Here is a 72,089-nt window from a genome sequence, read left to right as displayed (position 1 = left end):
CTCAAAAGATTCACAGTTTCAATTCAAACGTAATTTCTATAAAAACATCAAAGAAAGAGAGTCAAAAAGGATACTTAGAACCAGTGAGCCAAACCATTTCCATGTACTGAAATCATTATACTACAGTTTTTCAGAGTCAATCAGGACTGAAGAACAACCTGAAACACAGTAAAATTCTTAGGGAAGGAAAAACAATTTTCTGCCTTGCCCTACATAGTGTTTATATCACTGAGAGGTAGCCTGAAGCTCCAGAGGACCTGAGAGATATCAGAAAAAAGAGCCCTTCATCACCTTAAATTTTATCTTTTTCAGTACTACAAATCTATTACAGGTTTTTGCCCCCATCATTTTTGGAGTAGGGCTATTTTGTTTTTTGATGTTGTTGTTGTTTGTTTGTTTTTCTTTCTCTTTGTCCATGTGTGGTAAGCAAGCACCTAATGTAATACGTAACCAAAGAAAGCAAATTTGTTTTCCCTCGCTGGAGCAAATTTACTCCCTATCCTTTTGCTGACAAAAGCTCAAGTCTATCTTATCTGAAATCAGTTCTTCACTGCTTATCCCTCTACAAAGCAAATTCTAATTAATATAACAAAAGATTTCTAAAAGCATGATGGCCAAGATCTTGTTCTCATTTACTTCTGAGAGCTTTTTGCATCTCAGGAAAGTTATTTTCAGGTTTGTAGCCACGCAAATGAAAATAACACAGCTCCTTTTCTTTCAGTGTAACCAGCTCCCACATGCATATCTAAACACCTAAGCTAAACATCTAAGCTAAACTGCTTTAGAAGGCTTGAATTTTTTTTACTTATTATAATCATAGCAAGTGTTCTTTACACTTGTCATCTGCAATTATTCCTGTTCTTAATCTACCCCATTTAAATATTGTGAAGGAGGTGATGGCATTTCCTACACGCAAGCAGAAAAGCAAAAACAAAAAAAGATGTTATTAAAAGAATGTGTCATTGTCACACTTGAAAGACTTTTGAAGCAGTTCAGAAAAAGGTAAACTTCAATCTCAGGAAAGAGCAAAACGTTACCGTCCCCTCAGAAAAGCTATCAATAATTTATGCTGAATTCACATAAGCAAGAGAAGAAACCCGACCTGTTTATGTCTAAATGATGGCTTTCTTTAGGCAGGAAAACTGCAACCTTTCAAATATCTGTAATACACCTTACAAAGGGCAACCACCCTGTGCCAGCTTGGAGGAGGGAGGACTCAGAAAGCATGAAGACAGTTTCCGATGGATAGAATCACAGATTTGGCTTGGGTTGGGCGGGACCTCAACCAACATCCAGTGCTCAGCCCCCTACTGTGGGCAGGGTTGCCAACCACTAAAATTCGCCTTCAAATCTTTGCTTTGGGAAGCGCTCTTAAATACTTGTCTTATGTTCTTATCTGTATCTGTAAAGCTGTTTGTGCTATTTTCCCGTCTACCTCTTCTCCCCATTGCATAGTGTTGATTTAAGAATCTCCTTGTAGTGCATACTCTATAGTTATCCATTCATCCAAATTGCTCCTTTCTCTCTCTTCTCCGCATACTTTCTGCAGACCATTAGACCACTGCTACCAAGCGTCTCCACAGCTGAGTAGAGACAGCTACTTCATTTGGAGTCTCTTATTCTGTTCTCACATCCTTTTAAGTGGTATGACATTCTCACTGTGGCACTTTGATATTGTCACCTTGTGTACAGTCCGACTGTGACTCATATAACCACAGACTGTTCTCTTCTTCTCTTCTGCACATAATCGCACATCTGTTTTTTTGGTTTTTTTTTTTTTTGTTTTTTTGTTTTTTTTCCCTGCAGAACACCTCACATTTCTCTGTTTCCTATGTGTTCCTATCTGCCTCTGTGTTACCACCCACCTCATCACAGCAGTACCGAATAGCACATTCCTTTTTTCATACCTTTTTCCCAATGTGTGGAAATCCCGCTATCCCCCATCACACCATGCCCACTAACCACATTCCTCAATGCCACATCCAAACATTTCTTGAACACCTCCAGGGATGGTGACTCTACCACCTCCCTGGGCAGCCTGTGCCACTGCCTCACCACTCCTTCTGAGAAGAAACGTTACCTAATATCCAACCTGAACCTTCCCTGTGCAGCTTGAAGCCATCACCTCTCACCCTATTGCTGGTTACCTTCACAACTGGTCTGTAGTGTTGTAGTTTTGCAGAGTTACTCAACCTAACTGCTCCATTCTGCTTGCTTCCCTCCTGCCTGCACTCCTGGAATTGCTCATGATAGCTAGGCTGGTCTTGTACTACACTCCTTCTCTTTTCTGTGTGGACAGGTAGTTCATTCACAATCTTAAAGCAGTTTCTTTGAGTAACTGCCAGGTTTCAAACATTTTTTCATCTGTGTCAGCCGTCTGGGACATCATATTGAACAGTTGTAGGGGTTCATTGTAGTCTATCTTCATGAGATATTTTTATTTTGACATCATTGATTCTTTTGAAAATGATGTAATTTCCCTGCATGTATGCAAAGTCATGCATACTGTATGTATGTATGTATATACATATAAAATATGTATGAAAGCATAAATATAGCGTATATATAAAAACATGTATGCATGCATGCATATGTACTATATACATACATACAGTAGTATATACATACTTAACTCTCTGTTTCTAAAGAATAATGAGAATTTAAATATTTCCTGGCTTTAATGACCAATTAATTCAGATTAAGACCCATAGAAGTACACAAAGGATGATGGGTGCGCCACCAGCAAACAAGCTCATCACATTGCTGGCAAATGGAAGCAGGTATGACTCCTTACTCCTTTTTCTAATAGTCATGTGCAGAAATTGTTGGCTTTGCATCCATTGCCGCTAGTTAGGTGAAAGTGCTATGGATCCCTTTAGCTGCCAAATTACAAGAGAGCTTTCAAAGTTTTATTTTTTTTCCACTGTTTTTACTGGTGACAGAGGGTGATCTTCCAGACATTCATTCTCAAGTCTGTTTATTAGCTACTGATATGCCCACATTGCCAAGAAAGCCAATGGCATCCTGGCTTGTATCAGAAATAGTGCAGCCAGCAGGAACAGGGAGGTGATTTCTGTGCTCAGCTCTGATGAGTGCACCTCAAGTGCTGAGTTCAGTTTTGGGCCCCTCACTACAAGAAAGACATCGAGGCCCTGGAACGTGTCCAGAGAAGGGCGACAAAGCTATGAGGGGTCTGGAGCACAAGTCTTATGGGGAGCAGCTGAGGGAACTGGGATTGTTCAGTCTGGAGGAGGCTCAGAGGAGACCTCATTGATCTCTACAACTGCCTGAAGAGAGGTTGTGGTGAGGTGGGGACTGGTCTCTTTTCCCAGGTAACAGCGATAGGACAGGAGGGGGTGGCCTCAGGTTGTGCCAGGAGAGGTTGAGGTTGCGTATTAGGAAAAATTTCTTCTCAGAAGGAGTGATAAGGCAGTGGCACAGGCTGCCCAGGGAGGTGGTGGAGTCACCGTCCCTGGAGGTGTTCAAGAAACGTGTGGATGTGGCACTGAGGGACGTGGTCAGTGGGCACGGTGTGATGGGTTGGGGGTTGCACCAGATGGCTTTAGAGGATTTTTCCAACCTTAATGATTTAATGATTCAGTTAAGTATTGCTCATTTCTGTCACACTGTCTAAGCACTAAGCATTAAAATGGTGAAGAGTTATCTTCCTTGTTTCTGAAGAACCAACTGACCGGTCTGAGGGCGTTACTTTAAGTGCAGTAGCGATGTGCAATGCATGCAGGACACTAGCACTGGCTAGCTGAATTCGACTTCCACACTGAAGAAGTTGGTGCTTTATTTGGTATATATTTGGATTTCTTTTCTTTCCTTCTTCCCTTTCTTTTCCCTTCCCTTCCCCATCAGCACACCCCGAACCCCCAACCATCCTCCCTCAGCCGGCTCCCCGCAGGTAGGGGCGAGGCCAGGCGGAGGGGGGGCGGTGGGGCCGGGCCGGGCCGGGCATGCGCGTTGCCCCCGCAACATGGCGGCGGCGTGAAGCGGCCGGCGGCGGGAGCCGCTCGAGGGAGGCGGGGGTGCCTCTGCCCCCGGCCCGGTGAGTGGCGACGGGCAGGGCCGCGGGGCGGGAGCGGCGGGGCGTGGAGCCGAGCGGGAGCGGCCACGTCCCTGTCACGGTGGCGGCGGCAGGGGTCGGATGACGCCCGTGCCCGGTGTCCGGCCTCCGGGGCGGGCGGTCATTGACAGCGGGGAGCGAGCGGAGGAAGGGAGCGGCTCCCGGGGAGCGGTCCTCAGCGCGGTGGGAACCTGAGCGCGGGCTGAGCTGCGAGGAGCGCTGAGGGGCCGGCCACGAGGGCCGGCTGCGGGACTGCGGAGTTACAGTGGTGTCCGAGCGAGATCGTACACAAGCAGGTACTCCTCGAGAGATGTAAGGACGCTTCACGTGTTTTAGCAAGTGTTTTAAGTAGCGCTTAGTGATGGACGGGGCTGTGAGCATCCCGATGTGGCTGTCCGTGTCCCTGGTCACTGCAGAGGAGTTGGACCAGGTGGTCTGCAAGGGTCCTTTCCAACTCAAAGAGTTGTATGGTTCTGTGCCGTGTAGATACGATGGTCTGACTCGTGAAGAACTCTTCAGTGCAAACTAGGGTATGTTTTATTATTGTCATTATTATTATTATTGTTGTTATTATTCAAAGAAAAACTGACTTAAATCTTTGGGTGTTTAAAGCTGTTGTGCTGCATCTTGCTCTTTGGAAGCGGCAAGGGAAAGCAGTGTGTGGGACAGTGGGTGTTGGACCAGCGGCAGCTCTCATGCAGATGACAGAGTGACGGCAGGAGGGCACCCAGTGGCAGCTGTATTGCAAGGCAGCACGTTAGCATTGGGACATAACCGGGAGGTGAACGCCCTGCAGATTGCTATTAGCTCAGGGGCCTGGCAGTGTGTGGGGGAACTGCTGCCTGCCTGGAGCAGGGTGAGCCCTAAGGTCCCCTTAGGGCATAATAAAACCTAAGTGCTGCTTCAGGCTGATGGCACTTGGATTGGTGTAAAGAGGAACCGAGTTAAAGATCTAGTATCATAGAATGGCCTGAGTTGAAAAGGACCACAATGATCATCTAGATTCAAACCCCCTGCTATGTGCTGGGTAACCAACCACCAGACCAGGCTGCCCAGAGCCACATCCAGCCTGGTCTTGAATGCCTCCAGGGATGGGGCATCCACAACCTCCTTGGGCAATCTGTTCCAGTTTGGTTGGTACTTCATTTATAGGAAATTTCATGGTAATGCAATCAGAAAGCGTATAAAGTTGAAGCTGAAATCTAGGTGTTGAGGTATTTGTAGGGCTGTTAAGTGTAACGAGGTCTGGTTCTGAGTATTGAAGTAATGCTCACCGACTGTGTTTGAGACGTAGCTGAAAAGGTTGATGGCTCAAGTTCTCTCACTGCTGTAAGTAATGCAGTAATGCTTGTGTAGTATCTGCTAGGTTGCTTGGTATTAAATATTTTATGGGAATGTTCAGGTTCTGCAAAGAAATACATGACTCCATGTGATACACTCTTTTCACACTACTTAGAAATGGCCTAGGTACATAAATACAGCTCTAGTGAGATCATTCTTAAAGTTGGGCACTATTGTAAGTGTCAATCTTAATGCAAAGAGGATTGAACAGGAAGCAGCGACAGTCTCCTAGAAGGTATTTCCTCAAACTCTGTGTGATGCTGCTTTGAATGCACAGGTGCCTGCTTTCTTTCTTTCCACTGGCAGAGTCGCTGCTGCTGCCCTTGCTGCCTGCAGTATACTGCTCTGGTAAGGCAGAGGGAGATACTGTATTGCTTTCTGGAGTGCCTGCCTGAGTTCAGAGGAGGCATCAGAGAGGGTTTCCATTATACAACCAAGTGTAATTTGTTTTTCACTAGTGTGAAATTTGCAGTACTGAGAATGCATTTGTATCCAATGTCTGCCTAAAAGTTGCCTATATGAAATGCCAACTCTGCTTTACTTGAGAGAGCATGGAATAGGCTGAAGCAAATGTAGGTAGCAACTTCAGCCCTTTGCATGTGGGTTTCCTTTTCTCATAGTTTTGCCTTGTTGCTTTCTTAATATTCAAATTGGATTGTAAGCTGTGAGTGAGCCATGTTTGCTTCCTTTATTGTTGAAGTCTGTATGTGATGGAGTGGAAGTCTGAGGAGAAATGGAGTCTGCAGTAGTTACTGCTTGATATTAAACAGCATCACTGATGGGAAGCGCCCATTGTCATTAGCTGTCCAGGACACTGCAGCTGGCTGTCTGGCTTGTCAGGCTGCCTCAAGCAGGGATGGGCAAAGTGCACGGTTCTTCTTGCACGTGTTCACATAATCTCTGACAGTAACTCAGTGTACTGTCATATTTTCCAAGTGTAACTAAAACAAATGGCAGGTGGGGATGGGGATAGTGCTTCAGCAAGTCTGCACAAGTGAGGCTGTTGACCAACTCATTGACCTCTGCATCTGCTGGGAATGTGAGATTCTGTTTGTTCCCATTTGACAGAAGTAGCCTTGGGCACATGGTCTTAGTGCTGATTGCTTCTTCCAGAGATTAAAATCTTAAATGGATGATGCTGTCACTGTTTTTCAAAATGTAAGACGTGCCGTGTAAGTGTCCCAGGACTCTTGAGACTTCTGGCATGTTGGAAGTGCCAGGAAATCCTCTGTAAAGTTGTTGAGGCTTAATAGAACCATTTGCAATAGTGGAGCAACAGAAATGTTAAAGGTAAAGTTGTTAGTACTTGAACATTACAAGTGTTTTCATTGCATGTCATGATTTTGGTTTTTTTTTGCAAGTATCTTAATTTTAATTTGGCTCTATGTAATTTGAAGTTCCAGAATGTTTGTTAATATTCCAATACAATTTGATGAATGTTTGTTTTTGTACACACGCTGCTGCCGCTTGACTCGCCCTTTGCAGGCCACTGCTGTGGAGCAGTAAGAGATAGCTTGGTGAGTGACAGGCTCAGCTTGCTCCTTGCACTGCCCTATGCTTGTGTCCTATCTGCAGTCTCTTCAGGTTGTTTTGCAGAATGGGCGAGGGGCCTTGTGCCTGCTACCACTAGGGCCTGATGCTGCAGTCTTGTCCTGTAGCATCTGCTTGGGGTGTCCCAGCCAGCAGCAGGCATGCTGCCCTATTATTTGCAGCAGATTTACAAGCAGCAACCAGGGCATGAGCACTGGTGAGGAACTTTGGAGATGCTTGTATCTCTTCCCTGTTAGTCTTTCTGCTTGGTTAGTGAGGAAATGGCCAGGATGGATGGATGGGGCCCTGGGCAGCCTAATTTAGTGGTTCGCAACCCTGCCCATGACAGGGGATTGGAACTGGGTGGGCTTTAATGTCCCTTGCAACCCAAGCCATTTTAAGAATCATTAATTCTATGAAATAAATTCGGAGGAAAGTCAGGAGTTGCATTCACTGTGGAGCAAGCAGGAAATATCTTTACAAGGCTTCTTATCTCTTTTGGATAGGCTTACTCTGATCCTTTCTCTTGTATGTGGTGGATATGGGGCATGGGTACATGCAATGGTATTGGTTGTGGTGGAGGGGATATGCTGCCTCCTGTACTATCGCAGGGTTGCTGCCACTGAAAGTGATACCTTTACTTTCTATGTCCTAGAATCATAGAATATTAAACGCAGTATTAGCTTAGATATGAAGAAATATGCAGTTCTTTGATGTGGTAGCATGTGCGTCTCTTATCAGCCCTCTGGGTTTAAGACTGTTTTATGGGTAATATTTGATCGTTTTTGATCCAAATTGGTGAATCACACACTGGAAGTGTGCTTACTGCAGTTCTCCTGTTTGCTCTTTTCCTGCCTTTCTGAATTATTTGCAGGGCCACAAATATCAAATTCTTTATGAAAGAACTAAAGCCTTTAACGTAACTTTGGCGCTCTTCCATGTGTTCTAGTAAGCCATAGTCTTTCTGCTCCACAGGTGCCTAGATATCTTATGTCCAGACTAATCTCCAAGTACATTTTCTTTGTTAGAATTTGTTAGAATAAAGCTGTGAGCAGCTCAGGTATGAGCAGTGTTTTTGGACTGATTTTTTTTTCCCCCTGTATTTTTCTGGTGTATTTTCTACTCAGCTCCACATTTGGTATGTTGTCATCTAACAACAAGTAAGATGTTACAATAAAGGTAGATATTCTGGTTTAAATCATTTAATTCTATGCTTTCAGCTTTGCAAATCAGATCAATTTCTATTTTAACATACCGAGGAAATCTGGTCCTTTCATGAAAGGGATGAACTCCTTTGATGGCAATCCAAGTTTGTTGTCTTCTCAAAGTAATATGATATACCTTTTTGTACAGGGCAAAGCTGAGGTTGAGCCTTTGGTCATCTGTAGCATGCATTAGTTCAGGGAGTGTCTGAAGTTTATAGAACATAGAAGAGAGTAGCACCATTTTAATGGGGTGCATACATGGAATGAAGCACGCACCATTATTTATGTACTGTATGGAATCTACCGGAGATTAAGGCAGGAAGGTTCAGTGCAAGGAGTGCAATTCCTGGGGCATGTTTAAAAGGCCACTTGGAAAGAACAGCTCATAAAAGTGAGTCTTGTACGTGGAGGAATGTGAAAGGGTATCAGAGAATTTGGTGGAGCTCTTTACTGTCGCTATCATCCTTCTGGGCTCAGATTAAAAGGACTGTGATGTCTGTGGTGGTGTTTGTAGGACCATATCTCTCCTGTCTGTGCCCACTCTGAAAAGGTAGGCAGTGCAGGCACACCTGCCTGGTGGGGCATTGTGTTGTTTGGGTTCTCAAGGAGGGGGAGGGGGGGGGCGAGTGTGACCTTGCATAGATTTCTGCATCAAACTAAAGGTGACTGTGCTCTCTAGTTACTCTGCTGGATGAGCACAAATCTGGACCACAGAGATCATTTTGTAACTCCACAGTACATACGGGGTGCTCTTCAGTCCCATCTGCACTGAGCTTCTAAGGTCTCTCTAGGTAGCATTTGCAAGCAGTGTCGCTGAGAGGAAGCAAGGGCTATCTAAGAGGTTGTAAGGCCCTTTTCTAGCAGCCCTCTGCTTGTCTTTCCACCTCCTGTCTTCCTGTGTACACACGTTCTCCCAATGCTGCTTTTGAAACCGCTGCTATTGCTTTCTGTTGAGAGGAGTGCAGAAAGCCATGCAGGGATCTCTGGCATCCCATTGTCCCCTGATCGGGCATCTTTGCTGTGTTTGCAATAGCAATTTCTTTTCTCCTTTTACCTGCTGTGTTTGCTCGGTGCCTCAGAGAGCAAATAGAGCTCTGTGCTGCCTAGGGGCAGGCTGAGCTGGAGGCAGAGGAGGTGCATCTGGGTGTCCTGAGAATTTCATGCAGCTGCTGAGCTCTTTGCCACTGTTGGTCATGTGAGATGCTTAGTTTTTTTTGATGCGTCGTTTAATGAGTTTGCTCCATGAAAGCAATTCGAGTTAGGAATTCGAACAGAGCCAGGTCAAAGAATGAAGATGAATGTTTGCAGGAACAGTACCCCAGGAAATCGGAAGCAGCACAGAAGCTTTAGTGAGTTGCATCCACCAAAATGTTGGTGCTACTGCAAATATGTACCAGCAAACCACTAAAACTGACAGTCTGACTTAGATAGAAATGTAAGCGCCGCAGCTGTATTTTTGATTTATTTGTATATAACATTAGAATGGCCTTTCATGTGGGAAGACGGGCGTTTTAAGAATATTTGAAGCTGTTAATGGGCAGTCAGCCGCTGTGCTGAACTGCTGACTTCACACATACCATTTCCTTTTTCAGGTTTTTACAGCCCCACATCGTCTGACTTTTAAAGCAGGACGGGGGCGAGCAGAGAGAAGGTATTTTTATTTTCCATCGGCAGCCATGGAGCGGCTCTTAACTTTAATATCAGTGTCAAATTAGTAAATGTTGAATGTCTGTGATGTGAGATGTTTCTGTTTTCGCTTGATGTTAGCTACATTATTTACCCCTGAGACTTAACTTTTCTGCTGTTCACACTGATAAGTATATATTTCTCATTTCAGGAATTCTGGGGACAAATCTGTGGTCTAGACCTTGTTAACATCACTTTTTAAGATGTACAATGCCTGATTCTGTGTGCAATAATATATACCTTGTACAGACTGAGAGTTTATGATTTTGTTGTCTTGAAATGCATAATTACAATTGCTCACATCCAAAGCAGATTGTAAACTTACCTGCAAGGAGGCCAGAACGTTTACAAACAATATTTTATTGCTGACAGCTTAGAAGCTTGGTAATGTGATCATAAATAGCGAGCGGTACGCTGTCGGTCAATTTCCAAGCAGTTTTTGAATCGCAGTAAATTTCTTCTTGATGTTGTTACAAAATGATATTTGTAAAGCAGTAGTTACTTACTCCCTTCCTTCACCAGCTTAAGAAATATTCACTTAGTTGTATATGCGGCTGGCTAACATTGGCTCTTTTGGAAGCCTGTGATTTTTTCCAAAGGATGGGTTCTCTGAGCTATGCTAAGAGAGGGTTTCTGGTCTTTCCATTTCTTTAGAAGTTCTGCCATAGGAAAATGTGGAAGTTTAATTTCCTTTCCTGGAAAAATCCTCACTTTTTATTTATTTATTATTGCAGAAAATGTGAAAGAAAGGGAATTCTGAGTTGGATCATGTTTCTTGTCAGAGCACCAACCGGTTATAGATGTGTGTGCATAAATGAAAGGAAACCTCAGCTCTAGGTTTTGTGTTGAACTCTGAAATGTGCGATGCCAAGTCTCACTGATTTACAGCTGCAGAGCTTGTGTTTTGTAATCGTATGGCGCATTTGCTCCATTGTAAGGTTGTTTTTTCTTTTGTCTTATGAGATGTTGTTTTTCTATAATGGTGCCACAGTGTGTGTTCCTGGAAGTGTTTATGGATGGCTCCCGTTGCAGAAATGCAGAGGTGTACGCTGTTGAGTCTTGAGGTGTACGTGAGGCTGTGCACTGGGCAACTTGCCTGGAAGGAGATCTTCCAGGAGATTTGGAAGTATCGAATGTTACAGCAGTATACTTTGTAGCCTTATTCTGTATATTTGACTGTTTGCAGAGCCTCTGGGACTTGTGCACATGGTGTGAAGCAGTGCTTGTGTTTAAGAGATGACAGGTGAATAGAGGAGTAGGTGAAATAAAATATTCCCTGTTCAGAAACAGTAATTGTGAAGGAGTTTAGCTCCTTGTGAGGAGCCAGAACTGCAGTCCTGCTTTGCCCTTGCACAGTCCTGCTGCTTGGACCCTGCACGCCTCAGAGATCACTGTCTCTGTCTTATCTCCAGGCCGAGCAGCGCGGTCCCTGACACAAGCACCGTAACTCGTTTGGTGATGCTAAGCTCGCTATCCACTGGGCGCTCAGGCTGCTTTCAAATGTTCCCTTTATCTCCATAATCCCACACTGTGTGCTTTTTATGAGCAGACGTGCTGTCAAGATAAACCTGCGCTAGGAAGCCCTAAATATGTATGGCTTTTTTTTTTTCAGGACATTCAGCTCGCTCGAATGCCTGGAAAGATAATGGAGATGTGGTCGGGAGAAAACAGAACGATTTGATGTCTTCTGTAAAATACCGGCTTCTTAGAAATGCAGCAATGTGTGTCCTTAGAGTAATTCTTTCAAAATTAGAAGAGCAATGTGAGACACAAAAATGTTTCCCAGCAAACAGGATGACCTCTAGCGCTGTGCAGCAGCAATGTACAGAAGGCTGAGATTCATCTGACAGTGCGTGTCCCACTGACAAAGGGCTGGCGCAGGGGGAGCTGGCTGCTGGGAGAGACACGGCTATTAGCATAAACACTGCAGTAAGGAATTAAAGGGAGGTGAATGCTTTCCACCTGTTCGTGTTGGTTTGGTTTCCATTTTTTGCTTGCTTGGTTGTTTTTTTTAAAGTAGCTGATGCTAGGGAAGTTAATCAGAGAAAGAATAAAACTCAGCTTACAGGATGAATTGAGAAATAAATGGTGTAAGTGATACAGTTGATCAATATAAATGAGATCTTCTCTATATTTTTATGATGAATTTAGTGTTCATGCTTTTTTTTTCTTTTTTTTCTTCTTGAAGCTACTTGATTAATTTCTTAAGCTCAGCTTTCCATTAAGTTTGGAAAAGACCTCTAAGACCATCTAGTCCAACCACCAGCCCATCACACCATGCCCACTGTGCTGGTGAGGGCTGAGGCCCACCTTGGGCAGCAGAGGAGGTGACTGCTAGCTGTTGGCTGCATTATCACTCAAGGTAGTGTCAGGCTGCCCCTCAGACTGCCCCAGTGAAGAAGCTCATCCTTCTTTTCAGACTGACCCTACTGTTTTGGAGGTAGCTGGTTTCTTTTGGCTACTGTTCAGCAGTTGTTAGAGACTCAGAAACACCGTATTTGAATGCCTTCTGTGACCACTGTCTCTGCCTACCAATTACTATAGTAGAGACTGCAAGTTGAGTGCTGTAGGTGTGATCAGGCTTTAAGCAGCACCTATTCCACACAGCAATACCCCGTATACCCATAGTTCAGCCCACGCTCTCAAAGCTTTCTGTAGCCTTGTATTTTTAACAGGCTGGTGGGCATGCTGTAAAAACGCCTATCTGCTGGAGCAGGGGCTAATGAAACGCTGGAATCCTTTTTATGTCCTGACAGACACTCCGGTTGTGCTAAACTTGATGACTATCACTGCAGGCTTGGAATCTTTATTACTGCACCAAGTGCAATCTGGTGCTTGGAACAAAAAGATAAAAACCATGCGCTGTTTTAAAGTAATCTGTAAAAACAGTTACTTTGACTCCGTATCACCTTTCGCAATTTATTACTCATGGCGGAAAAGCTTTGAATTTTTGGGGGAGTCTATGAAAGCATCAAGTATTTCAAATTTATTTGATGTCTTAAAAGGATTTCTGTTCTTAATCCTGATGATCACTTATGCCGTGACTGCCATTGTGTAGCAAAACCAGCTTACTTTATGTCGGTGCTCGGTTTTATTTATAACTGCTTTCAAGTCTCAGTTCCTTGAGTTTTTGTAATGAATATCCAGCACGTTTGTGTACTGCCAACACATGAAACGCGTTCTTCAGTCATTGGACTTTCAGAAATCATGCTTATTTTTAGCAATGCAACCTGCCCTGTGTGAAGTTTTCATCATAGAGTCTACCACCATAGTGTACAAGTTCCTCAGAATTTCACTGAAATTTCACTGTTTCCAGGAATATAATTGTCTGTATAACACGCCTCTTACTGTATGCGGTATTGGTGTCCTTTTTTCGGTATGTGAGTATAAGATTCAAGAAATTCCAAGTAGATATCTTGCTTTTCAACTATTGTTGTTGTTGTTGTTTTCAATGACACTAGAAAGATATGGTTTCTAAAAATGTGACTTCTGGCAAAATTCATCTTTGAAAAAGTACTGACTTACTTAAATTAAAAAAAAAATAAAAAAATCACGAGCTGTTGATGATATAAACTCTGAGCTCATGGAATTTCCTTGAAAGGAAGTGATCAAAGAAGGGAGTTCACAAATGTGAATGTACAAGGTCTGCTGTGAAAGTAATGCCTCATGTTTTATGATGTCGGCCTGTGACATCGGAGGTGGATGTTGGTGGTACGGCAGTGCAGTTTGAACCTTCCCGCCAATGCGCCGATAGATGTTGTTGCTTAGTGACAGATGGCGGCAGAGACAAAATGCCATCTGACATGGAAGTATGTATGGAGCACAGGTGTGTAACTGAATTCCTCCATGCAGAAAAAATGGCACCTATTAACATTTGTTGACGCTTGCTGAACGTTGATGGAGACCGACCAGTGGATGTGAGCACAGTGAGGCAGTGGGTGGTGTGTTCCAGCAGCGGCGACAGCAGGCCACCTCCACTGGTACAGATTTTTATGAGCGCAGCACGCAGGCTCTTGTTTGTCACTGGTGACAGTGCATAGCTCATGGAGGCAACCATTGCAAAAGAGTATTTTGTAGCTGAGAATTTGTTCTATCAAGTAGTGTTATTGTGCTCTTTGTATCAGTTGTAGTTGTCATGGAGATAAATAGGAGGTATTACTTTCAGAGCGATCTACATATTTTTATGCACTGTTATTTTGAATAATGTCAAGTAAACTTGCTGATTTTGTTGCTTTAGGGATAAAAAGCTTCAAATGAGTTTGTCTTGGATTGAATGCAGTCAGAATTCCCAAAACTAGATTCTGGAGTAGAAGTAACACACACAAATGTTTTTGCTGTGTTAAAATGGTTTCGCTGAGTTGTCCCTTATAGTTTCCAAGAACTGCAAGAGTGTGTGAATCTGCAATTAGCTTCCTCTAATGGCTTCTCCCAGCTCTGTTGTAAGTGGTTACGACCAGCAAGCAGATGCAGCGAGCAATTGTGCCTTTGTGTAGGTTTCTTACATCTATGTTTTGTTCCTCCTTCCCCTGTAGCTCAGAAAGAGCATTTTTTTTATCCAGGGCTTTTTAAAGTGGTGGTTGTTAAACTCTCTGCACGTAAGTGGGTGATGCATTAAAGTCTTTCTTCCAGTTTGCAGTAATGTTTGTTGGGGAAAACAGGAAAAAAAAGAATGTTTTATGTCTTTCTTTGTATTAGAAACTCGCTGCGAATGCAAATCATTATACAACAAACCTCCTAAACCAATGAAATAGAAGTTTGGGTTCTTACGTACCCTTGCTGCTTTGACACATCCATTGTTTACATGCTGTTCTTCTACAAATAGCTTGTTAAACTTTTGCAACCTTAAACCGGCAAGATAATTGTAAAACAACACACACACACAAAATCCTTCTTTCCAGAACAAGAAGACCCAAACTCTAACAACCTCCCCCTAACTTGTTGTATTATTACTCCACAGGAAACTGTTGTACTGAAAGGAAGAATTAACTGGTCTTTCAACTTCAGCCTTTTTATTGTGAGAGCGAAGATCACACAAGTGTTACCATGGGGAGAACCACGACTAAAGGTGAGGCCTGATAACTTTTATCCGAGAGGAAATAGGGAATCTGTTAAACTGTCTCTTCTAAGGTGACGGGTTATTATTTGTCGATTAATATACTGTGAAGTTAAAAAGGAGAGATACTGAACACAGGTAGGTTTAAACTTTACATTTTTTTAGAGTAAGTATGCTGAATTCAAGTTATCCTGGAGTTCTGTACTGTTCAACCGAGAGAATTTTGACCTGTGACAGTCTTGAAGTCGCTATATTGCTCTAAAATTGAAGAACATGTCTAGATATGATATTAAGTGAAATGTAGTGCTGTATTCTGTATCTGCACAAAATTAGGAGAGGAACAGCTGAGTAGTGCAAGGAATAAATTTTAACTGCAGTTAACAGTGTTAGCTGCTGTTTTCTGCAGGCTTTTGAAGATAAAATGGGCACTTTTAAAATAAATCTGCCCATGATGTGGGCACTGTATTATGAAGGGTGATTTGTGCTGTATCGTGTCTGCAGAAGTTACTGTGAGTTGAGTGCTAAAATGTGTGAGTGCTAAGAAGTGTGTTTGGGTTGGTGAAACAAAAAGAATGTAAAGCAAGAAGGCCCACTTGAAACCATCTTGCTGCTGCTTTCCAAACCTTTCAGATGGGTAGCTTTCTGTTATAAAATATCCCCAACACTTATGAACTTATCTTGAGCTGTCCACCTTCTGCCCAAGCTGCTTTCAGTGCTCATGTGCTCCCTTGGTAAATAATTGTCTTTTGCTAAATAGATTTTCTGTAATGACAGCAGTCATCTCTTTAATTGTTGCACGAAGAGTTTATGGAGGAAGTCTGCCCCCTTCTCTTGTAGCTTTTCTGCATGGCTGTTTTCTAAATGTACTGAAAGAAACACTCTGTTCTGGGCAGATAAGAATCCCAGTGGGAAAGCACAAAAGGAAAGGGAAGGAGGCATATTAGATTTACTCTTTCTTGATAACCTTAGCTGTGTGCACTGAGGTTTGGTGAAGGGTAGGTAAAATATGCTCACATCCCTATATGTTAGGGACTGAAAGCAACTTGCTGATCTGTGGTAAATCCTGGGCTTTTTTTTTTAGCGAACTTCATATAAAGGTGAGCAACTGCTTGGCATAGGCAGAGTAAATGTTTCTGTAACTGTGGGGTGTTTCATGTCCATCTGAAAGAGAAGAAGGATTTTATGTTTTTTAGAAAAGTAGCCTCCTGGTATGTTTTGAACACAAGCTGGAGTTGAAGACTTTAAGATGGCTAAGAAATAGCTGTGTGTATCTTGAAAGCATGGCTGTGAACTTTTTTCACCACGTTGGACAGCAAGCAAATGTGAGGTCTTAGATGACAAACGCATGCTTCCTCATGTAGCATGCAACAGTGAAACATAAATGCTAGCAAAAAAGATGATGCTTGCTGGTGCACAGATGAAAAATCATCTAGTTTGCTGAAAGGTTAACTCTTCCCAGAAATAAGTGTTTCAGATTTGTTAAGTATATCAAAGAGGAAGCTAGTGTTCAGCACAGGATTTTGTAAGAGGAAGTGTAAATTGGTCACCGGAGTCATCTTTACCAGACTTTATATTCTGCAGGTACCTTTTCTGATTGTTATTTGTTTGGGTTTTTTTTTGCCCACATTTACAAGCCAGTAAAGATAACTTTGTCTGATTTCTTCTTTGTCTCTATTTTTTTGCATGATAGATGTGGTTACTCTTGCCTGTCTTTTGTTGAATAATCTTATCAGCAGAAGAATTCTGTGGTTACTGATAGGGTGTAGTAATGTAAACACAGAGTTTTGAATCAGTAAGCAGAAAGCACTATTTTAAATAATTTATTACAAACTTGTTGCGTATATACTGCTGTAGTTTATGATGTGTGCTGTCAAAAAGCTTTTATTTCAGTGAATAACAGAATATACTTCTTTTTAATTTTAATAAATGCTACCAAGATGAAAACATTCTTTTACAAGGTTTTGAAAATTCCTGTTTAGCCTGTATGTATTATAGGCTACCCATATATACGTTGTGAATGATGTATACAGATGTATTATATGCTACCTGTTTGCACAGTGAATGTAACAACTCTCTGTGTTTATATATATATAAATAATAGCATATAAATATACTATTATTATATTATATAAATAGTATATTTATATATGTATTTATATATTTATATATATAATATATATTTATATTTGTATATATCATGTACTATTTATATAATAGTATATAAAATATACTATGGGATGTTTAACACTTTGGTTGAAAGTGGTATTTCATTCTTTTCTCTCTTTTTTTTTTTTTTTTTTTTTTTTAGAAAACTGAATAGCATATAATTAAATCCACAGTAGCAGCATTTCATTTTTGTTTATTTTTTGACAAAATGATCTGAAATATGCTGTAAGGCTAAAGTAAACTCACGTAAACTGGAAAAAATAAAAACAAGCTTGTCCTTTGAAAATGGACTTTCTGGACAGAGAAGATAGATAATGAATTAAACTTGCTTTGTTCACCGTGACCTTCAAGACTGTAGAACTAATAAGTCTCTGCTGTCTCTAACATACAAAAAAAGTTCCTGTTTTCAAGTGCACTTTCCTGCCTTGAAGGGAATAAATCATTGAATGTAGTTAGCTGAAGGAGATGAAAAGAAAATACTCTTTGTGTCTATAGAAATATTAGGGACCTTCACAACCTCATTTTTGAGGATTGACCTGAAAGTTTTCCCAAACTGAGGGTCATAATGCTGAGGGAATCATATTCCTCAATCCATGTATTTGACATAATAGTCTTCCATGTCTTAATTTTGTTTTCAATGATCTTTTGAAATTGAATTTTCTAGAATTTGGGTATCCAAATGATGTAAGTACATTGGCACATTTAAAGGCATTATTTCATAGTTATACATTTAGATTTTAATAGATCTTATATTCCTTAATATTCCTTATAAAAATAGGCCATAAATTCTTATCTGCTCTGGCTAATGACATTGGAAGAGGCACACCAGACCACAGCATCTTAGCATCGGTGGAGCATACTCTAAGGAAAACCTTTCTGAGTTGTGGGAGGTGGTAGCAGATTCCAGGTATCTCAAGCAAAAGCAGGCTAGCAATTCCTTCAGTTAATGGTATTTCATCTGCTTAGATAAAATAGCTCCAACTTTGTAGTGATCTTCTCACCATTAAAAGCTGGGATGCATAAAAGCAAGGGGAGCCTAGAAAAACAATTTTGGTTTTAGTCAGACTTTTTTTTTTGGATGCTTCTGCATGTACTAGGTATGTTTTGCTTGATTGTTTTGAAGAACAGCTTTCTGCCCATCAAAACCAAGTGATAGCAATGGTACTTTGAGTTTATTATAAATTAAGATGCTTCTAGCTTGGATTAAAGATATATTTAAGGAATCCATTTTTTTTCGTTAACATCTTAATCTTGGTTTGTTCTTATAGGTTTTTTTTAACGGCTGATTTTAAGAAGAACGTGTCACTGACAGTGTTCCATTTCTGTGTTCCTATTTGAGATAGGCAGTGACTCAAACTGATACAGGAAATAAATAATTTGTGTGGTAGTTGTCAGTGAAAACTCATCTGGTGTCCAGGCCATGGTTTTTCACATTCTTTCACCTGTTGTTGATTTCTCTTTTCATGAAAGGCTGTCATCTTGTTTGAAATCTGGCGCTGTAGGGGAGATGTTCTTTCATGACTGTCCTTTCAAGTTTTGGTCTTTGCAGGATGCAGTTATTGGTTCTATTCTTCAGTACTCTCATGTGGGACTCCATTGGATTTCCCCTTCAGAAATAAGTGCATCGGGAAGCTTTCTCTTCTGTAAGCTGTCAGCCTGATGTCTCTGACAGTCCCATGATTTTTTGTATTTTTATTTTTTGAAAGCCTGAGTACCAGAAGTTGTAAAACACGGCAAAAAGCTTTTCTAGGGATTACTACCACCCAGTAGAAAACTGGCTGGATTCAGTTCAATCCCAAAAAGACTGGATAGAATATATATTGAACTGTAGGAAGAAGGCAGTGATGATGTCTTCTTGTAAGTGGTGTGAGTCCCTTCTTGGGTTCTCACTGGTAGCTGTCAGGACATAGAGTGTCCACTGCTGAACAAGAACCTAGGTTAGAGCTCCGTGGGCACCATCCACAGGTACTGCAGCTGGTCCAGCCCTCCGTAAGGATTTTTCTTTGGGACCCTGTCAGGTGCTTTTATCCATTTTATATCTGTGAAGTGTCTCATCCCTGAGTGCACTTCAGGGCCCTGACCAACCTCATCTAGGTCCTCTTCCCCACCAGCACACGCCCTGACATCACCCTGGTACTGCCAGCCCCTTTCCCAGCAAGGCCAACAGCAGCAGGCTCTGGTGCCCTACAGCTCTGCCGTGCCATGGTCAATGGCCCGCTGCTGGGCCCCTGGCCCAACTGAGCCTGACCCTGTCCCCAGGGAGGTTCTCATTGCTGGGACTGCCCTGGCGCCCCTGGCTGCCTGCTCTGTGCTGGGGTGGCTACGACAAGCCCTGACTGCCACTCCTTCCCTGGGAGTCCATGGACTGTGCTGTGACCTGGCAGGAGAATGCCACGTCCTGTCCCGCATAGAGCCCAGGGCCTAACTTGTCTCCTCACTGAACTGTGGTGGAGGATTTGTGGACTGATAAAAGAAGACTATTCTTATTCTACTCCTCCTATATCTATATCTTTTCAAGCTGTACTTTTCAGTATATTTTGAAAGAAAAATAATGTGGTCACTAAATTTGTATTACAAATTTTTTATTATTTTTTATTATTTTTATTATATTTTATTATTTTTTTATTATTATATTTTATTATTTTTTATTATCCACTGAAATAGATAAAACAAAGTCTTTGGAATGACAGATTCTCTATTGTTTGAAAGTATTCTGTGTTATGTTGGATGTTATTATGATGAGAGTATTACATTTATGAAGTAATGAAATCTTGTCTTTTAGATTCAAAGGAAATTAAAAAAGAGAAAGATGGAAAGAATCAGCAGGCAAACAACCCGTCTTTAAAAAGTGGTAGGTATTGCAGCTGTCAGGTTATTAGTTAAGGTACCTAAAAGGAAAAGTATATTTGGAATGTCTGTCTCTTGAGACTGTTTTTTTCCTTCAGTCTCTTTGGCTGTAACTGATGACTAGTTAAAAACATACAATTGCTTTTGTCTCACTGTTAGCAAAGTATGTTTTGGTGTAGCAAATGACTGTTGAAACTGCTTGGCTTGAATCTGACAGTTTTATTAGCTCAGACAAGTACTCATGATGTATGTAATCAAAAACTGTGTAAATATAAACACTTTTTAAAGATCATTTACTGATTTCCTTGTTCTTCTGATGATGTATGCTCCTGTTGAATGCCTCTTTTGCCTCAGTTACCTTCTCTTTCGTTAATGCGTGCTGTTGCCAAAAAAGTTGAATTTCAGTTTTAATAGTTTGAGATCTTAATGTTGCTAACTGGATTAAATTGCCTGAGTTTCTAATTTTACTTTAAATAAATTCTGTTTTCAAATCAACAGTTTATTGATGATGAACTGAAGAAAACTACACAGTTGTCAAAAACAAGCCAACTTCTTGTAAACTTATACAATCTCTGTTGTCCTCAGTAGGTGCCATAGGCTGACATATACGTCGGGCTGTTGGGAAATATGTGGAACTGTTGGCAATTTCACTTTTGTGAAGTGCAGTAGGAGAGAAGCAGCATCCTTATGTGCTCTTCATGCATTTGCTTTGGTTGAGTTTGAGGCAGTGAGAAATGTCATGAGTACTGTTGACTGAAGTAGAATATCTGTTTAAGAGTCCTTAGTTGTTAGGAAAATATCACTGGGTTACTTAAACTTTCGCTCTTCTTACATTTCCATACCATCTGACTCCTAGTGGATGGTCTGGTTCAGAGGTTTTACTTCATGCCACCTGAGAAGTTGTGTTATTGACTATGTCAAGGACTATATCTTTGAACATGGTGAGAGACTAACAACATAACTGGGTAGTTGAGGCGATGTCTTTTTGCATAAAGATGTGATATCCTGGTTCTGGAAGCCGTAGTAACGCTTTCTGCAGTTACATTTGTCAGACTTCTTTCTTCCATTTCTTGGGAGCATATCAGTGGTAGTTTCTTCTCTCTTATGAATGCCCTTCTTTGCATGACTTAAAGTGTCTCTCTTCCCCTCTCCAGTTGTGTAAGAGGAGCTTACACAGGAGGACTCGAATGGCATGTCTGTATTTTAAAAAATGTTGTCTGACATGACAGATGGAGCCCCATGAGACAGCCCCCACCAGCAAAGTGCTGTTCTTGTATGACTAAGATAACTGTATTTCTGAGTCACTATAAAATTTCCTTGTCTTTTTCTGCACTAGAGAACAGTATGTTGAAAAAACTTTGGGTAGGAATAGTGCTAAGCAGGCAAGCCTTGTTCTGTTCTCTGAGTTCTTCCACTCGAGACTATGCTTTTCATCTGAGCAGTGAATTTGCTTATGAAATCTGGACTCAACTCTGTCAAACACCTACAGAGGAGTGCCTTGCTTAGGATCTCTGATTAGCTATAGATTAGATGATAGTTTTTATCCTGTGTTATTTGTTGTTGGTGGCCAGAAAGAAGAGACCTCTTCTGGCCAGTGAAAAGGATGCATTGGTGTGGGAAGAGCAAAAAAAAAAAAAGGAGAGAAGAAAAAAAAAAGTAAAAATAGACTGCAGTTGGTAGGGAAAGGCAAGAGTAGAAAAACTGGCTGAATGATCCCAACGTAAGAAAAGAAGTACAAGGTACAAAGAAGGATATGAAGTACCTTACAGTTTACCTGCTATGTTTGCAGTAGTGTGTAAAACAATTAAAAGGAAACTTCATCTTTGTCAAAGAGGGGTGGTGGGAAGAAGAATAGAAAATATGCATATTTGGATCAGAATTCTCAGATACATACCAGGGGAACATAGGGATGAAATGAGAAGGCACAAGGTGCTTCATCTGTTTAAACAGGATTTAGACTGTGATAACAGTATATTAAACTAAAAAAAAATAACGCTTGAACTGTACTTATTTACAAGTTACACTTGAGTCTTCAATTTAAAATTTGTCAAACTTTGATGCAAACTAAACTAAAGCAGTGTGTGCAGTAGAAGAAGATAGAATTAGGGTACGCTCCAAGAAACAGGGCATTCGTGGGATCAGATGGGATGCCACTGGGGTGCTACCGGCCTGCAGGCAGAGCGTGAACCAGCAGTGTGCTCTTGTGGTTGTAAACATGAACTGCATGCGTGGTCGTGTTAGCAGAGATGTGGGCTGCAGGCTGAGAGAAGTTGGCTCCTTTTGGGTGTCTGTGAGACTGTGTCTGGAGAACCTTGTTCAGTTTTGAGCTCCCCAGTGTGAAGAAGACGTTGACATGCTCGATGCCACCAACAGCATGAAAGAGCTGAAGCACAAGATGTAAACAGAAGACAGATGATTTGCACAGCTGAAAGAAGAGGAAGCTTACAGGAGATCACCTTGCTAATTTCAACTGCCTGACAGGTGACTGTGAAGAAAATCTGGCCAGATGCAATTCTGAGACACAATGGAAGGTCATCTTGTCTTCACTCATGGGAACGTGAGACATTCCTGCTTCCTGTGAGGAAAGAAATCTTCGTGTGAAGGATGATCAAACCCAAGAAGAGGAGCCCAGAAAGGTTACCCAGAGATACTCAGAACTCGGCAAGCCTTGCTGTGATGGGACCTGCTCTGAGCAGCCAAACTGGAGGCATCCTAGGGTCCCTTCTAGTAGCTTAAGTTAGTTTGTAATGGGCAAAGCCCACTAGAAGTGCTAGGGTATTGGCACAGAATTGTACAAACAGCAAGACAGCAAGTACTGTTAACCCACAGATCATTGACTGTAAACCAGTGCTATTGTAGGCAACTGTGGCATAAACTTATTTTCTTTTGTTTTGTTGTTATTTGTTTGTTTAAATAATGAGGCTGTTTGGGCATGCTGATGGTCTTGGATCACTGTTTAGAATCCCACTCCTGTGCTGGCTATAAACTACCTAATTTTTTTTTTACAAAATGTCCTGATTACCTTCAGGTTTTGTGTTTTTTTTTTTTTTTTTTCTTTTTTTTTCTTTTCCTTGTTCCCAATATATGCTGATTTGTTCTTCAGCATGAAAATTCCTTTTTCTCTCTCATTTTCACTTTGCTTGTGGGTTGCAAGAGTTGTCTGTGTTGTTGCATGACAGTTTTTCTTGAGCTGTTTAATTCAGCCTACAGGTTGAGTGGGAAGGAGAATGCATGTTAAATCATTCAGTGTGAACTAATTTTCTCTTCAATTTCTCAGAAGTTGTGTGTTTTCAGGGGCTTTAGAATTAGAAATATGTAGAAAACAACTGTTTCTTTACTTTTTAGGTAGAGATTTTTGGATAGAGATTTTTTTTTTTTCCATGTTACTGTCTTCCTAAGTAACCATCTTACATGTTGAGATATTCTTTCATTCCTCTTTTCTATGACTGCAGCAATTAAATGATAAGTAGCTCTGCATCTGAGGCATTTGCTTTACTGTAGCATATCTTCACAGTTGGAGTGGTCCTAATGTAAACTAGGTCATTTATGCTTGAGGGAAGGGTTTTTAATATCCTGCATTTAAAGTAAGGAGCGAAGCAATATTGTTTTCCTTATGGTTTTAGGTGCAGCTGGCTGTTGTGTTACCTTATGTAGCTTTCTAGCAAATACTCCCTGAAAAGCAAACCCATTTGTTTTCCTCTGTACTTTCTGGACATCCCACCAAATTTAAAGTCATGTTACAACAACTGAAATCATTTTGGGAAATGCAGCTATGGAGATATAGTATTTTCAGAGGATGTAGATGCTGTCCCTCCTCTTGGAACGTGCTGTCTCTGAAGTATCTACATTGCCTGGTCCTACCACAACAGTGCTGTGGTTCGTAATTACAATATTGTATCAAGTTAGAGCTGGAATAGCTGGAACATAATTAACATTTTGGTAGGGTTCACAGAATCGCAGAATGGCTTGGGTTGAAAAGGACCACAATGATCATCCAGTTTCAACCCCCTGCTATGTGCAGGGTTGCCAACCACCAGACCAGGCTGCCCGGAGCCACATCCAGCCTGGCCTTGAATGCCTCCAGGGATGGGCATCCACAACCTCCTTGGGCAACCTGTTCCAGTGCCTCACCACCCCCTGTGTGAAATTAACCTCTGGGTTAATTTTATTGAACTGAGTACATTAAAGTTTACTTTGAAAAATAATTTTTTAATCACAAGTCAATCGATAGTGGCAATTTTATTTTTAGATTCAAAGGCTATTTTTATAAGGTGAGACTTAGAAAGCAGTTAATTATTACTTTTGGTATTTGTGTCCTCCATGGCTTTTCAAAGAAAGGAGCAATGGATCTGGAGGCAGGTTTCTTAGGAATACTCTGAAGGACCATTTCCAGAACATACCCTCCTAAACATACCCTCCTAAAAGTATCTTAATGCATTTTTAAAGTTAATACCTTTTGTGAGTAATACAAAATCAGTGCAAGTGTATAAACATGTAATTAAGGTTTTTATGACTAAATATACAGGCTTCCAAGGTGCCCTATGTAAACATCTTTGTTACCAGCCTAACTGCAGTTCAGTTTGCTGAATTATCAAGTTTTGAATTATTTTTTTACTTGTTACTTAGTTAACAACTGTATGCCCTCTGCAGAGTCGAGGACCAATCCTTCATACCCTTTTGAGGCTGCTGTGCCAAAAACTGAAGATCTTAGTGGATCAAGAGGATGGTTCTCTTCTGCTTGAGGCACTGTGTTTGTCCAGTAGTGTTTTTACTGGCAGACGCAATGCAGTTTCTCCACCGTTGTGAAGATTTTGCTCTGTGAAGTTATCGCTGATTGAACCACTGGGTGGCATCGTTGCACTATTTTGGGGTTCATTTATGATCTGCTTTACAGGAACATCAGATAGATTCCAGCTGCCCAAACAGAAAAATAAGCAAAGGAGGTCATCTGGATGATTTATGGACAAAAACATTAACTGTGCTATGGTAGTTTTTGTCTTGTAGTATTCACCTTACAAAGAGGAACCTTTATCAAACTTCTCATGAAACGAAACAAAGGTGCTGTTGGAATGTAATGCTGATTCTTTTGATTTATAGTGGACTGGGGATACTGATTCTCAACGTATATTTCAGTAGATGCTGAGTGTCTGTGGTTTTTACTGTGTATTATTAAACTAGTCCTTTGAAGTTACCATAGCAGTGCTGCTGTTCGTCCCACTGCTCAAGTGATGGGGAGCTAAGATGCAAAAGCACTGAAGTGATTTTTACAGGAATGTGCTGAGAATTGAATCTAGGTATCCTGACTTGTATCTGTAAATGTGGAGCACAAAATATATAAATGTGGAGTACAAAAAGAAGAACTTGTAGATATGCATATTTTCCTGTTGTGTGATTCCCCTGTTGACTCTTAAAGCTACTTCAAAAGCTGTGTATTATATTAAGTTTTCATTTTATTGTAATGCTGTTCTTGGGGTAACAAACATATTCTACAGATATTTGGGTGGGTTTTTTGCTCTCCGTTTTCCCAGCTCACCTCTTAATTTATGTTCTCTTTCAAAAATGTCCTTTTTTTTTTTTTTGTCTTATGTCTTCCAGAACAGTTTAGTTGGGATGATTATCTGAAGGAGACTGAATCAATAGCTGCCCCTCTACATTGTTTCAAACAGGTATGTCAAATACTATTTTGCAAGTCTGTGTGTGTAATCATTCCACTCACTGTGGGATGATTACATGTCAAGTTTTACGTTTGGACTGCTTGCAGACTTTGACTTCTTTTGATCTCTGTTTATCAGTATCTTAAACTTTTGGTAGATACCAGCAACTGAAACTGGTTTTTTTTTTTTTTTTTTTTTTTTTTTAATAATATTAGAGGATTACTGTGGGAATTAAAATTTAGCTGATAATGAAAGGAGCCTTCCACCAATCTGTAACTGTAGGAGTCCTTTCAATTCTGGCTAGGTATTAGATGTACAAAATGTATGTATATATTTTTTTGTGCATGCTGGAAAAGTTATTTACCACTTATTTTTTGAACCTCCCAAATACTCAAATCATATGGATTGGATTGGAAGGGATTCCATGGATCATCAAGTTCCAACCCACCCCCCCCCACACCAAAGGCAGAGTGGGTAGTCAGTAGATCATGTGCTAGATCATCAGGTTGCCCAAGGCCCCATCCAACCTGACCTTGAATGCATCCAGGGGTGGGGTACCCACAACCTCTCTGGGCAGTCTGTACCAGCACCTCACCACCTCTCAGTGAAAAATCATTCTATGGTTCCATGAAATATGTTGCGTTTTAACTCTTTCAGATCAGGATGATTCTTACCAAGGTGTAATCATAGAATCGTTTGAGTTGGAAAGGTTCCTTAAGGGTCATCTGGTCCAACTCTCCTGCAGAGAACAGGAACACCTACAGCTAGATCAGTGTGCTCAGAGCCCCATCCAGCTTGACTTTGAATGTCTCCAGGGACAGGGCATCTACCTGCTGTTTGGGCATCCTGTTCCAGAGCTTCAATACCTTTATCATAAAAAAAAAAACAAAACCTTCTTCCTTATGCCCAATCTAAATCTCCTGTTTCAGCTTGAAACTGCTTCCCCTTGTTTTGTCACAGCAAACCTTGCTAAAAAGTCTGTCCCCTTCTTGCAATCCCCCATTAGATATTGAAAGGCTGCCATCAGGTCACCTCAGAGCCTTCTCTTCTCCAGACCGAACAGGCCCCCTCTCTCTCAGTGTCTCTCTGGACACTCAAACAGGTCCAGCTCTCTCCTGTACTGAGGGCTCTACATCAGGATGCAGTACTCCAAGTGAGGTCTCGCCAGCCCAGAATCACCTCCCTCACCCTGCTGGCCACACTTCTTTTGATGCAGCCCAGGATATGGGTGGCTTTCTGGTCTACAAGGGCACATTGCAGGCTCATGCCCAGCTTGCCATCACTTAGTATCCTCAGGTCCTTTTTGGCAGGGCTATGCTCCATCCTTTTGTCCTTCAGCTTTTATTGGTAGTGGGGGTTGATGTGATCCAGTTGAAAGACCTTGCACTTGGATTTATTGAACCTTATGAGGTTCTCCAGGGCCCACTGCTTGAGCCCATCTAGAACAAAATGAAAGATCAAAATGGCTTCTACATGTGGATCAACCAGAAAAACTCCTGAACAGCTAGTAGTCATTGATGACCATGCCTACCAGATTTCAGTGATGGCAACTGCATTATGGTTTTCTGGTAGCACGATGGCTTCAAAAATAGATAGTGATAACAGGTACTGGAGTTTAAAGAATACATTAAAAAATTTATAAGACAGACTTTTTACCAGAACTTGTAGTGGCAGAAGGGACAATAGTTTTAAACTAAAAGACAGTGGATTTAAACTGAATATAAGGAGGAAACACTTCCTTGTGAGGGTGGTGAGACACTGGAATAGGCTGCCCAGAGGAGGTGTGGATGCCCCATTGCTGGAAGAGTTGAGGGTCATGCTGCATGGGGGTTTCGGCAATCTATTTTAGTGGCATGTATCTGTGTCCTTGGCAGGAGAGCTGGAACTAGGTGATCTTTAAGGTTTCTTCAACTGAAATCATTCTGTGGTAGAATATAAAGGAAATATTGGATCTATAATAAGGAAAACAATTTGTCCCTGAACTTAGTGTACTTCTGCTGTCAAAAGATGGAGGGTGACTAAAGTTAAGCGTTTCAAATGTAAGAATTAAAAAGATTGAGGTCACTGAAGAGTATGCATGTGTAACTACAGTCTCAAGTTACTAGAATTCAGTATTGTCATTCAGTGAGAGATATTAAGGAGTTTGTACAAAGGGTACTTAGTGTGCTGCTTTACGTTGTGCTCTACAAGTTTGATTTCCCCCTGCGTGATGATTTTATATGTATTTACTGATGCAGTTTAAATCTACCATCTTGTATGAGCTAATGATCTTCATTTATTCTGCTCTTTGGAGAATGAATCAACCTCTGAAGGCGTTTTTCTTTCTGTAGGAGCAGCTGGGATCTAGTATGTTCTGAAGTTGCAGTGTCTGACTTAGCTGTGAAAAATTATGTAGGATGAGTTTCAGTAGGTGCACCTTCCATGCATTGAGTAGATAGGTGCTGAAGGAATTGGGTAGTTCAGGTTGGTAGAACTATAATTTATGTGAGAAGCAGCGTATACGTGGTTTACTAGGTTGGAGTGTCCAGAAAGATAACTTCTAGGGTTTGTTGGCAGTCTCGTAGTACTGTGATAGTGGCTTCCAGTGGAGACCAAGCAAAAAGCAACAAAGGAATAATCTGAAGACCTGGACTAATAATATGAGGAGAGGAATCATCATACTGGTTACCTGAAGTAATTTGCAGGAATGGAGAACAGAGAAAGATGAAAGCAGATGGTAGCATTTCTTCATATTATGTCTTGAATTTCAACTTTCGCTTCAGGAGATGAGGATAAAGGACAAAATACCTCTCTTGTGCTGCTTTCAATGAGAGAGGGCTAAGAATAGCAAAGTCTATGGCTATTTTTGGATGGCTCACCTATAATTTATCATTCTCAGTATGTGTTTTTTGTGGTAGATACCAGCTCAAGGCGGAGACCCCAAGCCCTGCTTGGGTAGGAATAGGGCAGTGGTCTATTTCTTGGTCATTCTAAGTTAGTGCTGTATTCATACCTTGTAGACCATGATGACCAGAGCATACACTCTTGAGATATGTAGCTGTAGCAGAAAGCTGCTCGGAAGCCTTTCCTTGTCTCTTTTGTGTGTTGACTTCTTTGCAAATGATGCTTGGGAAGCCTTAACCATACAAAAAAATAGCATCCCAAATAAAGGTGTTTAAATAACATGGGCTAAGATATATCTGAGTGACTTGGATTTACTTTACGAGTGTGTGGGTTGGAAAGAAGAGCCTTCATGTCTGTGCATAGCAAATTTCCAAACAATTTGCATATTCAAACTACACTTGTAGGATTTGACCTTTAAGTAGGAAGTAATATGCAGTGTTAATTATTGCAGAGCCAGCTCTTCTTGCTAATTAATGTTTGAGGATTTTAGAAACTAAAGTGCTTGAGCTTCATGTAGGACTAATTTGACTACTGCTGGGTTACACATGAATTGTACATGTTGTTGTCACTCTGTGTAATGAAAGGAAGACACTGCTGTGGCCAGCCAAAAAACAAGCAGAGAGCTTTATTTGACTGTTATATCCAGAAATTGTGACTTGTGGGAATATTACATGTTATAGTAATTAAAAATGACCTGGGGAGCAATAGATTAAAGTCTCTACCATAAGTTAAAGTACAGGCATAGACTGCTAATAGGAATTGATTAAAGTATTTATCTTAATTTAGAATTTTTTTGTCACTCTTCGTTATTTTTAATGACTCCCTGAAATTCTGAAGCATTCTACATCTCATTCTCTTACCCCTAAACTCTTCTTTTCAAGCAGCTGAAAATTTTAAATATTAACAGCTCAGCCCCTTTGGGTTAGAATAGAGCTTCAAGGAAAGCTCTTAAATAGCTGGTTTTGTTATTTTACTACATGATAAGAACTGGTATGGAGGAGTTACCTTTTAGAACTGTGCCTTGAGTTGTTGTTATTTAAACAGGCTCACTTTTCCTTCAAAAAAAAAACAAACTCCCTAATTTTTCAATTTCAGTTGTCTTTCATGGTTGTAGAAAATAACAGCTGGACAAGCAATGTCCTGAAATTGAATTGCCCTTTAAATTTAATATGCTCAGTCTCCCCTTTCAGACAGCCTGCTGTCTAAATGCAGCACTGGCAGATGCTGCCCTCAGTGCTCACTGAGTATTGCTTGTCTCCTTGGTTTTTGAGTTCTGGCTCCTCCAGGGCTCCTGCTGTTGATCTGGGATCTGCTTGGAACACTGCACCTGCACGCCATCGAAAAGACAGAGCAAGATACGTTTTTAATTATTAAGTGCTGTGGAGGCAAAATATCACCAATACTTGCTTAGGTAGCAGAATTCCTCAGCCCTTTTCTGTGTACCGAGGCATACAGGTGCACCCTGCGTACTTAGTACAGTTCCCTACCAGACCTGACCAGACAGGTGTGGCAAGGGATGTGTGCATCTTGTGAATGTGAATGCCCATGTTTGTGAGCCCTCTGCCTGCCTCCTGTGTTTCAGGTTGTGTTTGCTGCAGGGGTAAAATGGCAAGTGGAAGGCTGCCATTTTTGGCATCTGCTTTTGGGAGCAGCTTTGACCTAGATGAGGTACAGAGGCAGGCTTCCAGGAGAAGTCTTCCTCTCCTACGAGAAACCTCAGTGTTTGGCTTGTTTAACTTGAGGAAAGATTGATCAGAAGGGATCAGGTTGCCACATGGAAATACACTGCAGATTTTTTTTCGTATTTTCAAAGATGTAGAGAGAACTGGAAGTACAGTATTGGTAAAAGTTTCTACAAATAAATTCAGGCTGAAAGTGAGGAGATATCTTTCTACTTTCCTTAAGATTGTTCTAGAATCCCACTAGAGCCAAGGTGAGTCATATAATACCAGTTAGTCTTGATACAAGATTGTGATCGTTGTAAGGTGATGTTGTTGCCTACAGGGTTCCATTAGGCAAGCATTCGGACTGTAATCCAGCTGATCTCTGCCTGTGTTTGTTGTTATGTGAACTTCTCTGTGTTCCTCGTAATAGCTCACTAAAGAATATTCTCCTTTTTTAACTTGTAATTTGTAACAGAAAAATTCAGCTGAAAGACCAAATTGCATTCATCATCTCTTCCTTGTGCTGGCATCTTTTTTTTTCAAGAATCTGATGCCTGTTAATTAAATTGGCATTTCAGTGTGTGTGTGTGTGTGTGTGTGTGTGTGAATGTACTCAGTTCTCTGTGAATAAGCTCAAGCTGCAGTTCCTGTCTTTGCACAGGATTTTGTGACTGTAGACTGTTTCCTTTCTTTAAAATGCATTTAACATTAATTCCTTTTTCTGTTTCTTTCTTTGTACTGTAAGCTTTTTTTGGTGAAGAAACATTCTTGCCTGAAACCTTCATTGTGTCTAGCGCAAGAGCGTCCAAGTTTTGTTTTAATTTGCAAAATATTATTGTATTTCTTATGAGTTAAAAACTAATAAATATTGTTTGCTCTGATATTTGTTTCTTTATTTTTAAGAGTTGTCATGTTTCCTGATATTCTTGTTTTTGTTTCCCATTCGCTTTGAGTATTATTCATTCCTTCTCCATCTTTGTATTCATATTTTTGCAATATTCCCGTCTTACCCATCCTGGCTCTGCCTATGTTTTAAAAAATCAGTTGTGTTTATGCAGCAGAAGCATCAAATATTTGAAATTATGCTGCTGGGAGGTGGTCCAATCTCCTTTTCTGATTTACTGCTAAACGCTGGAAGTTCAAAGGCTTCTTTATATTTACCCACTTCTATGAAATATCTGGATGAATGAAAGCTGTATATTGAACTGGCTGGCAATTTAGCAATGCAAACAACAACAAAAAGTCTTTTATCTCTTACTGTAGTCCAGAATTCCACCTACAAATGATTTCAAAGTTGGCATGAAACTGGAAGCCCGTGATCCTCGCAACGTTACCTCGGTTTGCATAGCTACGATAATTGGAATCACTGGGGCCAGGCTAAGGTTGCGACTCGATGGAAGTGACAACAAAAATGATTTTTGGAGGCTGGTGGACTCCTCAGATATACAGCCCATCGGGACCTGTGAGAAGAAGGGGGGCATGCTGCAGCCTCCACTTGGTAAGAAACAAAGCTTCTGAACTAATGTCTATGGAGCAGAGCTGGTGTTTTTGTCTTGGCAAATTCAGTGGTACTAACATGTCACCAAAGAATTATTTGACTCTAAAGGAGAGGTAAGTGAACTAATTTCGGGTAAGTGGATTGTGACTTTTTTCTTCTTTTTTGATCAGGTTAGTCTTTTGAAATAAGAATGAGCAGAATAATTGCTTTTTAGCTTTAGTTACTTAATGAAGTCTCTTAGTATTAAATTGTAGTGCCTGTCAGCTTTTGTAATTCTGAGATACTGTCATGTGCCCATTCTGAAACTGTTCACTGATATACACACCCTACCTTATGAGTGTGTATGGATACAATATTTTATTGCTTGTTGTTGTTGTCCATGTCCCTTTTAGTGGAACTTAATAAGGACTAAATTTTGGGTAAGGCAAAATATCCTTTTTTCCTCTTCAGTAAGGTGGAGTGGCCCAGTAGAAGACACTTGCTATTAAGCCAAGTGTGCAGTGCTCAGCTGGACTGCATAAAGTGTGTACAGTTCAGGACAACCTGAATCAAATACTCAATTTTCTTGGGTGCTCCAAACAAACTGCAATCTGGGAAAGCGAACAACAATATTGCATCAGGAAAGGGGCGCTCCAGAGCTGTAGCAAACTGCGTGTGTTTCTCATTTCCTCAAGCTGACACAAGAGGGGGATGTTTGATCAATTTGTTGTGAGTGGTTTGCGAGCACGACAAATGCTCATGAGCAAGGATTCAGATGTCCTACGCTGAGAAATAGTCTGCAGATTTTTTTTTTGCCTTCCGTGAGCAGTATGAGCCACAACAGTGTGCCTCCCCAAACTGAGAAGTAGTGCTTGAGCTTAGTGAAAACTAATTGAGGAAGTTTATTAAACAGGGAGCTATACAAAAGAATTCCTTGCTACACAATGAATACTCAAAATTAATTTTGACCAACTACTGTGAGTAATATAACTGTGGCATCATTTTTCTCTGCTGTGATTAATCTGTATATTTAGATCTACATTTTTCTACTGTGTTTGGTAGAGCTTACACTTCTGGGTACAGAAATCTTTAAATAAAATGATGTTTCTTATTAGTTTGAAAATAGTTCTGCTTTTCAAAAACGGAAAAAATAATGACCAACTTTCATCTTAATTAATTAAAGATTACCTAGTCCTGTCATCAACCTATAACCATCATACCACCAAACCATGTCACTTAATGTATCAGATACCCTTTTTTTCCACCACCTGCCCTGGGCAGCCTGTGCCACTGCCTCACCGTTCTTTCAGAGAAGAAATTTTTCCAACTTCTTCTGATAGAATTATGGAATCACTGAGGTTGGGAAGGTTGTTGTGCTTTCTCTTACTGACCTGAGGAAACTCTTCTACTGTATCTGTTAATAGATTTCAGATCTTCTGTTAGAAAAGTAAAGTGGAAAGTGTAATTTCATTGCAGTGCAAAACTTGATTAGCTTGGAGACAGGCAAACTGATACAGTGGGAGTTCACTTAAGCAGTAAGTTGCTTCATGTAGATCGTGAGGGTAGATATTTTTGTGCTGTTGTGCTGCTTTAGAGAAACGTAAGATAATGCAGCTAGAATACCAGTCCACCAAAGGTATTATTTGAGATAGATACAGTCTCAGCTCAAAAAGGCTTTTTTTCTTTTAATCTCTTTTTCTTGTGAATGTAGAGGGCTTGAATGAAAACATTTGCATTTCTTGACACTGAAGGGAAAAGATTCTGATTTATTTTTATTTTGTTTTTGAGAAATGACTGTTTAGCCTCTCTGAAGGTTCTTCGTAGAACCTTCTAGAATGAATGCAGTCGTACCAACATGAACAAGGGCTGTAAAAGAAAAGAGCGTATCTACTCTTTCAGCTGTTTGTATGTGTGACGTATAGCTTTTAGAAATGTGTTTCTAAACTGGCCCTGATGAATTAAGCAACTCTGGATTCTGAGTAATGAAGAAAGTTGAGCCATTAAGAAGAGAAACTTTCTGAGATCAGTAGTTGAAGGGTTGATGCTTTTTCTTTGGATACTATTTTTTACTCTGTTGGCACAGGCTACTTTTAGAGCAGCCCCAAACAAGCAGATGTTTCCCTACATCCAGGAATGTAAGTTTACCTGCCCTCAGAACAATTGCAGTTATTCAGAAAAGAATGCAAATGCCATTATTTTTTCCCTCCTGTCTTAGATTTTTCTGGAGATAGGCTGAACTCCAGCAATGAAGCGTTCTGGCATACCTAGATAAATTTTTGAAAAAGCCTTCTTGGCAGCTTTACAGCATCCTGTTCCTGGGCAAAGCTGGGAGCTAATTGGGTGTATAATTACCTCCTGTTAGACATTTAAGCAACTGATTTTATTTTATTTTTTTCCTGAGTGGTAGGGAACCTTCTGGATATTAATGTTCTATTTCTCTCATAATAACAAGTTAAAATACTCCCTCCTACCTCATCTTTGCATAGCTTTAATTATGTATGTTACATAAGGTTTTTTAGAAAATGATTAATGTAGGAAAGGGTTCCTGTTTTGTCTTCTGTTTTACATAGGTGATCTTTTATGGTTTTGAGAACTTAATGTTCTCAGCAAATTCTGATAAAGGTAATATTTACCGTGTTTTTACCAGCACAATTTATAGGCCAAGTGAAGTTAATTGAAACTGTTTAGTTTTCATTCCTCTTTCTTTGTGTATGTGTCTTTTCTGCGCTAGCTGGTTAGGAATACTGTGTTTCAGTAATCACATGTCTTTAGACTGTTTAAAGACTCTGGTATGAAACCAAGACTGATAATCAGCTCAGTAGTCTTCAAATTATGACACCATTTCTCAGTTGTGAGCTTTTTATTAATTTAGGTGTTGTGTAGGTAGTTCCAGTGCATAAACTTTTATTCGGCTAAAGATAGCTGAAAGCTGTAATTTGAAGAGCAATTAAAAAATATAATCCACGTAATTCAATTTTAGATTACTTAATGATTTAACTGATCAAGAATTGTGAATACATTCCACCTTTCTAGTGGCATTCTTCCAAGAGGCTCTTCATGGTTCAGTTGTGAGGGAGCTCATCAGTTCCTGGCAGATTCTGGTAGTAACTGCTTTATGGAGAGATTTCCAATTCTCTCTATGTCTATTTGCCTGTAAAATTGTGCCCAGCATGTAACTGTAAAAGATGGAGTAAAACAGTGTAAAGGGGGTATTTTTGGTTTTACTGTATGCTTTTTTTTTTTTTTTTTTTAACTGGAAAGTAGTTGATTCTGAAGGAAGATTATCTGGAATGAGAATATTTTCAGCCAAACGTGTTCTGCTTGTATCAAGTAGTTCAGCTGAACAAATCTGATTACTGTTTGTACTTTTTATTCACTTGTTTAATGAAGGATGCTAGAGTAGAAACATCTAGTTTGCATTTTTCAATGATATACACATCTATTGCAGCCATTATATGTTTCTGCTTCACTATTATGTGTTCTTTGTTAAGAATATTTATTTATTTTTATGGTTGGGGGAGAAGAAACCAATTGGTCATCATCTTTTCTGATCTGATCTGATGAAAGATTTAAAACAGCCTTGAAAATAAGAGTCTCTCTTCAGTAAATGAAGGAATCTGGAGCTGAGGAAGTCATTTGAGAATGAGAAGTGGCCTTGTAAAGTAAGCTGAGTTATTTCTGATTTCATTCTGATTGGGAAGTTCCACTGAGGCAGGGACTGTGTGGGATGACCTGGTCATCTCCTGTGCTAAAAATCATATGTTGGACAGTTCTTAAATGTTTATCTATCAAATCACAAACTAACAGTGACTGATTCTGTAAGCAAACCATTCAAAATGGGCATGCAGTGCGCAGATTTCTGTACCAACAGCTCCTCTATTTGGGCCTTCTTATTTACTTCTGTTTTGTCTCTTCAAGTCCAAAGTAGAGGGAGTCAGGCAGTAGTAAAGCCAATTTTATATCTTTTTCCTCCCATATTTTACAAACTGAATGTAGGGATGTTATACACAAGTAATTTATTTGTTACTTAGGATTCCAGATGAATGCATCTTCTTGGCCAATGTTTCTCTTAAGAACTCTGAATGGAGCTGAAATGGCACCTGCGGCGTTCTTTAAGAAGGTAAGGAGAAAAGGTCTGCTAGTATACATGCTTATATCCATTGATCTCTGGTTGCATTTTTTTAGTGAGAATGCCCAGATATTGCCTATTGGCTGCAGCACAAGAAGGCAACTGTTATTTAAAACTGCTTTGAAATGGATCGGCAAGGTACAAAACTAGAGAAGAGGTGGTCTGCTTCCAGTCCATTGGATGGGTATCTCCTTTTCTGAGTCGAGACTTTTAAAGTTTGCTGTGTTATTTAGAAAAATGTTAGCATGTTTTTTGTGTCATGGATTGAAGACATGATGCCTTGTCTCACATTTCTTAAAAGCATCATACTCGTGTTGTGATTATGCACAAGAGTAAATTGTTTTTTTCTTAGAAAAGGAATCATTGGAATAAAATAGTGCTTGGAAACATTTTGTTAAATGTTTTAATTGGGTGCATTACTCATCATTTGAAATCTAATGAGAAAGTTGTTGACAGTAGAAAAAGCTGTTCTGCCTGGTTTTTTTTAAACTATTAAGTAAACTGCACTGAAACATGAAAAAGTACATATAGAACAATAGTAATATTAAAATGACATCTTCATTTTTTTTTGTTACGGTGCTGCCAAAGAGAATGGCTTCATTTCTGATACTGGGAATGACATATAAATGTATGTCAGTAAGAGAGAGTTCATTTCCTGACCTGCCATGTTACTTACATGATTAACTTTATGTAGTTTTCTGAGGTGTGTTGAACCAAACTTCCCTGTGTTAGCCTATCAGCATGACTGAGATGATTGTTTTTTGGAGGCTGAGGTTCCTAAGGTTGAGGTGGTAATGCAGGCTCCCTTGTGTCACCACCTCTGCACTGTAGGTACATTTTTGCTTGTTTTTTTTTCTTGTTTCTCTTTTGTCCACTTGGAATTGGTTTGAGTCAGGCTTGGTTAATAGAGGCCTATAAATAATGTCCAATGCTAATGAATTTTTCATGGACTAATTGAGAGATGAAGCTTTTACAAGACATTTATCAGCCCCAGAAATACCCATTCCCTGCAAATCTTCTCTTCTTTATTAGCATGTGATAATTTCACGTTAGTGCCTTTGCTGTCCTGCTGCCCAGGCATAATGTATTGGGTGCAACCTATTGCTTATGTAAATACTTTCGGCACAGCCTTGCTGACATGGGGAATTTTGCTAATTATCCCAACTGTGTTTGTGGGAACAGAATCTAGATTTTTATGAAGCACGAGAGGAAAAGCAAATGTGACACACCAGTGAGTGTCTTTGAATATCCGCTGTAACTTTTTGATAGTACTCAGAAATAAGAATGTTGAAGAAAAAATAGAGGTTTTCTGACTTCTGTTTTTAACGGATCATGCGAACACAAATATTCTACCAATCTTACTTTTGTAGGAACCACCCAAACCTGCGACAAACTGCTTTAAAGTTGGAATGAAGCTTGAAGCCATAGACAGAAAGAACCCATACTTGATTTGCCCAGCAACCATTGGAGATGTTAAAGGAGATGAAGTTTTTGTTACTTTTGATGGCTGGAGAGGAGCATTTGACTATTGGTGCAGATGTGATTCTCGTGATATTTTCCCAGTTGGATGGTGTAGCTTGACAGGAGATGCATTACAACCACCAGGGAACAATGGTAAGATGGTTAATAATATTGCTTAATTGTTTTTCCCTCAATTACAGCAGAATTTTAAAAACCAGCTGGCTGTATGCAGATAAGAACGGAGATTTGATTTGTGAGTAGCTGAGCAGGGCGAAATATTGTTAAATTTTCTTTATGTAGTTTAAAGCAAATAGGATAGTTTCTGGGAAGCAAGTTTCTGTGTTTGTGGCAACTCTGGAAATATTTTAGTTAGTATTTTACTGTGAGAAGGGCTTCTGGTAATCTTGTTTGGGTTTTTTTTGTGCGCTTGTGAAGAATGTTGGACTTAAGCTAGGTTTGCTGTTGGTTTTACAATAGTTAAATGATCATTTTTAACGACAACAATATATCCTCTTCAGCAGCACTTTGTATTAAGCTAACTGCTAAGACTGTTGGTTTAAACTGTGTTTTTAGAAGGTTTTTGCTTCATACTCTCGAGTTCTGCCTTGAAGCTGCCTGTTCTGAATGTATCATCCTCATTTTTTAATTTATGGTTATGAATATGTTTGGTAATAGAGACCATTTAAATTGTGGCAACCTTGCTTTGTAATGTTCAGCCACCTACCCTGGAAAAATGGGAGATTAAATAAAGAGGAATATCCTGAAGGTAATTCCTCTTCTACTCTTGTCTTTCTGTAATGCAAGATTTTTCTGTCAAACTGTTTGGGCTCTGCTACCTTTTCTCTCTTCACATTTGACAGAAATTAAGATTTTTATGGGGAGGGCCATATTTTAGTTCAGTGCTTCAATATGGTTCATCAGAATAAGTTGTTCTAATGGCAAACATTTTCACAGCTGGTGTTAGGTAAGGAACAAGCAGACTGGTTCCAGCTCCCACTGAAGTACAAAAGGAATAGAAGCAACGAGACAAGAAATCAGTCATTTCCTCCTACTTTTTCCTCTGTTATTTTTCTCAATCCTTTGCCAATGGATCAAGAGTGTATGGAATATCTAGGTGATAAAGAGTTCCTTTCTTAGCTGCTTGTTTCCTCTGAGACCTTGCCCTCACCTGCCTGTCCGTAATTGCTGTCTGCAGTCATGGCCATTAGGTCACAGTAACTGTAATTTAGTTTAGCCCACGCTCCAGATTTCAGCCAGGGAGCAATGATGTGTGTAGCAGTGCTGGCAGATCAAAGATGTGCAGGTACAGATCTGTGGTGAGGAGGGAGGGGGAAGTGAGGAGGAAGACAGTATACATTTGATCAAAATAGTGCAGAGTCTCAAAGTGATTACAGCCTCAATGTATCTCTGTTCCCAGTCTGCAAAGTGCATGCCTCAGCTTCTTCAGAAGGCTGGCTTTGTCTTGAGGGGTCATGAATAAAGTCTGTTTTTATGATAAGTTAGTTTGTGTCAACTGAGGAGAAATAAAAGGGATATATACAAAAAGGGATGCACAAAAGGGATTGTGTAAATAGGTGATGTACTTTTTTTTTTAAGATACTTTTTTGTGACCATTTAAATTGCTGACTCCAATTGCATCTTCTGAAAAGAAGCATTATGAAATTGTTTAGTCTACTCCAGTTTCAGTGCTGGAAAATGAACAGTGTTTTGAGACAATATGTACAGCACTTCTCTTGCCTGATTAGTGTTTGATAGACATCAAAGAATAGTGTAATAGTTTGAATAAGTTTGAATAAGTGAATAAGTTTGAATAAATATTCCAATCGTTCAGATATTAACATGAACACAATTCTTGAGTATGCTGGAATTTGGTGAAAGGTGAAGGACCTACCCAAGGAACTCTGGATTCTATTGCTTTTTTTATGAAGAACAGTAATGCTTTAGGCACTGATAAAACCCAAGGTGAGGTTGTTGCAGATGTTTAGTTAAAACTGTAGAATTTTGGAGACATGGTAGAAATGTGTGGCAGGGAGGTGAAGGCTAGGAACTTGGTTATTTGCAGTCTTAAAAGTGTGTCCAAGGCTGCAGTTGTGTTCCTTTTTTTCCCTGTTTGGAGCAGGAAGTTTGTTCTTTAAATTTTAAATTTTGCTGCACAAGAACGTTATATGCATTTGTCAAATTTGCATAGCTAGGTGTAATATTTTTTGCTCTCAGGTTGTTTTTCAGAGTTACTTGATTGCTTTTGAGCCATTAAAGAACTGTAATGATAGTCCTTTATTAAAATGTAAATAGTAGCTTCAAGGAGATTGTAATCAGGTCATTTCAATTCAGAAATATGATGAAGTTGTCAGGATTCTTCATTAAGTCATATTAACATTGACTACTTCTGTTAAGGAAGAAAGCATGGCAGATAATATATTGTAGGAATTCACTTGAAATGTTACAGTATCATTCTGGCCCTGACTTTTTTCCTGCTGATTGTTTTAGTGTTTCTGTGTTCAATTACCACAAAAGAAAGTGAAAATAATTGGCTGAATGTGGCTTAGATTTCAGAATGGATATAATGGAAAGTATTTTTGTTTATTTTATAACTATTTTTTCTTTTTTTTTTTTTTTTCCTAGGAGGCATGTAAACATGATAGATCACAAAAAGAACTGAAAACAAAACAAATTTTAATCATCAAGCAAAAGCAATATTCTGTAATCTGAGTATGAAGGTGATAAGTTAAGCTTTAAGTTTCATCCATACGTATGACAACAACTTCCTGCCATGAGTCCTATATTTTTAATGTCTGAGAGAGAAAGTGCAGTAATGGAGATGATCTGAAAATTAGGGAGCATTTTAATGCAGTTAACTCTCTTAGCCACTTAGGATGCTCTGAGAGAATGTAGGACTTCTGTCATGGGTGGTTTTTAGGAACAGTTTTAACACAGACTTCTTAGGTATGAAGTAATTTATTTAAAACTAGATATGTGGTGTATTTAATCTTTTTAGCGTTTTATTCTACTAATTTTCATTGGTATAGAAAAATAAGCTTAGGAGCCTAGATACAATTAATAGAAGATAAAATGGGGAAGATAAGTAAGAAGTTGTTCTGGATAACTCTTTGCGACATTCAGTCTGTAATCTTCTTGTTGATGTTCTGTCTTTGTCCTTTTCATCAAATGTGATGGAGGAGATGTAGCTTGATGTCAGTGTATGTGCATAGTGGTATGAAATGTAGTTGTTTAGTATTTCTACTAGTAGAAACTGTACATAGCTAGTATTGTAGTTGGCTATCTAGATCAGTAGTAATTTATCTAATATGTGGTTTGATAGCATTGCTTGATGTCAAGTTGACCTGCTGGCCCAAGGTTAATATTTTAAGGATGCAGCAACTTGTTTTACTCCATGTTTCTTGGTCAGATAAGTGTTTTTACAATGACCTTTTGCACAGGAACATGAGTGTGAACTGTGGCATGATAGTGTCTGCTGGATAAATGTGAAGGATCTCCTGCTCTGGGAGGCTTTTTCAGTGGTGGCTCAAAGCAGATAGTTGAAGAAAAGTTTAAGCACAAAAGTAGGAGAGAGGTTTTCAGAAGTGTTCTTAGTATCTGGCAGTCTAGAACTCACTAGGACCCATACCCCAGATAATGCCTTTGTGCTGCGTACCTCTAGGCAGAGTTTGATCATTTTGTTCAGGTGTATTTTGGAGCCATCTGAACTTTTAGCATCTACTGCATCCTGTAGAAGGGAGTTTCCTGCAAGAGGAGATGACCTTTGCCTTGCTGGTAGTCCGGTAGTTTCACTTTTATGTCTTTTAGTTCTTGTACTGAAACAGCTTCTTGTACTTTTAGTTCTTTTACAGGAAAAGTCAGTAAATACTCATTCCCTAACTTCTATATAGCTGTCATATTGAGGTTTTTTTTGTGGTTTTTTTTTTTTTTCCTGTGTTCCCCCAAACTGTTTCTACTGCAAACTTATAAAATCCTGTTCTGTTTTCTTATACCTTGCTCTAGGATGAATTTAATTCTTCTGGTCACCTTTGTTGTTCTGTACTGTTTCCATTTCAACTATGCCATTTTGAGCTTCTAGAACCAGAAGTGCACAGGATGTCTAAGACTTAAAGGCACTGTTTCTGTTTTGTTTTCTGTTCCTTTTACGGTTATTCATGAAGTTGCATTTGGGATTCTGGAGCGCTACTGAGCAATGAATTAATACTGCCATAGAAATAATTATTTTAATTCCAAAATGTTTTTTTTGTAATGCTTTGTAATGCATTTGCAGAAGCTGAATTATTTTTAATTGCTTGAAACTGAATTTCATCTTTTACTTCCTCACCTGCTGGGCATCAGCTCAGTTTTGCAAGATCTTTACTCAAAGAACTATTTTACATTTGTTGCCATTTCATGCTTTTCTCTTGCTGTAGATCATATATGGATAAAATGCACAAGTCCAAGTGGGGATCTCATCAGGATTTCTCTAGAAACCTTTTGACTTTGGATATGTCCTTTTGTTCCTGATCACTGCTTAATATTTTCCTTTAAATTCTTTAGAAAGAGCCATGAGGGCCTTCTCTTCTACCCATTGTTAGTTAAGTTTGTTAGTTAAGAGACTGTGGTGTGAGATCTTGTCAAATGCAAATCCATAGACTGCATCAACTGACTTTCAATCATCTGATTGCCTACTGATTACTTAATAATATTCTAATGGATTTACAATGATGTGACTTTACAAAAGCTGTGTTCGCTTCTCCTTTAACACATTGTGTTTATATTTGTGTTCACTACCTCTGTTCCTGTACAGTAGTTTTTAACAACTTGTCCAGTACACACATCAGGAGGATTGGCATCATGTTAGGTACCTTTATGCCTCTGGACCTGAGGCGATTTTGAAGACAAACTTCACAGCACTATCAGTAGGTTGGACATACCGCTTCTTATCCTTAAACTTCAATGGGCTGTCTGCCCAGCCAGCTCTGCTCTTTGTTTCGTCTCTGATTCCTGACCTCTGCTACTGATACTTCGTGTCATGAGCTTCTTTGAAATCTTGGTGAAGAAGGGTTCTAGTAAAGGAACTGATGTGAGCTTCCTTGGGGTGAACACAAAAGCAAAAAGAACAGCTGATCTTGTTGCTCTAGTGTTACCTTCTGCATTTTTTCTGAAATTTGATCATCCATGTAACTTCTCCTTTTTATATACTTTGAAAAGACTTCCAAAAAATATCTTTTGCATGTTTTTCTATCTCCTGTTTTTCTGGGCCAAGCATGTTATGCTTGTATACTTAACTGCTATAGATTGTTATTTATATTCTACTCTGTTGGATAATAGAGAACTATGAGAACTATAGAGTTACTATGCCTAAGAAGTAGCTGTTTTTATCTGATGCTTATGATGGACATAGAAGACAGGTGACTGGAGACTGTCTGAGCAGTTTTGGTTTGCTGTTTCTGTATAAATTCATTTTGCTATGTAGTCATTATATATAAATGCCAGTTACTTAGCTAACTTGTCTTCCTATAAGCAAAAACACTTCCATGAAAGAATGGAGTATGTGGGCAAAACCATGTGGGAGATAAGCAGGTTCACCTGCGAAGATTGATTTCATTGTAAAGAACTGTGTATTATTTAGATGTGAAATGCATCTGCAGAAAGATCATTTCCTATAGTTTCCTGATCCTCCTCTCTTCTTCCAGTCTTATGAAGTTTGATCTCTGACAGATCGAGATGTTGCAAGGATCTGCACACTGCATCTTGCAGGAGAGAGTTCAGGTGAACAAGGAAAGATGATGCTGTAATCAGGGAAAAAAAAAAACAAGTTTTTATCCTTGCTCTCTCTGTCTTTCCTCCTCCACACAATGTGCCACCTCATTTCTTTTCCCCCTGTTTTGTGCTTTTATTGTCAGTGAGAGCAATCTTTTTTCCTTACACTAATCAGGCTATGATTAATATCTCCTATAGCTGTCTACAGCAATAAGAGAAGGACAGGCCCAAGTGAAGGTAAAGGAATGTCTTGTTTGTCTGTTTAATGATTTCTTGGTTTTTGATTTACTTAAATTTCAGACATGATCTCAATAGTTTGTGCAGATTTTTTCCAAGCTAGCTGCCAGAAATACATCTCTCTGCTGATAATGGAATGATGTCAAGATTACTGTGCTGGATTTTCAGCTGAGTTGTACACAATTGTGCAACATCATTGTAAACTTCAGTACTGCTCTACAAAGAAGCATTGAAATGACTTTGAAGAGAGCTACATTAAGGTCTTTGAAAGGACTGCGTTGTTTAAAGTAGCAAAAAAAATCAGATAAGCACAATAATCCTTAAGTTTCATTATAGATAGAAACATGCTGAATTTGCACAGTCTCATATTGCTGGAGATTTCATTTTAGTCTCAGTGCAGCCGACTTCCTTCTCTGAGCAGGACACAGTAGTTAGGCATACAGTAAGCATATATATGCTGTCTTCAGAACTGTGGATACAGAACTCCTCAGTGCTTCAGGCTAAAATCTGATTTGCCACATTCTCTCGCTTGTTAAGCTTTTTTTTTATTTGGTATTAATGTTTCTTGGCATCATGCAACAGGGCCTGGATGGTGCTGCTACAGGGCAGAAATCACTTACTTAAAAATAAAGGTTTTACCTCTCCCAAAGGTGTGACCTTATTGTAAGACTGGTTTTGTCACCATCTTAACACGCTTATGAGGTAACTGTAATTCTCTTTCAAACTGCAAGTGCTCCAGGCACATATATTTTTTTCCTGTTACATGGAATTTTTTTTATTTGCTCTTAGAATAGAACAGTTAAGCTGGAAGGAACCTTCAAAGACTACCATGTCCTGACCATCTTCAGGGCTAACCAGAAGTTAGAGCATGTTACTGAGGGCTTTGTACAAATACCCCATAAACACTGCCAGGCACAGGGCATCAGCTGCCTCTCTAGGAAGCCTCTTCCAGTGTTTAACCACCCTCATGGTAAAGAAAACTTTCCTAATGTCCAGTCCCACCATGGCAGCTCTGTGCCATTCCCCTGCTGCTGTCAGTTCCTGGGAGCAGGACCCGGCACCTCCCTCTGCTTCCCTTCATCAGGGCACTGCAGGGATCACTGAGGTACCTCTCAGCCTTTGATCTCCTTGTGATTAACCTATGTTGACTATGCCTAATAATAGCTTTTTTCTTTAAATGTCTTTCAGTATCTCCCAGGACAATGTTCTCCATAACTTTTTCAGGTACTGAGGTTAGAATGAGAGATCTCTAGTTTCCTGAGCCTTTGCTCATGCCTTTTTTGTAGTGGGGGTAATTTTGGCTAGCTTCTAGTCAGCAGGAACCTCCTCAGCATCCCACAGCTTTTGGTAAAGTGTTGGAGAGGTCAAGCTATAGTGTCTGCAGAGTCCTTCAGTGCTCTGGGCTGAATCTCAGTAGACTCCACGGACTTAGGAACATAGAGCTGGTAACAGCTGTTCACTTACCATTTTGGTGACCACAGATTGAAAGTCACTGCTCCCCAAGCCGTGGCCCTCAAACACTGTGGACTAGGCACCATAAGATCTGTGATTACTATTAAATGCTAAGATTAAAAGAAGTCATTAAATGCCTCTTGTCTTTTCCTTATCCTTAGTTATTTATTAGTGACCTCCTGCTTCAAATATCAGTCCTGTGTTTTCCTTTTCCTCCTTCTGTTGTTGACATACTTTGAAAGGACTTCTTTGTTGTCAAACACCACCCTGGTTGCAATCAAATCAAGTGGAGCCTTAGCTTTTCTTGTTTTCTCACTGCAGATGTGAGCTGCAGCAAACTCCCCGTGAAGTCAGATGTTGCCTCCAGAGGTTGTATATTTTCTTTCTGCCCAGGTTGCAGGATACCTGTTCATCCAGGCCAGTCTTCCACCCTGCTTACTTGACTTGCGGCACAGATGAAGACCTCACACGGAGAGCTTGTGAATACTAATGGCATCAGTGGTTGGTTGTGTTGTCCAGCTAGTGGATGGGATTGGGTGGATTTTTTCTGAATCTGTGTTAGTATATATTAGATGAATTATGAATATCAGTGCTCTCATTCAGATCCCGCCCTGAAACATAACAAATCACAGCTTTGCAATAACTGTGCTCTGCATTTGTTTTGCTTTCCCTGAAGCTTATTGCATGTTGTAGTCTCATTTTGGGCCTACTTTGCATCCTGCTGAGGCTATTTGGGGAACAATAAAGACAGAAACTGTACAGAATCAGTAACAGCAAGGTCAAAAATCTGAATGTGAAAGCTTACACTTGATGTATAGAGATAGGTTTTGTCAGGCTTAACATATCAGCGGATCTGAACAGTCTGCAGATAATTCAAATTTGTACTGCTTTGAAAGTTAATCAAGTGTTCACTTGGTCTCTTCCACCTGAGTTTATCAACAAAATAGAGCTCAGGGGTTTTGTTTGTTTGTTTGTTGTTTGTTTATTTTTTACAAGCATATTTGGTGTTGCTTTGTTGAATGATGAGACCTAGAAGCTGGCTTTTCATGGTTCTTGCTTTGTGGAGATTAACTGTAGCAATCTTTCTAGGAGTCTTTTTTTTTTTTTTTTCTTTTTTTCCCTGTTTGCCTCATTTCTGCCAGCATCCATGTGAGTTATAAAAAATGTTTGGTTTTTTTTTTTTTTTTTTTGAAAGTGGTGTATCTTTGTTTGGTGAGCAGTGGGATTTGGTGGAGCTTACTTTGTACTTTCATAGGTATCCACAAAGATCCCAGATTTGTTTCATAGGTGCTGGCTTCAGTAGTTGTTGAAAACAGGGGAGACCAGGGCTGTGGCTGAGCATGGAGGTGATGGAGCAAGAGTGCTGAAGTGCTGTTAAGGGAAGTCCGAGGGAAGGAAACACTTTGCCTCAATTCTATCTCATACTGCTTAGTATCCTCCATCTCACCTTTCAGGACTGCAGAAGGCAAGGACTTCTCACACAAGATAGCAAAATAACACCTTTTTATATTTTTTAAAATATTTTAATATTTTTTAAAATATTGGCAGAAATATAAATAATGGATAGAAACAGCATGTATTACAGATACTTTTGTGTGACTCTCTGCTTCTTCAACTGAGATGTGAGCATGTACATTTTAGTAATGCTTAGCAGTAAGCTGTTTTGAAAACCTGCTAATCTTTTCCACCTCCTTTCCCAGTTTGTCAAAACTATCACAATAAATATGTAATGTATTAAAGAATGCTAATTTTATAGTTAAAATTCAGGGCTAGAATTCAAGTAGTGTTTCCATTACTTCTGCTGTGGAATTCTCCCATGGATTTACGGTTAGTTGCTAAATCTCTTTGCCTCAATTTTATTAATCTGCAGATGAGAGTGGGCCAGGCTTTTGCATTTTCAGAAGAATGTTCTGCTTCATTCTCAGGGAGGCATGTGAACTACGCTGCATTACGAACAAAATAACTCCTTTTCTCGAAAGAAATGATGATCTAAACCCTGAATTACTGTTTTTACTGTCCTAATAGGCAGCTCCACCTGAGGTAGGAATGCTGTTTTCACATGTGTGGAAAAATGGATTCCTACCTTCCTTCATGCAATTTTGCTTCAAATTTCTTATATCATTTCTTGTAATTGCTGCTCTGTGACACTAACTGAGCAGTAGATTTCAAATGTTAATATTACAAATTGGAAGATTTTTTTTTTTTCCTTGGTGTTAGTTAAAGAGGTAGAATGAAACTGTTGCTGTGGATTATTTGAGGGTATTTTAATAATTAGAATTGCGTGAGAGCTGTCATCTGTTCCATCCCTTCTCAAGTGCTGGAGCTGTTCAGTAGCTTTAGATTTCACACTTGTCTTACATATCTGGCTTATTCCAGCAAGAGGATGTGGGGTTAACATTATAGAGTCCAATTTTGCAGTCCTGCATGTGCCTTGTGAGTTTTTTTTTTACTTCTACAAGCAGGAATTGGCTCTGGTGTAAAATCTAATCTTTCATATCTACTTCATGGAAGTAAACTTGGTTGACTCCAGTGGATCTACTTGTGCAAATTTGCACTGAATGGTGGTAATGCATCTTAAGGTTGTGGGTTTGGAAGTATTTGGGTTTGCATTTCTCTTAAATAGATAGGATACAAAGTTTATAGGTGCCGGATTCTCACAGGAATTGTTTTGGACAATAGGTTGGTAATGTTTTGAAAGAGCAGTTACTGAAGGTTTGAAAGTTCTTTGCATACTGCGTGAATGTAGCCAACTATAGCCTTTGCTAGCTTGACAAAATAACAAGAACTCTTGTGGCCTTTGAAAACTGTGTTTAGTTGTTCACATTACTATGGTAAAGGATGTTTATGATCTCTGGTCTTTGGTTATTGAGGACACCAGAATGGTTTCTGGATATAAATAAGAGACTTGGGAAAGAATGCCATGCAATGCATCAAACTCTGGAAACTTGAGCAGTTGATATTTTTGTAGAAGAGCAGCATGAAACAAATGCTTTATTTTGTTTGTGCAAATGAGAAGACCATTGTGATGCAAAGCAGTATCCTGAAAAGGCAAATGTGCTTTTTTTCTGTTGTAAATATCCCAGCTAAATAGTGCAGTAATTGCAAGCAGAGCTTGGCACTTTTTCTCTCTATTCTTTTCATTGATATATTTTAACAAGTTCTCATGAGACTATTAAAACATCTTAGTTTTTGGAACATGTGGTCTAGTGGGGATAACTTGGTCTGCAGATGCAGTGAGGTTGGCAACTAGCTTTTACATGTCTTTTCATTTCCCTCTAGATCCTCTGACCCAGCATAACCTTTGGTCTCCCTCTGAAGGCTGGGGTGAAGGAAGCATGAGCAGGTGACTGATGATCACTGTCAATACAGCCTGCAGACAATATGTGAATTACTTTAGCAGTCTCCCACTGCCCCCCTCCTCTCTTAAATCAACAAATGCAAATAGCTGCCTCCTCATTTGCTGCTATCTCAGGGAGGCTGCCCAGGCAGCATGGGCTTTGTTGTAGTCCTGCGTGCTGAAAAAAGCAGCTTCAGCTTTAGTTAGAAGAAAAAATATCAAATGGGACCTGACCCCACCCCCAGTGGTTAATGCTGCTAATATTTGGTCCTTTGGCGTGTGCAGGTAGGAAGATGCTGTGCTAAGAATACTTGCTATGTGTATTTCAGGAGGGCGGCCTGAAGTGGTTAAACTGTTTGCATTGTTACTCTTTGTGTGTAAATATCCTTCAGGAGGGGTGTAGGGATTACTCAGGATATCAAAACTCATACCTGTTGACATTGTAATTCGTTCTGTATTTAATGTATGCTGCATTTACTATGAAGGAATAGAAACACACTTGCTAGATTTCAGCAGAGGCACAAAGAATTTGTGAACCAACAATTACAAGTTCACAATGGTTTAACACCTAGTTGTGTAGCATGAATAAATAAAAACAGCTGTATTTTGCATTCCTGTAAACATAACACATGTAATATGTAGCACTGTCTGGTACAGCATGTAGTCGATACTGCTCTGCTCTTCCAGAAGTACTGGTTAATGCAAGTTGTCACTCAGCAATTCAGAGACATGAGAGTAGTGCTTTGCCAGCAGTTGAATAAAATTCTCATCAGCTTATTTTAAACTATCATTGCCTATGAAAATAAGTTTTGGTATAGGAAAGTGATTACATTCCACGTTGAGAAGGTGGTTCTTCTCAGGTACCTAGGGATGTAATGTCTGTATTTGATGTATTAGGATTGCAACCAATCATAGTGAAAAAAATTCTTCTGAACTGCCATTTAGGAATATTGGATTAGTAATCGAATCAGACAAATCACAATGTTTGTGAACAGTCCTACAGCTTTAAAAACGGATGTCAGTAGAGTTTGTGTTTCATAGGAGTCTGCTTGTAGTATGTAATTCATTCTTAATGTTATATTTGCTACTGCAAATACTTCGTAACAGTTAACTAGAATGAAAATTCAGAGCCACAATAACAGTTGCAAAGCTACGTAGTGAAATGTTCAGGTGACTGTCACTCAAATAGCTACATGTTAAAACTGTTGCTAAATTGCTAAGTATATTCTTCAGATCTCATTTCAGATGTATCTTTGATTATATTTGCTTACCAGAAAGTATCAATTACAGTAATATTGTAAAGGAAGAATTACTATAAATTCATGAAAACCCAAGAAATCAACTTTTAGAACCCCCATGTGTTCCAATTTCGGACTGCAGTAGTCCTTTGGATCTGGCACTGGTTACTCACACAAAGCCCTCTTGAACCCTAACTTGTAGTACTTCTGCATCATGTCACATTAAGCTCATGGTAGTTTATAGTTAGTGTGGATCATGGAGTTTATCCTGTATCAGCAAGCTGCAAAAAGCAAGTGTTAAAGACAGTATGATTCTGGAAAACCAACTAAGTTTAATGCCAAGACTTCAAATGATTTCATAGATGCTGTATTTTCTCTTCTTCCTTTCCCATGCTTCTCATGAGAAGGGTGGTTTATCATCACAAAAATTCCCATTTTCATCCTCTTCTTCCCTCTCCTTTAGCTGCTTCTGCATCTGCCTGTCCATCATCACTCAGTCCAAGAAACAGAATGTAGTTCTTTGTGGACTTGGTCATTGCTTTGTGTTGGCCACAAGGAGTGTGGTGTGGGATGTCTTCTCATTGAGGATATCTTCCATTTGACATCCTCCTCTTGTTTTAATCAGTCTGTTGCTAGGGAATCATTACAGTAAAATCATCATTAGTGCTTTAGAGAAGGGAGATGGGTGGAAATGATAGCAGACTAAGAAGTTTTGTTCAATGAAATCTGATTACAATTTGCAGCTTCTCATCAGATTATAATGCAGACGCATCTTGTATGTAGTGGATCCGATTTCTATTGGGATGGAAGAATCAACAGAGAATGTTAAGATGAAATAAAAATGACATTTTATTTTGGCTTCCAAAACTAAAACATAATAAAAAAAGAATCAAATCTGTTCCAAGTATAAAAATCTGAGTAGTTATGTGAACTTTATAAACCAACGTCTCAGACAAATACTGATGAACGATACTTTGCCTGTCATCAATTTCTTTTCTTAATTGGATGACTTCTTCACTGCTCAGAATTGCTTTGTAGCTTGCTAGAAGTAGTTGGCATATCTTGTAATTGTGGGAACTGCTCTGAGAGGAGAGTGGATCTATTATGGGCTGTATACCTTGTGAAGTATTATGAAGGCCTTCTTGATGAATGGTACTTTATCTTGTGATGATGAAAATCATGGGAAGCACTTATAAGGTGAGTGAATTAATTCTTTTTTATTTTTATTTGAATGGTTTCTTTTCTTCTTCTTCTTTTTTTTTTTTTTTTTTTCCTCCTTAGGAAGGTCCCTTTAAAATAATGGGTATAAAGAATTCTCTCTCTGGCTTTAATGAAATTACGTAGTTTCATGCCAACCACTGGGGTTCAAAATATCCAAATATATTTATTTTACAATGTAAATTGTGCACTACACTTTTTTTTTTTTTTTTTTTTTTTAAAGCCTTTATTAGAAAAGTTGCTTTCCATCGTTCATTTTGAGGTTTTCCCCCCCTTCCCTTTTGTTTTTGTTTTTCCTCAGTTTCCATTACAAAGAGCAGTGCAAAAATCCAATCTTCCCCTTCCAAAGTGACCCGGCGTTCAATGCAGTCTCCACAGAAATCTGCTCCAGTACCAGCGCAGCGGGGCAGGAAACCAGGTCGGGGCAAACCCCCTGGACAGTCTACAGTTCCCAAGAAGGGCAGGTCTCCTAAAAATATTCCCCTGACCAAAAGCACCTCTCATACTGAGAATCTTAAAACAAGGAAAAAAAGTTTAAAACCTGGAAAAAAGGTTAGTCCTTATCTACTACTTTACTTTATATTGCAAAATTTTGTAGTGAGATTATTTTTTTTTTTTCATTAATTTTCTGGCTTCTCTTCAGCCTTCAGGGCTTTACTGTGTTCAGAAGTTGATTATGACAAAACGTCTAGAATAGCTATTCTAGAATATCTCAGGATAAACTTCTGGGATTTTCTTATTCCAGTATGGGAGTACTGATTTAGATTAATTCATGGATGTGTTGTTGGTATTGAAAAATACTATTCTGGAATAGCCATTTCCAGTAACATCCCAAGAACCACGGGGAATTCTTGAGGCTTTTTAGTCTGAGTTATTTTGCTACTGTAGCATACGCATGTTTTTCATTTTTTTACTCTCATGTTGAACAAGAAAAAAAGATTAGGAACAATGAGGATTTTGGTGAAAAGTTTAGGCATTTTAAGCATGCAGCGGGATTTGCCAAGTTAATCTCTTGAATATCCCATCATCCTGGAGATCCTGCATGAACCAGGACACTTCCTTTCAGGCAGTGCATCAATGCATTTCCTCAGGTGTGAGCCTGAGAGGTAATGATGCCTTGCTCCCTTCAGAGCTGAGTCCAAGACATGGGCAGTGGTCAGCCACCCCCACTTACTCTGATTTCCAAAAGTTGAAGTTTTGCTTTTTCCTTTCCTCCAGCCTGGGTTACTGTGGGCTAGTAAGAAATTGCTGGTGGTGCATGGGAAGGGATGAAGTAATGGCATGAGTATGACTTTGCCCTTCAGTGTGAAGCACTAGTGAAGTGTGCTATTAGAGCGCACCTAAAAGGCTTTAGGATAAAACTGGAGGTGATTACTTTGGTTGCAACGTTGGCTGCAGGGTAAGGAACAGTTCTGCAGATTGAAAGTAGAAACCCTGCTGTCTTCTGCCACCTTTCCCTCCCATTTAGGCATGCAGAACAGTAGGCTGCTGGGGCACCTGGGCTCCAGCTTTATCTCCTTCTTGTTTCCACACAGAGGTGCAGGTTACAGAGGAGAAAGCTGCTCCCACACAGGCTGAGCTAGTGGGTTGGCTGTTTGCCATAAGCCTAAAGGGCTTTAAAGGAGATAACTGAACACATTATCTTATATTTAGGAGATACTCGGGTATGGCAGGATGTGCACTTTGTGTAAGGGTTCTGTGCTCCTCTGTCTCTTGTTTAAAAAAAAAAAAAAAAAAAAAAAAAAAGTTGGAAGATAGTTGCAGGCATCTCACCTTTAAAGAGGCTTCTGAGCTTCAAATGCTGGGTAACGGGAAGTGTCTTCTTGGAGCCCTGCACTTGGCACCTGGTCTGTGTGAAGTATAGTGCTTTGCTTGGGATTGGGAGTTACTTTGGGCAGTTCTTGCGATCAGAAAGGGATCTGAGAAAACTTCACGTGCATCTGATTTCCTCTGTGGGACCAGTCAACTAAGCATTAGACTTCGAAGTATCTTGAATTTGAGGCACCTATCTAACATGGCACGTTACTATTGTAACTTTTGCACTGAGAACTTAACAACTGGGTTCCTTTAGAGAAGCCATGGAAAGTTTTTATTGCTACGGTATGTGGTAAGTATGTGGTAAGGTTGCCAAGACATTACACATATTTGCACTCTTCTTTGCAGTGTTTTACTTAATACTGTAAGTGTGGAGAGAGGAGAAATTACTAAATGGGAGTTCTGTATGTATGGGGTATATGTGATATAGAGTGACACACAGCTTAGGTACTTCCCAGTATGCACACAAATATAATATTAGTGATATGTGCTTAGATATTTGAATGCAGTTGTTTATTTGTTTGTTTCTTTTAAGACAAATCCAAAATAACCCTCCACCTTTTCAGCCTCTGCAGTTGTTCTCCAGATGTGAACTGACTTTGTGCTAATTCAAAACCTGTGTATTTCGGGAGATCAGTCTGATGCTTGATGAAGTAGAGATTTGTTTGACTTGTTAAATCTCACAGTGAAGAGGCAGGCTGGGACTCCTTGCCTTTTTAAGCTTGTTATTCTGCAATGTTTATCATTGTGCATGTATTAATTTTTATTGTACAGCTAGGAATGTTAAGCTGTTGTCATTTTCTCGCCTAAATGTTTCTTAAGCTTCTCCATGAGGATAAAAAGCATGTCAAGTCTTATTCCCCATTCCTACCCCCCAGTGTGCGCTGCTTTTTTTTTTCTTTTTACTGTCATATTGAAAAAAATCTCTTTACATTTCTCCCATCACCTTTGAAAGTACACTTTGCAGAGCAATGCAAAGAATTCCTTCCAGACCAACTGGTTTATATGCATCTCTTGAGAAAGGGCCTTGGTCTGACTGTAGTTTGCAGCCTTAGATGTGACCCCACGAAAGCAGCGTCAGTGAAGGGTGGTGAGGTGCCAGCCTGTGTGCTGAGCTCTGTGCAGACAGTCGGTGCTGGTGTGCCCTCCTAACTGGCAGGGCCAGCTGTTAAGGGTGAGTAGGGGCAAATGTGGTGAGCCCAGCTGGAAGCACGGCCTGCTTCCTGACACATCCTGGCTGTTGGACTGCGGTGTGCTGCTCATCATTTTGGGATTACAAATTACTCAGCTGAGCAAGCATAACAGGCTGTATTCCCAAAATATGCTCTTTCCTCATTCTGGAGATGGTAAGAAATGGCTGGCTAGCCTCACCACACTTAAGCATTCGTGTGGAGGGTAGACAGTTCTTCTGGCTTACATCTTAGTGTTTACATTTTGTTTTCATGCTACATTTCTCCTGTTCCCTCCTTTTTCCTCTCAACTCCACCGCTGGCATTTTGCAGCATGACAACAGACAACTGGTCCCCTGGGGAGTCCCTTCTGCATAGAGGCTTCAGGAATGCCAGGCTTCAGATCAAAAGCTCTAACTTCCTAACTGCATTGTTGTTCTCTGTGTTAAGGATGGAAACCTTTCTGTTTCCCAGTGTTAAGATGCATAGTCAGTCTCTGACAAGTAATACATCACTGCTTCAGTGTTTGACCCTTTCCTCCTCGTCTCATTCACAGCAGTGCCAAACCTTGGCTGTCTCTCTGTTTGTGGTGATCCCATCCAGTACTGTGTTGTCAAATAATTTCTCTTTCCAAATCTATTTTCTCAGATCTGTAAAGAGCACAGAAATTTTCTCTACCATGCCATAGACTTTAGAAGAAAAGAACTACAATTCTTAGTAGGTGTTGTGGAGAAGTTAGGCACTGCTGTTCTTTGGAAGGTGATTTGCTTGCTATGTGATTTGTTAATGTACTATTTAGTAAATATCCTCCTTATCCATCCATTACACTTTTATTACATTGCACTTCTAAACTGAAGCTTTCCCTGACAGCTTGGCAGATTTTTATCTTTGCTGCAGATCAGTGTTAGATATAAACTCTTTCCACGTGAGTATCCGGGTCTCTGCCACCTTGACCACCTTGGTTAATCTCTTATATTCCTAATTTTTTTTTATTCAGGGTAGAAAATGAGGATGTAATATGTTCTTATGCAAGAATAAATGGCGAAGGAAGAGGTGAAGAATTTTTTGCCAATTAATTGCTTCTTTTATTTCCATGTATTCTTATAACACATCAGAAGTGCCTTTCTAGCATACGCCTCTTTTCTAAGCCCCAGCCCAAACTAAATTGCAACATTTTCTTTTTTCTCAGCTGGGAGACACTGACTGATTTCTACATCCTTGTGCTACAAAATCTGTCTGTCTGGTATATAATAGGCTACAAATAAGGTTGGTTTGGGAAAGAAGAAAGTTTTGCAAACTCAAGTGACTGAATTACAACTATATTGGTATATTTGATACCTTGCATAGAGCACCAGTTTCTAAAAGTGTTATGTAAGAATTTCAACATCTTTGAAACAAGCTGGGAGAAAATCTAGATGCTCTGTAAAGTTGACAGCTAAATTTGGATCAGAATTCAAATGACAATGACAGTATATGACAGTGTGTGCACAGCCCAAATAATTTATTGGAATTGTGATAAACCCAGGTGATGGAAAGAGTGTATGTGGGAAAGTAATCCAAATACCTCTTCTGTGATTCCTAAAATTCAGAAGGACCGTGAATTGATTATATATAGCTCATTGCTCTCCTGCTCCTTTTCAACGATAAGTGAGTTCCTTTTCAACCATAAGTGGGCTCCTTTTCAAGTCATTTGTCTTCCCCTGTGTTGCTGAAGTAGCTGTAAACGCAGGCAGTTCCTGATCATCCCTTCCCAGATTTCATCATCTTTGCAATGCAGTACTTCTCTAATAAGGAACTACATGCACTCAATAGTATGATAAATGATAGTGGAAAGGTTTGGCATACTACTTAAAAAAACATTAAATACTTTGGTATTTTTTTTCTCAAAACAGAAAAAAGTCTTACCAGAGCAACTGACTCCTGCACCACCTTCTCCTCTTTCTTCTCCTGATGGGGACAGTGGCACTACACAGATGCTGAAAGATGGAATTAGTTTGTCTGGTGCAGCTGCAGCAGTTATATCCACAGGTAAAAGAAAAAAATAATGACATTTTTAGTGTGAAATGACTTCAATTTCAAGAAAACTAGTAGTGTCTTCTTATGGAAACGTGCTGCAAACTTACTCCTGTAAATCATTACTCACCTACTACGTTTCTTTAAAAAGATGTTTGTAGGTGCCAGTGTTACTCTGTAGAACTGGTATTTTGATGCCTGCATTATAAGAAGAAGTGCTGGAGCACGGAGACTTTGAACATATCTGCTAAACCTGTCAGTTTCGCTCTGTCTGAAGGAGGAAACTGTACAATTGTCTGTCTCATTCTCTGATGTATGAAATGGGATTAGATGTAGCTAAAAGCTCGTATGATATTTTGCTTTCATGCACACTTGACTTTAATACCACAAAATGGAGATTTTGTCTCACTTCAGTGTTCTATTAAAAAAGCAAGTCCATTTAAACCAAGTAAAAGCAATCAAGGGAAATATCTCCCTTATTTTTAGACAAGCAAAGTTAAGAGAAAATGTAATGAAATGTATCTTAAAAAGCGTTGGCAAAACAAAAATAAGCTACTTAACGAGCTAGCTTGTTGAGGGGCTTGTAACTCTGTAATGAAACAATTTGTATGTTGTCAACTGAAATCTCAGATCTTTCTAAAAAAGCCCATAACTTATGTTAATTCTGTTTGGGATACTTTTGACATTTAAAAACTGTTTTTACAATAGAAGTTGTCAGGCTCTTCTCCATCCCAACTTCAATGATGGATGAGGGGAAAATACCTATGTGTTTCCTAGGAAAATAAACCTTTCAGGAGTCAGCTGTTACTGAAGTCAGACGAAGATGTCATGAAAGCTCTTTTTGCTGATTTGTATCTTTGTTTATTCGTACAAGTGGCTTCCTCCAATCTGCAGACATCAGAGACTAAGCAGATAGGCATGAAGATACAAGATCACTGAAGCACTTCATAGAAACGTTTCATTTTTAAAATCTATGTTTCTAACTAAGCCAGAATGCTACTACAGCTGAGAAAATGCAGCAGTCTTTTCTATTACATATCACTTAGATTGTCTGCTTAATCACAAAAGATTTAAGCTATACTAATGTCTTCCTGCGTTCCTGATCATGTGACAGTTAAGACCAAAAAGAAGAAAGAAAAACCCTTCAATTACAGCTTTTCTCCATATTTTTCTGCCTTGTTGTTCCTTTTGAAAGGCAATTTTTTCATTGTCTCTGTAAAAAGTGCTTTCAATAGTCCTATTTGATTACTTTCATGATAAGCTTTAAACCACTTTGCACAGTTTCCAGGTAAGTATTGTTCTTTTGTTTAGCAGTGAAAGCCAAGCTGTGGTGTGGAAATCATACTTGGGTGGTTGCTGAAGATAGCAGATACTGACCATTTTGCATAGACATTGTTAATGCTGTGTGGGTGCTTCAGAATGGGCACCCATAGCAGGCCTATGCTATAGTGTTTGGTTTGTTGTATCTTCTCAAATATGAGAAAAAATAGGGCAGCAAGGACAGCTTTTAAGAATAGATTTTTTTGGTAGTTTAGAGCATGTACTGGTAGTTCTTGCTTTCCTGGGACTAGTATGTGAGTAGAGATGAGTTGAAAGAAGAATGCAGTGTGATGGCTTTGTACGTTAGCAGGGTACAGAAAGGCTTTAGAGGTCAGATGGAAGTGAATTTGGGACTTCAGAAACAATGCAATTCTAGCACGTGAAATGTGTCTCTATTCTGTGTACACTAGGTACAAAGAAAGTAGAAATACTTTGGCTTGTTCTTTTTCAGTGTGTGTTTATGTCAACAAGCATGGGAATTCTGGGCCTCACCTGGATAAGAAGAAGGTTCAGCAGCTTCCAGATCACTTTGGACCAGGTCCTGTCAACGTGGTACTTCAACAGGCTGTACAAGCTTGTGTGGATTGTGCCTATCAATCCAAAACAGTCTTTGGATTTCTGAAATCTGGCCATCATGGAGGGGAAATGATAACTGGTATGTGAAGATGTTTCTAATTTTTTTGTTTCTTCACTTGTTTCTGAACCTAGGGTAGGGAGAAAGAACTGAAGTAACTGCAATGAGATTCTATCACTTTTGTAACTCCTTAAGCATAGTCAAGAATGTATGTTTATGAACTACTTTATTAAGAGAGTCCTGGGGGAGTATACTTTGTATCAGTCAGAGTCCAGGATTTTCTGAACAGTTCTTCAATCAGAATCTAGCAATAGCAAAGTTGAATTACATGTACGCTGTACAGTTAGGTGGTTGGTAATAAGTAAAGCTTGTGCACCAACAGCTGCAGCTATACATTTGTCAAGTAAGCTCAGTATGAGTGGAGTATCAGCTTTATTAATTCAAATCATTCTCATAATCTTATCCGTACGTAATGTTTGTGTTCTTAATACCTTACCCAAGTGAGTGAAAAGTTTCCAGCTAATCTGTTTAGCTTCCAGGCAAGTGATTCCACATGTTAAATTTGCTGCTTCCTCCTTTCCCCCATTCCCTGGTCTCTTAGGTCAGTGTTCATTCTCCTGTGTCCTCTACTAAGGAATAGGTTTAGTTCTGCTACATATTAATGCTATGTCTACAAATAAATTATCCTTACATCTCAAACTGAGTAGCTGCTCCTTGACATTTTTTTTTCCTTCTAGGCTAGAAAGTACTTTGTATGGCAGTTAGCACATCAATTCATAATTCTATCACTGGCAGTAAAAAGACTTGGTGTAACTTTAATCTCCTTACATTATCACCAGGTGTGAAAGATGATTAGTGGAATACAGGTTTAATTAAATCCTCGTAAAAGACTTTGCTATCTAACAGTATCTACAACCTAGTACCCTGACCTGCATATAGCAGAATTTCAGTAGTTCTTGCTTATGTGTCTGCATGAGTTTGTTCGTACGATAGATGCTTCTTTTCTACTTTGTAATAAAAGTTTACTGGAACTGTGTAAGCTTGGGTGTGAAACTTGTATTACTTTATTTTTTGCAAAACATATGAAATTTTATTATATTATTAATATAATAATATAATTGTGTCTCATTCCAAAATGTCATTTTTTTATGGAACAAAATACACTCAGATGTGCTTTGCCAGTATTCTGATTGTTATTGTTCTTGAAGAAGGACTAAACTGTAGGCCAGTGGTGAATCTGGGCTATGATGGTATAGTTGAAAGTAATTATTTTACAAAGCAGAACAACAAAAGAAATCTAGTTCTGATATATTTTCATTCAAAAATCCTGTAGGAACAGGAATTACTATTGTAATTACTGCTAGATTCAAAGTAGCCAGCTCAGTGGTCCTAAGCTCAAGAAGCCTGGCTCTGTAGGCTGCTCCTGAATAGAGTGCTGGAGCGCTCTCAGGTGCATTTTCTGTTTTTTAGTTCTTGTCTGCTCATCAGCTTGTTGGATAGGTTGCTGAGAGGCTCACTGAGTGATCAGTCAAATCTTGAGTCATTTTATTAAAAAAAAAAATTGTCGGATATATTTTGAGAAGAACAGAATGTGGCTTAGGTTAATGTAATACATTAAACTAAAATAATACATTAAAATAAAAAGGTAGATAACAGCAGGACAAGGGGAAATAGTTTTAAGTTGAGGAAGGGAAGATTTAGGCTGGATATCAGGGGAAACTTCTTTACAGAGGGATTGGTGAGGTGCTGGAACAGGCTGCCCAGAGAGGTTGTGGATGCCCCGTCCCTGGAGGTGTTCAAGGCCAGATTGGATGGGGCCCTGGGCAGCCTGGTCTGGTATGAAATGTGGAGGTTGGTGGCCCTGCCTGTGGTGGGGGGTTGGAGATCCATGATCCTTGAGGTCCCTTCCAACCCTGGCCGTTCTGTGATTCTATGAAAACCAACTGTGCAGTTGGATAGGAAGGTAGGCTACATACAGTAGAATAAAATGAGAAACTGCAGAATGAAATTGTGAGAATATTTTCTCGTAGAGTTTTTGCTTGAAAGTTTTTTTTTTGTTTGTTTTTGTTTTTGTTTTTTTTTTGTATAGTTGGTTTTTCTTTAAGACTGGCAAGAAAAACAATTGTCTGCATCAGAGATTAAGGAAAGAAATCTAAATCTTTTGTGATGAACTTTCATGGCAAGTATTGTATTTGGTATAGTAGAAAACTGCATGCTGGGACTTGGATGAAATAATCTTGCTACAATATGTGTGAATAATTAGTGGGTTCTTTTGGTTCAGCTGCCAGAGAAAATAATTGTTTTGAATGGAGTTGAATTTAGGATTTTTTTCTTACTCAAAACAAAAGCACAAACCGTTTTAATTTTGCTTGATGCATAAGGTTTCAATTCAAGCAAATGTAACCAAAGGGAAATTAAAGGCTTGATTAGCAAGCCCACTCATGGTGGTGGTGTCAGCCCCTCTTTTCTGCTTGTAGCTCTGAGTCTGTGTCATTTAGTGGGATGAAACAGTGAGGTTCAGATAAATCTTCTCAAGCAGAGAATTAAATCAGTCTCTTGGGTGATTTTCTTCACTATCAGACAGACACAGTTGTCTGATAGTTTAGCTCTCAGCCTTTCTCCTGGCTCGAGCTTGCTGTTTGAAACATACCTACACAATGAAAACTAAAGAAATGAGAATGTCTCTTCATCCCAAGGGCTGGGATTGCACAAACAAGCTCAATTCCCTGTTTATTTGTCATTAGAGGTTGAGGTTGTTGCACCTCAGAAGTACTCCTTTTTATTTTCAGCCCTAGCACTTATCTTGGAAGGAAGAAGCTTTTGTTGTCCCCAGGCAGAGCAGAGAGTTGTTGAGCCTGTAGATCTGGATCCCACTCCTTTGCTTGGAGTTCCTATGGTTGCCCTCAGACATTTGGAGTACAAGAGAGCTGTGTTTGCACTGAATCCTTTTTTTTTTTTTTTTTTTTGTGGATTTTTCTCATGGTATGTCTTGGGGAATTCAGATAGCCTCAGATGTTTCTTGCTTTATCCTCCTGCCAACTCTAAGATAATATTATTCTTTTCAATGCTTCTTTTCAAAATTAAGATGTGAATGAGAAATTAAGATGTGGAGAACAAGTAATTTCCCTTGGGCCATGTAAGACTACCTGTGAGGCTACTATGAAGTTATTTGAATGTTTGCTGCAGCTGATAGTGCTACCTTGCAGTAAATATCAGGAGATCAGGCTCTGCTGGGTCTCACAGCCCATTTGCTCTCCAGAACTGGTTGAGCTCCTAGCAGAAATATGCCTCCCAAGACCTCTTCCCCAAACAGGAGGTAGAGAGCCTTGTGTCTGAGCCACATGTGAATCATTAGGTTTTCATTTAAACATTGGAGACAGGAAAAAATGTGAATGGGCCGTGGAAACCCGTGGGTCCAGGATTTGTCCCTGTGGTACTGACTCTTAAACTTTAGGCACCTGCATTGGGTCACTACACAATGAAAGCAAATGAGAGGTAGTGTGTTATTGTTGATGCTAGCCTGTGCACTTGCATTAACCCTAATCATAGGCTCACTTAACAGTATAAGTCAGTCATGCGTTTGATTTCCTAAGGAAGCATAAAATATGCTAGTGCTGGGGCGTTTTCTTTGTTTTTGTATATAATATCTGTCTTCTTCTGTAACACAATATGGATATGCTCCTTATTTCAGACTTGTGAATAAAGGTTTTCTTGTAATTTTTGTGGGGTTTTTTTTCTTGGTTTTTTTTTTTGTTGTTGTTGTTTGAAAATGCATCTGCCACTAACCAAGTGTGATCCTTTAAAGCTCTGCTTAGCATTTGGAATCTCAAAAACAGAAAGCTGCCGAGAAGACAAATTGATGCATAAACCTGGTGTTCACACTGATTCTTTCCAACCCTAAGCATAATTTACAAGTTCGTTCCTGTTCTGTTGTAGTGTCTTTCTAATTAGAAATAACCAAAAGATTCAGCTAACATAATTGTAATTATTTACCTACATACTGGTGGCGTTTGCAATAGAGGTTTTTTCAGAATCTCAGTAAGTATCACAAAAAGGGGAAATTATCATTAACTACATCATTCTAAGTATTTAGAGAGCAAGGAAAGAGGTCAGCAAGTAAAAGATGTTGGCCCATGTTCAGTCTCTTTGTAATCACTCATTCAAGTCCATTCTTGTGGTATCTCTGCCACCTAGATTTTTTAGAATTAAGTTGCAGCTTCATCACTGTAGCGTTGACAGCAGGATGGATTTCTCTAATGGTAAAATATCAAATGACAAAATGAGTTTCAGTAGTCAGAATTTCAGTGGTGATGCATGCCTGCACACTACTGCTTGTAAGCTCAGTTCAGTTACAAACTAAAAAAAAAAAAAGTTTATTTTTTTTCTCTCTAGCAAGTGCTGTAATGGATCTTTTCTTGGTTATCTCCTGCAAATAGGTGGTATAGAGGTACTGTTTTAAAAGCAAACAACTGAAATTGCCCGTAAGATTTTGATGTTGAGAGAATAGATCTGTTACGCTCGTTTAAAGCCAGTGTTATTTTCTTAAAATAAGTTCTCATAGAGCAAATTTAAAGTGGCATGGATCCAATGGAAGGTACAACCAGTTCTTTGAATGTAAATGTGTGAAACACCAGAAAGATTGTTTATTCCTCTCACGTCTTGCATGTTTTAAATCAAAGCTGAATGTCCTTTACTTGTTAGTGTTTTGCTATACTTCGTGATGCTCAGGGGCTGTTTGACATCATCTTCTTATTCGCAGCTTCCTTTGATGGGGAGAAGCATGCCATCAATCTTCCTTCTGTAAACAGTGCATCGTTTGTCCTACGTTTCTTGGAGAAACTCTGCCACAGTCTTCAATGCGATAATCTTTTCAGTAGCCAGCCTTTCAGCCCTTACATGGGGTGTGCACATAGTCCCACGGAGTACGATAGGAACAAACCAGGTACTATGAAACAACTCTTGTTTACAAGTACTGTTATTTTTGACAAGTGTGGTTACTTTATGAAATTTAACGTTTTGGTCTGCTTTGCTGTAACTTAAATTGACTGAAATGGTTCAGTTCTTAGTAGATTCGTTCCAGAGCACAAGTGCTGTGGCAGGTTGGGATAGCTCATAGCACATGTGCAGAAATCATTTTGTTCTGCTAACTCTTTCTTGTGGTCAACTAGGAAACATATGTATTGTACCACTGGGTTACTAAAAGAACAGACTCAAAACTTCACATTTTGCCTGTTCAATTTATGTTTGAATCATAAAATAACCTTGGATAAAGATGCTTATTAACTTATAAGAAGGGGCTTGCTCTGAGAGGTGATTCAGTTCAGCCTATCCTACAACACTGAAGTCTTTTCTTCCTTTGTTCACCTTGCTCAGTGATGGCTCCAAAATTTTAGATCTGCAGCATACAGTCTAGTAAAGAAGGTGGGTTTTGCAGCTGGCTGCTTGTGACATTTTATGTGAGTTTTGGTACTCTGGGGGTATATAGAGTGAGAGGGAAATAACATGCTCAAGGTCTCCCATCAAATGGTTTGCAGTGCTGGTATTACGAGTCCCAGTCCAAGAGTTATCAGGAGCCATAGCTGAGAAAACTTTGACATCAATGCAGTTTCAGTCTTACAGGTGCTGCTTTAGAAAATAAAGTATCGTGGTTTTGGTATTTCGTTTTTTATTTGTTTTGTTTTGTTTTTTTTCCAGTAAAGAAGTTGTATTTGTTTCATTTCATGAGATAAAAGTCATTTGCTTTAATACTTTTCAGGAAAGTAGACTAAGTTTGGAAATTTGGATGATGACAGTATAAACTAAGCTGTTACTTCAGCTTTTGAAGTTTGTATTGAAATGACGGATTCTATGTGAAATGGATTTGTTACCTGGTGAATGACTTGATGTATGTTTTTCCTTTTGTACTTTGACTTTCCCTGTGAGCATTTTTATACCATAATTAATGGGTGATGACTTTCCTCTTCACAGCAAAAGAAGAAATACATGAAAACGGAAGTGTTAAACGATACTCTCAGGACTCTCCACCATACACCGCTCCCCTTTCCCCTAAGCTTCCGAGGAGTGATGCTCATCCATCTGAAGGTGATTACATTGTGTTGGTATTACATACGAGGATTACATATGATTTTGGTATTTCTACTCAAAAGGAGTGAGTACAGTGTATGTCTCTGGTTTGCCTATAGTCCTTGACAGCTCAGAATGGAGATATTTATTGATCAGTGGCATGGATTTTGTGCTTATGGACGATCTACTGCAAGTTCAAGAAGTCTTTCTCCTAAACATGTCAGTCTTTTTTGTGAAATCACTCAGGCAGATAGGTGACATTTGAAGCTTCCTGCTTCATGTATGGCTATTTAGTACAAAAATAATTCCCTTGAAATGGATTAGGAGATAAATTGGAAGCAACTCTAATAACTCTTGGCTTGGGCCAATGATTGTAAGAGCAAGGATGTGTTTTGATGGTACAATTTAACTGAATGTATGACTAGCTGCCCCTACAAGTTGCTCTGCTCCTGCTCTCCTTGCCTCCTTGTCTCTGTAGTGCATCCCATGCCTCCCTGCTGATGGGGTGACAAACTGACCCAGTGAAGCACAGAAAACATTTTGGCAAAGCTAGGAGATATTTGCAGTTTACTTCTCTGCACTGACTCATCATGCACTCAGATGAGTGCAGGAATGGGTTGGATAAAATGCAGCCACGGCAGGGACCAGAGCAGGGGAGCCTCTCTGTGCAGCTGACTCCTGGAAAAGGAAAGCTTTTGTCTGTGCTGTGGCAGAGGTGCAGTAGCTCGCTGTGCCGATTTGTAGTCAGCCTCAGAATGTAAGTGAAGCGTGTCAGCTTAAACCTCACAGAGAGACTTAGGAAAGAGTGGTTTTACTCTGCTTTTGCTACTTGTCAAACCGTGGTAACTTGTTGATGTGACTCATCCCATCTGATAGATACTTTCTATTGCTGCAGTATATTTGCATAATGTTTCCAAAGGCTTTTGAGATGTGTCATTTGTTTCTCTTTTTTCTCTTTTTTTTTTTTTTTCTTCTTTTTTGAGTTACTGGTGTTTTGTCATTTAGCCTCAGTGTGGGCAGAATAATCTCTTTTTCTGTGTAAAGTCATGGGGCCACACTTAAATCAGAAGAGGATATCAAATTAAAATGTTAAAGCTTATTAAAAATGGTTCTTCTTACAATTTGATATAAATACAATGTATTAACTTCAATGATGTAACCACAGTAGAAATATAAAAATTGTCAATGCAGAGCTTTCTCTGTCTTAAATAGACCCTGGTTTAGGTCTAGAACATCTGTGCCATTAAATCATATATTTCTAGTAAGCAACTGTGTGAATAACTGTAAAACACTTAATTCTACTGAAATTAAGTTGTTTAAATTGGAGATAAACAGATGTCTTAGACCTGCATTCTCTTATAAGAAATCTCCCTGTAAGTAAGTTGGCATGCGTGTTATAACCTGATGAGCATTTTGATACGGGAACGGAACCCTTTTATAGATGAAGTCAGTGTATTTCTTCAAATTCATTTTACTATCAATAGTTTATTGTAAAGTGCCGTTACTTGGATTGAAAAAAAAAGAGGTCTGAGTTTGTACTATGTGTATTTTGAGAGGCAAAGTATTCTCCAGTGTTGTGTGTTTCCCATTAGAGCAATGTCCTCTGAGGAAAATCTGGAGGTAATTTCATAGCGGTCAGTCATGGGCTGGTTAGCAAGAAAGATCTGCCCCTGAAATGTTCTGGCTCCATTGAGACACAGTTGTCTTGAAAGAGTTGTTTTGAAATACCATTTGAACGCAAAATGGAATAATTGTGGGAAAGGGTCTTTCAAACTGCTCATTTTCCTTCTGATCTACTCGTAGATATGTTTTGCAGATTTTGCTGTTATTTCTGTTCCATTACAGTTTCTTCTTAAAGTTCTGAAAGATAAGAGAAGGAAAAGAGAAACAACTCTGTCTCCTTCCCCTTGAAAACAGAGTGTTCTTTACTACTGCAGCCAGTTACATCATGCAGTTATGTATGAAGCAAAACAACTAGCTTATTCCCAGAGGAGCTTCAAGAAAACAAAACGTCCAATTCCTTCTAAGGCCTTCAGTCTTTAGCAGTCTGTTTTTACCCTTACATTTGAAACATAAGGCATTTTACTGGCCTTTTATACATCTACCCAGATTTCAGGTATTCTACAGAGGAACCTCCTGAGTAACAGAAAAAAACTTGTTCTCATTCCATCCCTCTACTACTCACATCTGCTCCAAATGTTGAGGTAGGAAAAGAGTCATTTGTTGCTCCACTGATTGCAAAGCTGTATTTGTCACACACCAATTCTGAATCAGCTCTCATACCTGTTGACAGTGCCTTCTACAAGACTGCAGTTGGGGTTGGTTTGTAGAGAAGCTAGATGGATTGAAAGGGGGTGGATTGAGACAGTAGAGCTGCTGAGCAGAAACACCTTTTTTAAAAGATGATCACCCTGTGAAGTATGCCAGTGTTCCCACCTTGTGTATGTGACCTGAAGAGTTAAGATAAGTTTAAGATAATGGCAGGACAAGGGGAAATGGCTTTAAGTTGAGGGAGGGAAGATTTAGGTTGGATGTCAGGGGGCAGTTCTTTACAGAGAGAGTAGTGAGGTGCTGGAACAGGCTGCCCAGAGAGGTTGTGGATGCCCCGTCCCTGGAGGTGTTCAAGGCCAGGTTGGATGGGGCCCTGGGCAGCCTGGTCTAGTATTAAATGAGGAGGTTGGTGGCCCTGCGTGTAGCAGGGGGTTGGAGATTCATGATCCTTGAGATCCCTTCCAAACCTGGCCATTCTGTGATTTTCTGATTCTAAGCTCAAATGCTAGTGTCTTGGGATACAAAGCACAGTTTCTCTTTGCCATCCCTATTTACTGTTGCTTAATTAGGATCAATAGCATTAGAAAGAAACCAGAGACATAGTTGGAGTAAATGCAATTAAATTCTTTCATAGTATAGTGAATTTAAAACCCTTTATGTCTTGAGAGGTCATGGAAAGAATTACATAAGATGATTATTTAAAGGACATATTTGGGATCTCTGCTTGATTACTATAAAAAGATTCCTTCATAAGACATTGCATGGAGTTGGCTGATATTTGCTGAAATACTCCTGTTGAAACTTTCTGGTGTGGAATATTGCTTCCAGTATTTCATCACGCCTTTAAAAACTTACGAAGTCTCAATCTACAAGTTTTGGGCTCCTTTGTAGTGCTTTTCTGTAGCCATTTGAAGTATTACTTCTGCCTTTCAGTCTTGCACCAAGACTTCGTTTGGTGGTCTCATTCTCTACTGAATCTAACTTTCTCATTTGTTTCCTTTAATATTATAGTGCTTATCAATGATGAGTTAGTATCTTTGAAATACTATAGAAAGATGGCTTTTGCTTTCATTTTAGCAAGTTGCTGTAGCTACTTCAAGCCAACAAATAAAAGTTTGCTTTCTCCAAAAACCTCAGTAGCTACTGCTTTGCTTTTTTGATACAGATCAAACTAGAAAGTTTATCACTATTGTCTTGGGGGTTGTACTCGAAAGAGAAGGGCTTGTGGACTTTAAGGCTTCTAAAGTGTCGTGTTTAATAGAAGATGTTAGGCTGGTTTGCATGTCTCGCTTTACTGAATTCGCTAAGTAGGGAACTGGTTCTCTGGGTGTCTTTGTTCCACTTGGGGATAATGTTGCCTGAAGATCGTAACTGTGAAATACACTCCAAGTTCTTCACTAAACTCCAGTTTATACAGACTTCAGGAGAGAGAACCTAATTGCTAATGGAACAAGTTAAACGTGCTTAAAAAGCTCTCTGTGGGTTATTGTTGTTGTTTGTTTGTTTGAGGAAAATACTCTTCCTTTATTTAATTCTGGAAGTTTCCCAAGAAGTTATTGGAAGTTGTCATATAAGAAGGGTAATAAAGAGCATATTCTAGGAATTTGTTTCACAGATTGTACCAGTTACCCCAAAGAATATGCTGCTCCGCTAGCATATGTTTTATAACTTTCATAGAGTAATTTTCAAGATGGTAATGTGGAGTTTACACTTCTGTGAACCTGTTAGCTATATTTTCCAGCTCTTAACTCTCTTGCCAAAGCAGCATTTGTTTCATGCAGATTTTTGCATCAGGCTTCCAGCTTCTTCCTCAGGGTAGATATTGGCCTAGTGCAAGTGGAGCTGAGAACATACAATGATGAGAGAATGGAGTGGTGTTCCCATTGATGTTTAACTACGCGTAGATGCAGCATTGTGATCAGAGTGTATTGTGTTAGTGTGCATGTGAGTCTAGGATTTACAGCCTTCTGCAGCTCTGCATGTAGTCTCTTCAGTTTTTTGTGATGGCTATTGTCTCCGAACATATGGAGATCTACAGATGATAATTGTCCTCTTGCTTATGAAGTTAGAGATTCCCTTTACTGTGTAGAAGAAATCAAACAATTGCTAGTTACCATGAGAGGTTTTTTTATGTTAAAAAATTCTTTTTATAATTCTTTTTATATTTATAAAAATTATAAACATAATGCACTCTTAAACAGATTCTCAGAAAGTAACCATTAAGAAAGATGATGAAAATGCTTGACTGAGATTGCATGTGTTAATACTAGTATCGGACAATGAAAAAAAAATCAAACAAACCTTATGTCCACATCCTGCTCATAATATTTAACACGTACAGCTGAGATGATTTATGGAAGACTGTCTCAAACTTGTCTATGAGACATTTTACTGGAAATTTTTTAATGTAGTAAAGGAGCAGTGATTACTTGAGAATGACTGTTCTGCAGTAAGTCTTGTCTCACAGGAGATTTGTTAACAGGCTTGGAGCTCTTTATTATCTTCAAGAGAACATAGCAAGGAATTAAATAACAAAGCTACAAAGTCCATCGTTTTGAACAGATCGATGCTTTTGTTTTCTGTAGCAGAAACGTTACGTATAGAAGAAAACAGCACTTCCAAAGAGCATCGCTTCTCTGAGGACTCTATGGATTCTGCACTTAATTCAGTAAATCTGTCAAGCCCGGCCCGTCGAAATTCTGCCGAATATCGTACTTCAGGGAGTGCAGCGTATTACAGGAATTCCTTTCAGCCAGTGACTGCTACCTCAAATTCAGCCCCAGTCCTGCGCCGGCTGTCATTGAGCTCTGCTGGGAACAGCAGTTACTATGAAGTCAGTAGGAATCGAATACAGAGGAGGATTGAAGGTATGCTATATGCCTAAACTTTCCAAAGTATGTAACAGCTTTTATGAACATGCAAAGTCCGTGAGTTATGAACAAAGAAGTTCTTTGCCACAGAAAATACGTTACATATGGAGTGAGATGTTGTGCTGTTGCCAAGCACGTCAGGCTTGCTAATGTAACTTCAAATGCAGAACTTAAGCCTGCTAGAACTAATACCATGGAGCAAGCCAGAGGAGTCTTGTCTGCTGCACTTTCCTCTCACTGCTGTCATGGACGACCCTGCAACAGGCTGGATTGGGCAGTGCTCGTTAAACACAGCTTGCTTTCTGAGCATTTTATCAATTATTTCTGTATTGCTGATATACAGATATAGGGTTTCTTCCTGTTCCTCTGCACAGTTGAATTTCCATTTGCCACTTTCCCGGATACTGGCATCTTGGGACCCGGGAACCAAACACAAGTCAAACTAATCCCTCTAGGTATGTCATAGAGCTGGTTTTTATGTTGTTGTAATTATCTGCAGTTGTAGAGAGTACTTAAGACAAATGGAACTGTTTGGTATTATGGTTTGATACATGAAGGAAAATAAAACATCCTTTATTTTAATATATGACAAAGAACGAATAATAAAAGCCTATTGTTAAGAATGTCATATGTAAAATGAAATGTGTTATTCCTGTACAGACTAGTGATACTTCTTCTTTTCACAATACTCTTACGCTGAAAGCTGCAAGTTCCACAACTGGACCTGATCTGAATTCACTTAAGAGGGAACCTTCAAGAATATCGAATAAGGATCCGTCCACCTGGTCAATAGAGGAAGTAATGTGTTTTGTGAAAGAAGCTGATCCGCAGGCACTAGCTCCACATGCTGAACTCTTCAGGAGACATGTATGATGCATATCCATTCTGTTCTACTAGATGTCATGTATTGCATTAGTCTTCTAGAATACGACTTCGATGTCTGTCACTGTATTTCCAATTAAAGGTAGACTGCTCACTTGTGTAATACAGGGAGGTTGAAAAATTATTTTTCCACCTGAAAATCCTCCTGCAGTATGTTTTCTCTGTGTTCCAACCTCATTAGACTTAAGATAATATGCATTGCTTTCCAGCTGGTACGAGGTAGTGTGATACTGGAACTCTTACATTGTAGTGGCCAGCTTCCAAGGCACCCTGTTGCTGTGGTACATCTTGAGAAGCTGACATTCTCACCTGCAATATGGGGTGCTTGTCTTTTGTTGGTGACATTTCTCTAAGGCCGTCTGTTTTGTAGATGGATTATCCCAAAGCAGAGAAGCTGCTGTGCCTTGTTACCTTTGCACTTGGTCATCAATACTAAAATTCAGAGGTTGAGCTGAAACATTTGTCTGTTTTGACAAAGAATATGGAGTTTGGTAGGATCTAACTAGATACTGTACTTAGGGAGATAAACTGTAAATGCTGGTTTCCTTGTGTTGTTTTTGATCTCCCTTTTCACTGCGCTTTTGTATGGCAAGGTGTTAAGCGAAGAGCTGTGTCATTATTTCATTTTATATTTGGCTCTCCAAAAAGAGGTTGGCTTTCTCTTTAGTAGCATTTTGCCCCCATTCTGCACCAGCTCTTACTAACAGTTAAACTCTTTCACAGTAAGCTGGATTAGAAGCAAAATTCAAAGTAACTTTTAACAAAACTTCCTGTCTTGTGTGTTATTCTTAGTTGTGTAACAAGACTAAATGTCGCTTGTTTTGTCAGGTTTATGTTTAAAAAAACTAAGACAGAATAATTCTCTTTATGGTGTTTAAGGGAACTAATTGCCTGTCTGCAGTATGTAATGCTACTAAGAGCTTTGGACTGTCACATTTCAGCAACTTTTCAACCAGGCAGTTGAAATCTGACTAAGTTGTCTTCAGTCTTGATCCTAACAATCTGTCTGCTTTAACCTGGCTGTAGATCTGTCTTATTTCACAGCTTCAGATGGTCTGTAACCCCTTCCTCTGAGTGACTGTTTGCATGCGCATGCCAGAATCCTCCCACAGCTGTGTTCAAGGTTCAGTGCAAGGCCTCCGTGCTTGCATCATTTAATCTCTAACTGCACAGACCTTCCTTTGCAGCCTTTTTTCTCTCCTTGACCCATTCACTTTTTTTCTCAGCTGTACCTATTTTTGGTGGCTGTTTGGTCAGTTTCCTTTACTTACTGTAATTTCGTTTAGTATCTCACAGACCTTAACCATACAGTAAAAACACTACAATAAATTCACTTTCAGGGGCTGTGGGTAATTATCACATTGCAATAAGTTACTGCCTCGTATATGGTAAATGCTTTTTTTACTGCATTCTCAACAAATATAATGTAGTTTTCAGTGTTAGTGTGCAGATTGTTAAAATAGTCGTGTTGTGTTTGTTCTCTTCCTTCTGCAGGAAATCGATGGAAAGGCACTACTGTTACTGAGGAGTGATATGATCATGAAATACATGGGACTGAAGCTGGGGCCCGCCCTGAAGTTGTGCTACCACATTGAAAGACTTAAACAAGGAAAGTACTAGCTGAACGGGGACACTGCAGTGTGTGTGTGTGTGTGTGTGTACCACACTGAGCTCTCAGGTTAACTGCCATCACCTTTATTTAAAAGTCTTTTGCTGGTGTAAGTTATCTGTATTTTTTGGAAGTTCTGTCAAAATGTGAAAAAAGACACCTTAGGAGAAAGTAGAGGGAAAAGATGTATTCCATTCTAGTGTTTTAGTGAACTGTTTCAGCCAGCTTGCAGGGAGAGACAGTTGGTAATGGGCAGGTTGGGTAACAGTGCCAAAAGGCACATTCTCTGTTGCAGACTTCAGCAAACATGTTCATATTCAGAACCAAAACAGCTGAATCCCAAAGGGAAAAACAGAAACAGCATCAGATGTTAATAATTATTACAGGGATGGCTGTGAACTTTTACGTTGCAAGGAAAATAGAAGATCTAATCTCAGCAGTGAGTGCCTGTTTCTCCAGAAGAGTAATACTCAGCTAGATTATTCTTCATAGATTTCCATAAAGGGAATAGCTGTATGAGCAGTTCAGGGGGGAGGGAGGTGTAGGGAGGGAAGGGTTACGGAGGAGAGGGCTTCAAACAATTCTAAGCTTTTATAAAGTGTGATTATCAGTCCTTTCGTAAGTTACGAGGACAAATGTAGGGTATGTTGTCAATTTATGGTGGCAATAATAGTTCTGTTTCATGGAAGAGCACATTGGCTGTATAAACAGCCTGTTCTGGAACAGACAGATTTCACTGTAACAACGCATCCACATTTTAAAACATTCCATCTTTTTGCTAAGTTTGTCATGGATACACGTCCTCATGCTTTTTATAGATACACGTGTACGTGTTGGGGAAATGCACATTACATGTATTTGAAAATGCACAAACACCCTGTACATATGTATTCAGTTTTTAATGTGTACTTTGCACTGTGCCAGAGAGAACTGTACAATTTCCTGGGTTTTGTTTTCTTTTTTTACCAGTGATTTTAGTCATGTGCTACTTTCATTTCCATTAGCGCCTGTTTAATTTGTTGTCCATTCTTGGAGTCAGAAGGTGACAAACAATCAAAGGGTAGATTTACTCCTACAGGCAAAATCCCTGTACTATGCAATCCTCATGGTT

General features: G+C 39.5%; 1 protein-coding gene across 1 annotated transcript; it reads left to right on the top strand.

Moving 5' to 3' along the window:
- Nucleotides 1-19,837: 19,837 nt before the first annotated feature.
- Nucleotides 19,838-70,989, top strand: SCML2 (Scm polycomb group protein like 2; the record flags this gene model as incomplete). The annotated part of the gene is made up of 13 exons (XM_079549162.1): nt 19,838-19,904; nt 25,496-25,566; nt 31,365-31,599; nt 35,610-35,698; nt 37,078-37,321; nt 50,694-50,944; nt 55,269-55,404; nt 57,161-57,364; nt 62,043-62,225; nt 63,251-63,364; nt 68,203-68,484; nt 69,191-69,354; nt 70,864-70,989. Exons 3-13 carry the CDS (start codon nt 31,401-31,403, stop codon nt 70,987-70,989), a joined length of 1,992 nt encoding a protein of 663 aa, XP_079405288.1. The 5' UTR covers nt 19,838-19,904; nt 25,496-25,566; nt 31,365-31,400.
- Between the last annotated feature and the right edge of the window lie 1,100 nt (nt 70,990-72,089).

This window comes from Tetrao urogallus, assembly GCF_951394365.1.
Source record: "Tetrao urogallus genome assembly, chromosome: 1".
In the NCBI taxonomy this organism is placed as follows: domain Eukaryota; kingdom Metazoa; phylum Chordata; class Aves; order Galliformes; family Phasianidae; genus Tetrao; species Tetrao urogallus.
Note: the sequence above shows the minus strand (reverse complement) of the source record. Positions and strands in the feature narration are given on the sequence as shown.